Here is a 72,089-nt window from a genome sequence, read left to right on the forward strand (position 1 = left end):
CATCTACAAAGTGAGATGGCAGCTGACCAATAGCTCATATAAGTAAGATCATGATCAAACCTGTAATCAGCTCTGTACACAGGCAGTTCCAGTATTATGGCTGGGTTTTATTTTTAAACATATACTAGACCACTATTCACAAATGCTAATCTATTCTAGCAATGATATTCAGGTGTAATAGAAGAACAATTTACAAAACAATAATATCAAAGTACATCTTAGATACACTAGGCACACAAAAGTAGATTTCATTCGCTTAGTCAGAGTCTCTGCTAAATCAAATTGAATACAGCTGCTGACAATTCCTGAATATTCATTTTGTTCAGTGGGTGATTTGGAGGCTGGCAAAAACAAATGATGAATCTGTCACAAACAAATACAATAATGAAGAACTAATTGCACCACATTTTTTTCTGTTGTGCATCTTGTGTGCAGTCAAAGGGGCATGAAACAGTTCCTTAAATATGGTTTCATTAAAAATATAAACTGTAATAAATCATTGAGAGTGTCCGGGAAATTATTTATGTGGCTGAATTAGATATGTTAAGAAATTGTATTTTCCACTCATCTGATACAAAAGCACAACAATACAGTGCCTTACCAATTTGATAAACATATTTAAAAAATAGTAATGATTTTTCTGTCTACAAAATACCTAACAAGATTTTTAGTTTGGTATAAGCAGTATCCCTGGGGCTTACTTAGTTCTCTGGCACAGGGACCATCTCTTTCTTTCATTTGTATAGTCCAGTGGGATCCTTGTACATTTCTGGGGCTCCTACATGCTATTGAAAGAAATTAAATAAAATAATATATGATTACAAAATACCTATGTCCCTGTTTCAGTGTGTGAGCAACAGCAAGTGAGAAAAGCAACCTCTTCCCATTTCACACCTGTGATGTGACAGCAAGGGAGAAACAAGCCTCTTTTTGCTTCCCAGGAACACCTTTCCAAAATAAAGACACCGGAAATGAAAGTTTTGAGTCACTTCATCCATCTTCCTGCCAAACAGAACAAGTGTTTTGGCCAGATTTAAACTTCTCAAATGATGGGGCTTCTACCACTTCTCCAGGGAGACTATTCATAATCAAAACAGAAGAGGAATACTCCATATTTGGCCTTCCCCTTCCCCCCCACCCCAATTTCATGCCTTTCTTAGGGTACGTCTAAACTACATGCCTCTGTCGTCAGAGGCATGTAGATTTGTTGTTTTGGCAAAGGCAAATGAAGCTGCGATTTAAATGATCGCGGCTTCATTTAAATTTACATGGCTGCCGCGCTGAGCCGACAAACAGCGGATCAGCTATTTGTCCGCTCAGCGCGCTAGTCTGGACGCTCCCCTGCCGACATCAAAGCCCTTTGTCGGCAGCCCCGGTAAACCTCATCCCACAAGGAATAACGGGGCTGCTGACAAAGGGCTTTGATGTTGGCAGGGGAGCGTCCAGACTAGCGCGCTGAGCCGACAAACAGCTGATTAGCTGTTTGTCGGCTCAGCGCGGCAGCCATGTAAATGTAAATGAAGCCGCGATCATTTAAATCGCGGCTTCATTTGCCTTTGCCTCTGTGTCTAATCTACATGCCTCTGACAACAGAGGCATGTAGTCTAGACACACCCTTAGTTATAACCCTCTGTGTCACCCAAATAATTATAGCCTTCATATATTGGTAGATGATATAGCTCTCCACCCATTTTCTTATATGTCTTTAGTTCTTTTAATCCTGTCACTGGTTATTTCATTCTCCTAAAACTCTAACAATCTCAGAGGTGCCAGTGTTTTATCAGTAATGGGGTTCCAGAAGTGAATCTGATATTCCAGATTCATAGATTTTAAAGTCAAATGAGTCCATTAGATCATCTAGTCTGACTTCTCCTATATAAAACAACTCATAAAATTTCACCCAGTTACTCCTGTATTGATCCCAATATCTTGAGGCTGAGTAAAGATGCTTTCATGTACTTAAATCAGCACCATGAAAATAAAAAAATATTGCAGCTGGATCCCTTCTGACCATAAAACTGCATTTGCCTTTTATCTGTGATTTCAAATTTCTAACTCATGTCTTATTAACTCTTTTGTTTGTGTATGTCCACTGCTATATGTCATGACTGAGGTGAGGCGTTCACACATAGTGGTCCAAACCAGAGTTTGGAGTGAGGCCAAGTTGGGTACTTGGAAATCAGAGTACAAGATGGACCAAAGGACAAACTTAGAATCATGTGTCAGAAGGCAGGCAGGGTTGGACTATTATTAGGTCAGAGTCTGAGACTATTCAGATGTTTAACCAAGAGTCAGGCAGCAAGAAGCAAGCAGGTTCAGGTTACCAGGATATCAGGGTCATGTTCCAGGTTACAGACAACAATCAAATAGCAAACTCAAGTTTTGGGAGCTGGAGTTAAGGGTTTATAGTGAGCAGAGGCAGGCAGGCACTCTGTGTTATTTAGACAGTTCCCCTTCATGCCTTCTTGGTTTAAGTACTGGTATTGGCCAATCGGGAAGTTGTGAGAGGTCCTACCACTCAAATCTTGATGGGTCGTGCTTCTTGCCAAGCCCAATCCTCCCATGAGAACAGGGGGAGTGGAAGCTCAGGGTTGGGAGTCAACTTAATTTTCATGCGATCCTGCTCCTGGGTTTGCATGTGGTCTTTGGTGGCCAGGCTGGCAGCTATCCTGCCATAGACGGCCATGTTCCTCCGTCTAGTGTGGAGATCATGGACCTTGGGGGCATCCCCCCAAGCCTGAATAAGGTCCACAATCTCCACCCTGGACCAGGAAGGTGCCTGCCTTCTTCGGGCCCTGGCAGGCTCCTGGGAGCTGGCAGACTGCTCCTGGGGAGCAGTGGTAGGCTCCTGGCTCATGTTTTGGGGCCACTGGATCAGGGGCAGTGACTCCTGGCTCTTGGCTGGCAGGCTTGGAGCTGGCAAAGGCACTGTGGCCAGAGTCAACCCCTTTAAAGGCTCTGGGGAGGGGGCAGAGAGAGGAGTGTTCTTGGTTGAGGCTGGAGTGGCCACCAGGGAACCCTGGGAAGGCTGGAGGCCTCCTATTTCAACATAAGTGTCTACACAGCACTTATTTCGAAATAGCTATTTCAAATTTGGCTTTATTCCTCATGGAATGAGGTTTACCAAATTCTAAATAAGCGTTCCGCTATTTCGAATTAATTTCAACATAGCGGTTTGGCTGTGTAGACGCTAGTAAAGTTATTTCGAAATAATGGCTGTTATTTCAAAATAACTTTGCTGTGTAGACATACCCTGAGAATGCTTGGGCATAATGGTGTTTGTGTAGTAAGATGTGATCTATGAATAGCTTGTATGATACTATTGCCTAAGGCAGTGATTTGATTTTAGTATTTATTTTTTGGAAAAAACCACTTGAGCCACCATTAATTCCTGGTAAGCTAGCAGAATATAGATAGCTATATTTAGACCCTGTCTCAACAGAACAGAGGCAAAAGATGAGTTAAACATCTAGGCCTTTTTTTCATTTTAAAAAAGTCCTTACACATTCAAATGTTGCTGTAAACTGCCTTGTCATCAGAGCGTGTTACATATTATCAGAAAGCATACATTTCTGAAACACTCATCCAGCAATTCTAATGTAACTGAATTAACATTAAGGGGGAAACGAGGTGTGGAATTGTTTTACACTCAGCATTTATCATCTGTGAATCTGTGATGAGGCATGGACATTAGCTTATGATGAATCTGCTTTATTGGATTACAGGAGATAATGATAGCTAGAAGCAATACTGGTATTTTTAAAAGCAGTATACTGCTCATATTTTCTTCTGCTTAAATGGTAAAATGATCAAAATGCAGATGTGATTTCTACAAAAGATGAACAAATATCGGTAACATGATCAGTGTAAATTCAGACTCCACAGAAGTAAATGGGAGCTTGCCAATGTTTGGAGCTGGGATTTTATCCACAGTATCTCGGTGTCTTTCATTCTATAGAGAAACAAATCCGCTCTCACCCCCCCAAAAAGTGCTATTATGTCTGGATTCCTCCAGAATGCATAATTATATAACCTAAGATAGTGTATTTATTATAAAAAACTGATAGATGGTTGTCAAAATGAACATTAACAATCTTTTTCTTATAGTGGAGTAACTTCTGAAGATTTAAAAACTAGCTCAGTACAATATGTGCCCTGCACTTTTTCCTCTAAGTCTTTTCAGGGTTATCTGAGTTCATTTTCCTTATTCTTGTGAGCTGCTTATATTTTACAGGTAGTACAGAGTGTCTATCTACTTTGAAATTCCCTTAAGAAGTATTAGAAAGTGGCTTTTCACAAGAGATTTACCAAGTTATCTGAAAATGTCACCTCTGAAATGGGTTCTTAAAAAGTTTAATTTCTTCTCTTTTCTCTTTGAACAGCATATTTGTGGAACATAGACTACAGGATGTTTTCCTAATAAACAATGGATCAGATTCTGATCTGATGTAAACTAGCATGCCTTCACTGAAATCAAAGGAACTACATTGATTCGCTCCAGCTAAGAACTGGTTCCACAGAGATTTTCTGTAATATAAAGGAATTGGCATTTCAAGGACTTATCATTTAAGAAGACAAGACAGGTTCACAAAGCATAGCATTAACCTCTCATGAAAGATCCATGCCTTTAGGGATTTTTAATACTAAGATGATTGCAACTGAGTGCATGTGAGTGCCTGTTGTGCCATTGTAAAGGTCTCACTTAAGGTACATCTAGACTACATGCCTTTTTCAACAGAGGCTTTTTCAAAAGTATCATTTGAAAAAGCCTCTGTCGAAAAAGAGCGTCCAGATTGACAGACACTCTTTCAAAACAAAAAAAGGCACCCAGAAGTGCTTCTGGCAGGGCATGGGGGCAGCCTTTATTTCCAAGTGCTGCTGCATGCTCTTTGCAGAGACATGTGCTTAAAGGGATCCCCCTGGACAGCCATTGCTCCGTTCCTGCTTCTGGCTTGCCTACTTCCTAGAGGGAAAGCAAAGCTGCTACAATTCTTGCTCTGGTTGCCCTGCATTCTTGGACATCACAGCAGTTTATTTTCAGGTTTGTTTTTGTGCTTTTCACTGTGTTTTTGGCCATGGAGCCTGAGCTGCCCCTGGGTAGGCGATGGCACCATACTGTGATGCTGGAAGTTCTGCTGCATCTTCATGAGAGCATCATGATGTTTGTGGCAGAGCTGGATTCAGAGCCCAGCTTTGAGCCCCTCACTCGGGCTGCAGCCCTACTGCCCTTGCCATCGAACTTGTTCCTGGAGAGGTGAGTTTGGAGGTTGGACACCAGTTCAGACTGGTGGGACTGGCTTGTTATGGAGCAGTGGGACGATGACCAGTGGCTTCGAAATGTCCATATTCAGAAGTCCACCTTCCAGGAGCTCTGTGCCTGGCTTGCCCCTGACCTGCAACACCAGGACACCCACTTGCAGCCCGCCATCCCCCTGGAGAAGCGCGTCGCTATTGCTCTGTGGAAGCTGGCCACCCACATCAGCTACAGCTCCATGGCATATCAGTTTGGCGTGGGGAGGTCTACTGTTGGGGCCATCTTGATGGAGGTAAGTCACTCTCAGGGGACAGTCCATGGGGGCGGGAGCAGGGGCAGGTGGATAAGTGGGACGGTCAGGACCGGGCACAGGGAATGGGGGATTGGGTGTGAGTGGTAGAAGCCTGCCTGGCCTCAACCTGCAGTGGTGCAGGGAGTATGGGGGGGGGGGTTGCCTGAGGGGGAGCTCTTGGGGTCTGGGAGGGGAAGGGAAGAGAAGAGGTGGGGTATCACCTCTCATCAGGTCATGCAACTCCTCTAATGTCCTGTTGTGTGTGTTTGTATTTGTCCCTTTCTGCAGGTGGTGATGGCCATCAATTCAGAGCTGCTTCACGGGACTGTCCGCCTCGGAGACCTGGATACCATCTTGGCCGGATTTGCGGGGCTGAGTTTTCTGAACTGCAGTGGAGCACTCAACGGGACTCACATCCCAATCCATGCACCACCCCATCGAGCAGCGCAGTATATTAATAGAAAGGGCTACTTTTCGATGGTGCTGCAGGCCCTGGTTGTTCAGAAAAATAAATAGTTTGTTAACAAAGTAAAGTGCTTTCCTTACTGACTTTCACAGGTGGGAAGGAGGATGTCAACCTGGAAGGGGGGAGGGAGGCTCAGGGCTGAGGATGTCTCTTAGATGAAGAGTCCCTGGCACTTTGGCTGCGGAGGCCTTCTTGAAGACAGCAGCGCATACGGGCTGGGACATTAGGGGGCTGGGCAGGAGGTGGGGCTGTACTTTGGTCTGGGATGGCAGAGGGTGAGGGTGGAGCAGGGAGTAAGGGAGCGGGGGGTGAAGGGAGAGCAGGGAATGAGGGGGGGCAGGCTGAGCAGGAGGAGCAGGACCAGGCACAGGACCGGGGAACACCATGGCCTCCCGGACAGCAGTGCAAATAGCAGTGCGCTGCTGGACTAACTTGTCCAGCAAACGCCTGTGCTACTCTGCCTCTGCCTGAATCCTTTGGTTAAATGTGTCCTGCATCCCTTGCAGGATCGAGATGTGCTGGCGCACCAGGTCCAGATATGTGCATCAGTGTCAACGGGTTCCCTGCAGCCGTCTGTGTGGTGAGGCAGGCGTGGCGCCCCTGTCCTGCTCAGCTGGTCCAGCTGTGGAGGACGAGGGAAAAGTTGTCAGTCATGCATGCTCACACTTTCCCTGAGAGGGCATGCCCTCCTCCTTCTCAGCAGTCAGTGCCTGTCCTAGGGTCAGGGGATGCTCATGGGGGTCTCAGTAAGGCATGGTGTGGCCTGGAGCAGCCATGGCCTCCCTGGAGCCCAGAAGGTGTGCAAGCCCCCTTCCCCAACACACACACCCCTACGGCCAAGAAGCACAGACAAGTGTCAGGCCACAGTTGGTGTTCCCACAGGTTGCTGAGAGGCCTGAAGCTCTGTGGCAATCCCAGTGTCCCCAACCCATGCCTGCACCTGGCATCACTGTCTGCAGGAGCAGGTGGTGCCTCGCGGCCATCCGGGTGCAGGGGTAGGACGGCCCTCCCTGAGGTCGGCCCTGTGTGTGCCCCCCCAGGCTGTGATCAGCATGACATGTCACAGTATGGCACCATTCACTTTGCTCCCACCTCCCCTGCCCTGTGTGTGTTGGACCCTCACAGCACTCACCTGATGTTCCCTCCCCGGGGGTCGGAAGTTATCTGGGAGGCCTCCTGCACCTGGGTGTCTGGCTCCAGGATCAGGGTCACTGTGCTCCTGCTGGTGTCCTCCTCCTCCTCCTCCTCCTCTTGGAGCTGCTGCTCCTCTGGGGTCTCACCCTGGAGTTGCAGCCGCTGCTGCACAGGGGTCTTCAACCCAGACTCCGCAACCCTCTCAGAAGGTAGATCCGGTCCAGGTCCTCATAATAGGCACAGTAGTTTGCTGTTTCCCCAGAGTGGGAGTTGCGCTCACGGGCCCTAACATACCCCTGCCACAGCTCCTTCACCTTGGTTCTGACCTGGTCTAGTGTGTGGGGGTGGTGGCCTTTCTTAGCAAGGCCATCAGCCATTCTGGCATAAATGTCCGCATTCCTCTTCCTAAACTGTGGGGCATGAAGAGACTCCTCCTCAGACCAGAGCTCCACGAGGGCTTTGATCTTGGGCCCAGACCAGGAGGGTGCCCAGCGTTTGGTGCCCCTGGCTTGCTGCAGGGATGTATCCCTGGAAGGACCAGGGGAGTCTCGGGGGGCTTGTCCCTGGGACATGGCTCTGAGTGGCCCTACCAGGAAGAGCTGAGCTGTCAGGGTCCTGGTTGGAGCTGGCTTGCTGCCACAATGCTATTCCTGGGTGCCTGTGCCTTTTAAAGATGGCTACAGGCAGGAACAATAGAATTGAAAGCTTTGGCAGGAGTGTCCACCAGGGCTTCATCCTGGAGGCCTTTATTTTCTAAATAAATTCTTCCCTGCGTCCACACATACCTTTCATTGACAAATCTCTGTCGAAAATAGCAATATTCCTCGTAAAACGAGGTTTACCGCCATTGACAAAGCTGCTGCATTCTTTCGATTTACTATCGACAGAATGCAGCGATAGTGTAGACGCAGGTGAAGTTTTTTCAAAAAAAGACAACTTTTGTTTGTAGTCTAGACACGCCCTTACTATTTAATTCCGGTAAAGTGGAAGGAGAGTTAACTTGTTAGAGTGCTTGTGACGGACCCGGCGGGGTTCGCACTGGGAGCGGGGGAGACCCCCCTACCGAGTGGGAAGCGGTGGCCGTAGATGGCCAAAAGCCGCTCGGCGCAGCGCCGCCGGCCCCGCCGCGGCAGAAAGCGGGGGGGAGCCACGGGTGCGCTCCGGCGGGAGCCGGACTGGAGAGCCCTGTAGGGGGTGGGGCTTACGCCCCTGACGTCACCCGCCCGCACCCATAACAGGGGTTCGGGGATGCTCAGAGAAAGGGGAAGCGAGAGGGCAGCCACCCTGGCTTCCCGGCACCCCAAGCACCCGGCTTTCCTGGCAACGAAGGGAGACGACGCCGGCAGCTGGAGACTCGCCCTGGGACGGGCACGGCGTCTGCGATGGGGTAAGTGACTTAACCTTGCGCCGGCCCGGGGGGCTGGCGGCGCGGGAGTGGAAGGAGTCCGAGACGGGACCGTTTTGGCACCCGTGGGCAGGCGAGTTTTGGGCGGCTGCCCCGCCTGCTGTGGGGGGATCGCTTTAAGGCACCCGCCCCACTTAGGGCCTCGGGCTGGGACCCGGTGGCGAGGGTGGGCTCGGGTCCCCCACTCCCCACACCCTGACCTCAGTGCAGGTCTTCCAGGCTGTAATAGCCGAGCACACTACCCAACCTCCCCCCACCGAGAGGGTGCGAGAGGAAGGGATCAAGACTAGAGGGACGGCTCAAGAGCCCCGGCCGAACCCTGGCTGGGAGCTGCCCGGGAAGGCACCGGACTGGGTCCGCCGAGCCCCCTCGGCCCCATACAGGGCGAGGGGTGATTGCACCCAGTCCCGGGCTCACTTATGGACCCCGGATATCGGGACTATGAGGCTCTCGAAGGCGGTGGGTTTGTGGAGCACCACCCCACTCCGCCGACCCCGGCCCGGGGCGCGGGCGGGAGTAGCAGGGTGTGGAGCTCGCACCCTCAAAACCCGCCACACTGGTGGAGAATGTGGGTATCGAGGAAACTTCCCCTCCCCACAGACGAACGTGAACAGGCCAACTGGCCAGCAGAGCCCGCGGCGGGCAAAGAAGGGACGGGCGACCAGATGGAGCCCCGACAGTTCCTTGAGTGGTTCAGAGAGACCCAGCAGCAACAACGCCAAGTCCAGCAGGAGAAACAGACCCATCTAGTCCAGCAGCTGACCACTCAGTTTCAGGAACACCAGAGGCTGCTGATCCAAGAACTAGCCGCCCAACAGGATCTGTGGCGACAGACAGTAGAAAGGTGATGGGGGGCCACAGCAGGAGGACAGGGAGCAGCGGGGGAAGGGCCCAACCTACCCCTGCGCCTGACGAAGCTGGGGCCCCAGGACGACCCAGAAGCATTTTTGACGACCTTCGAAAGGGTGGCGACGGCAGCCTGGTGGCCGCCGGACCAATGGGCAACCCTGCTGACCCCTTATTTGAGCGGGCCTGCCCAACTCGCTTACCGCAGCTTGGCGGTGGCGGACGCCTTAAACTACCAGAAGGTCCGCGAGGCGATCCTAGACCAAGTAGGACACTCACCGGAGACTTGCAGACAGAGGTTTCGGCAGGAGGTGTTCAAAGGGGGAGATCTGCCCCGGGCGGTGGCCCAACGGCTGAAAGAATGGGCCAACTGATGGTTAGAGCCAGAACATAAGACGGGCGGCCAAGTATTGGAAATGGTGGTGATGGAACAATTCATCCACATCCTATCTAGGGACGGGCAAAGGTGGGTCCGCCGGAACCAACCCACAACACTCAATGAGGCCGTGGCGTTGATGGAGGCCCACCTCCTCGCGGAGAAGGAGAAGAGCGGAGGCGGAAGAGGGGGGGCCCTGGCCCCAGGGGAAGATAGGGGGGCCCCGGCCCCAGGGGAAGCCTCCAGGGAGAGAACCCTCACCCGGGGGGCACAGGGGGCGCGACATCCCCCCTCGGCTGGCCCTGGTCTGGCCCCGACCCATGCCTGAGAAGGCAGACACCGAGCAACAGCCCGAAGGGGGGCCGCGGGAGGCCCACCCAGGAAGAAGAGGGCCCTGCTTCCAGTGCGGGCAGGAGGGGCATTTTAAGTGGGAATGCCCCTTAATGGACTGCACCCTAAACCAAGGGGCAGCAACCGGACCCCGGGAGGATGGGGGAGCCCGAGGAAGCCCCGTGGTCCATCGGGTATGGCTTGAGGGCCACCCTGTTCAGGCGTTAATGGATTCTGGCTCCACGGTCACCCTCGTGAGGGCCGACCTTGTCCCCCCCGGACATCCCGAAGACGAACCCGTGTGGATAAGGTGCGTCCACGGGGACGTGAGGGCGTATCCCACGGTCCAACTCCGCCTGTCCGGAGGGGGGCAGGATCGGGTCTGGCCGATAGGGAAAGCCAAGACCCTGCCGTACCCCGTACTCATCGGCCTCGATTGGCCCGGATTCGAGCTGTTCCTGAAGGGCCAGGACTCCCCCGCGAACGAAGAAGGCCGAGGGAGAACAGTCAGCGACCTGGCGCCGGCGAGCACAAACAAGGAAACAATCTGCCTGGAGCTCGAGACGGAGCCGGACTTCCTGACGGAACAGAGGATGGACCCCACCCTTCAACATGCCTGGGACCAAGTGGTCACCCCAGCCGAGGAAAGGCCGGACGAAGTGAGGACACCACAAGGGCCGCAGTTTCAGGTATGGGGCGACCGCCTGTACAGGGTCACGAGGGAGGCGGAAGGAGGGGTGCGGAGACAGCTCGTGGTCCCCACCCGCTTCCATTGGGAGGTCCTCGAGTTGGGGCACGCCATCCCCTGGTCAGGACACCTCGGGCGAGAGAAAACCTTAAATTCGGAACCCACCAAAATACGCTGGAACCCGCAGGCCGAGCGGGCTTTTTATACTTTAAAAGAAAAACTGGCCTCCGCCCCAGTGTTAAGGCAACCAGACTTTGATGAACCCTTCATTCTTTATACAGATGCCTCCCAGGTGGGACTCGGCGCCGTACTGACTCAAGAGGGACCAGATGGGGACCACACCATCCTATACCTTAGCCGTAAGTTGCTGCCCCGGGAGCAAGCCTATGCAACCATCGAGAAGGAGGCATTGGCGGTAAAATGGGCCATGGACTCCTTGCGGTATTACTTATGGGGGAATAAATTCAAATTGGTGATGGACCATGCCCCGTTGGTCTGGCTTAACTCAATGAAAGAGACCAACGCGCGTATCATGCGGTGGTACCTGGCCCTACAGCCCTATTGTTTTGAGATAGTGCACCGACCCGGGGCCACCCACCTTAACGCCGATTTTTTTTCCCGAATACGAGACCCCCCCCCCCCCCCGGCCGCGACCTTTTCAAAGGGGGGAGGTGTGTGACGGACCCAGCGGGGTCCACACTGGGAGCAGGGAGGCCCCCCCTCCCGAGCGGGAAGCGGCGGCCGTAGACGGCCGAAAGCCGCTCGGCGCAGCGCCGCCGGCCCCGCCGCGGCAGAAAGTGGGGGCGGGCGCGCGCCGGGAGAAGCGGGGGAAGCCCCGGGCAGCCGCAAATTGCCCGGTCAGGGCACCACGGTTTGCGCCCCGGGGCAGAGCCATGGGTGCGCTCCGGTAGGAGCCGGACTGGAAAGCCCCGGAGAGGGCGGAGCTTACGCCCCTGACGTCACGCGCCCGCGCCCATAACAGGCTCGGGGACGCTCAGAGGAGGGGAAGCGAGAGGGCAGCCACCCTTGCTTCCCGGCACCCCAATCACCCGGCCTTCCGGGCAACGAAGGGAGACGACGCCAGCAGCTGGCGACTCGCCCTGGGACGGGCACGGCATCTGCGACGGGGTAAGTGACTTAACCTTGCGCTGGCCCAGGGGGCCGGCGGCGCAGGAGTGGAAGGAGTCCGAGGCGGGACCATTTTGGCTCCCGTGGGCAGGCGAGTTTTGGGCGGCTGCCCCGCCTGCTGTGGGGGGATCGCTTTAAGGCACCCGCCCCACTTAGGGCCTCGGGCTGGGACCCGGTGGTGAGGGTGGGCCTGGGTCCCCCACTCCCTACACCCCGACCTCAGTGCAGGTCTTCCAGGCTGTAATAGCCGAACACACTACCCAACCTCCCCCCGCCGAGAGGGTGCGAGAGGAAGGGATCAAGACTAGAGGGACGGCTCAAGAGCCCCGGCCGAGCCCTGGCTGGGGGCCGCCCGGGAAGGCACCGGACTGGGTCCGCCGAGCCCCCTCGGCCCCATACAGGGCGAGGGGTGATCGCACCCAGTCCCGGGCTCACTTATGGACTCCGGATGTCGGGACTATGAGGCTCTCGAAGGCGGTGTGTTCGCGGAGCCCCACCCCACTCCGCCGGCCCCAGCCCGGGGCACGGGCAGGAGTAGCGGGGTGTGGAGCTCGCACCCTTAAAACCCGCCACAGTGCTCATGAAAGCAACTTTTCCCATTCCCATCCGGCATCCCTACCTTCAACTTGGCTGCATGCCTCCAGTTGGGAAGACACATCTCCCATGTATTCAGCACTAGGGGTATGTCTACACTACAAAGTTAGTTCGAACTAACGGACGTTAGTTCGAACTAACTTTAATAGGTGCTACACTAGCGCTCCGCTAGTTCGAATTTGAATCGAACTAGCGGAGCGCTTAGTTCGAACTAGGTAAACCTCATTTTACGAGGACTAACGCCTAGTTCGAACTAGCTAGTTCGAACTAAGGGCTGTGTAGCCCTTTAGTTCGAACTAGTGGGAGGCTAGCCCTCCCCAGGTTTCCCTGGTGGCCACTCTGGCCAACACCAGGGAAACTCTATGCCCCCCTCCTGGCCCCGGACCCCTTAAAGGGGCACGGGCTGGCTACGGTGCCCGTGCCGGGTGCAAGCCTGCCAGCACCCAGCTAGCAGACCCTGCACCTGGCACGGCACAGAGCCACCCACCCGATGCCCCCCAGCCCACCCCCTCTTGCCGGGACCAGGCTGGCGGCTCCCGGGAGCTTGCCCTGGACCGCAAGAGGCGGGCACCTTCCTGGGCTAGTGCGGACATCGTGGACCTCGTCCACGATCTCCGCACTAGGCACAGGAAAGTGGCCGTCTAGGGCAGGAGAGCTGCCAGCCTGGCCACCCAGGACCAGGTGTGCATGAAAATCAAGGGGGTCCACTGAGACCCCCGACACTGAGCCCTGAGCTTACAATGGCCGTCCTGGGTCAGACCAAAGGTCCATCTAGCCCCGTAGCCTGTCTGCCGACAGCGGCCAACCCTAGGGACCCTGGAGGGGATGGACCGAAGACAGTGACCAAGCCATTTGTCTCGTGCCATCCCTCTCCAGCCTTCCACAAACTTTGGGCAGGAACACCACTCCTACCCTCTGGCTAATAGGACTCCATGGACCCAACCTCCATGACTTTATCTCACTTCCCTTTAAACTCTGTTCTAGTTGTAGCCTTCACAGCCTCCTGCAGCAAGGAGTTCCACAGGTTAACTATTTGCTTTGTCAACAACAACAACAACTTTCTCTTACTAGTTTCAAGCCTGCTACCCATTCCTTTCCTTTGGTGTCCTCTAGTCCTTCTTTATGGGAACTCAGGAAGAACTTTTCTGAATGCACCCTCTCCACCCAACCCCTGCTTTTAGAGACCTCTATCCTGTCCCCTCTCCGTCTCCTCTTTTCTAAGCTGAACAGTCCCAGTCTCTGTAGCCTTTCTTCATCTGGGACCTGTTCCCAACCCCTGATCATGTTAGTTGCCCTCCCCTCTCCCAGCCTTTCTCTTCCCCTCTCCCACCTCCTTTTCCCAGTCTCCCCCAGTTTTTTTCAATAAAGACAGAGTCAATGTTGGAAGAAACGTTATCTTTATTTTGTACATCAATAAGAAGGGGGGCTAGGGAAGGGTAAGTGGAAGGAGGTGAGGGAGGAATGGGGTACGAGCCCCCGATGGGGAGGACTGGGCTGGCTCTGCGGGCTTCTGGGGGTGGAAGCTCTCCTGCAGCCCCCCAATTACTCCCTCTCCCCAGATGGCAGCCTGCGGCAAGTGCAGCCGGGCTGATGGCCGAGTGGTGTGATGTGCCCAGTGTGGGCACTCAGGGCACTCCAAGCCAGAACTTCTTTGCAAGCGGGGAACCCTGAGAACTGTGTGTCCGGGGTGGGGGTCGGGACCCTTTAAGCGCAGCCCTCGGCTAGCCTGAGACAGCATCTCCATGCTCTAAGTCCTCCTTTTATGCCCTGCCGGCACTGCTTCCGGCCATCCTTAAGCCCTGTTCAGAGTCCACTCAATGTGGACTTACTAGTTCGAACTAGCAAAACGCTAGTTCGAACTAGTTTTTAGTTCTAGATGCGTTAGTTCGAACTAGCTTAGTTCGAATTAACTAATTCGAACTAAGTTAGTTCGAACTAGCGCTGTAGTGTAGACGTACCCTAGGTTATTTTCTAATGTGCTCACTTAGGTTTCTTCATGTCCGATACTTATAATGAATGCCTAAATCCTGGATTGCACCCAAGATGCACATGGAAATGTAATGGTGGGCAAGGGTGCCATTTAGGGAGAGCTAGGGAGGGAGGCAGTAGCCAGTAGTTTGGAACCCCTGGATTTCATACTTGTGGTCTGCTTAAAGCTGCATGACCTGAGTCCAGAGGCAGTTCTTAAATGAGTTTGAGCTGCTTGTACCTTCGCCTTTGGGGCAGGAAGATTTTTATAAAAAGAAAGAGGCAGGAGATTAAGAATAACAAAAGATTGGGCATTCAGGTGATTGAAGGATCATTAGATCATCATGAAAATATTGCTGAGTAGTCCACTTAAAAGATAGAGGGGGAAGAGCAAGAATTAGTTTTGTTCTGCTGGGATTTGCATTTGGTTCACTGCTGTGAAACTTACAAATGTTCTTGAAAAGGGTGTGAACAGGGATTTATTCAAAGTTGACTGCAAACAGTTATGAAGGGATTTAACAAAACTGCATGATTGGGCAACACAAAGGGAGATGGAATTCAATGTTGATAAGTGCAAATTAATACACACGTAAAAATATAATTGTAACTATATAATACATACAAAATAGCTGATACCGTTCAAGAAATAGATCTTGGAATCATTATGGATAGTTTCCTGAAAACATCTGTTCAGTGTGTAGTGGCAGTCTAAAAAAATAAAATAGCTAACAAAATACTGGGAATCATTAGGAAAGGAATAAATAATAGGACAAAGTACCATATTTATTTTACATAAAGTCATTGAAATCCCACATCTTGAATACTGTATGCAGATCTGATCACCCCATCTAAAAAAAAAGACATATTGAATTTGGAAAAGGTACAGAAAGGGCAACAGAAATGATTAGGGGTAAGGAACAGTTTCCATATAAGGAGAGATTAACAAAACTGGGACTTTTCAGTTTAGAAAAGAAATTACTAAAGAGTGGTCTGATATGATAGAAAATCATGAATGGTGTGGAAAAATAGAATATGGAAATTTTATGTACCTGTATTCCTTCACTAAGATAAAACAAAAAGCTGTCCCAATTTAATTTATAGGCAGCAGATTTAAAACAAACTAATATTTTTTTTACAATCAACTTGTGGAACTCTTTGCCAGGAAAGCCTAAACTACAACAGTGCTCCAATAAGAACAAAATAAGTTCAAAAATGGAATAGATCCATTAATGACTGTTAGCCAGAATGGGCAGAGATGGTGTCTGTAGCTTCTGTTTACTAGAAGCTGGGAATAGGTGACCGGGAATGGATCATGATGATTGCTTCTTCTGCTTATTCCTTCTTAAGCACATGGCATTGGCCACTGTTGGAAGGCAGGATAATGGGCTAGAAGGACCTTTGATCTGACCCAGTATGGCCATTCTGATGTTCTTATACAGAGCTGAAATGTATCTGTCCCCTTGCTGTAACCTACTAGATCACACTCCCCTTCCAGAGCTGAGATAGAGCCCAGGATTCCTAATGAGGTCTGTCTCTCTCCACAGAGTTAGTAACAAAATAAGAATATACATTAAAACGTTAAGGCTAACCAGGGTCCCTTAAGTGACTTGCCACAAGATATCAGAATATGTTACTGTTAGAGCTGTGTGGATCTCATATTTATTTGATTTTATTTCTTTTATATAGGAATTAAATACAGTGCTCCTGTCAGCTAACTGCTAAGTTGTCTGCCAATGAAGGTAAAGTTTTCCAGTGCCTTGGTAGCTCGTGGATAGAGAAAATGAATATGGGAGGGAGGAAGAAGATGGGGTTGATTTCTCTCCTCCCCATTTGGTGCTTGGCTTGTACTGAGCGTGTTCAGTAACAAATCTGAAGCCTCTGTCCTCAGTCCACCTACCCATGGTCTCACTTTGTGCCCCAATCACAGAATGCAGAGTTGCCCCCTTCCCCCAAAAAATCTGAAATGGTGCCCTGATGGTGGGGAGCAAAGGGGATTTTAAAGCCACATTATACCCTGCTTCACATGCCCACACCCCTACATATGCATAAAAGGAACCTCAAATCTGTTCTAATTTACACTTAGCTCCCTATCACCCCAGTGCTTTTTTGCAGTTGCAATCCCCTAAAGCAGTGGTTCCCAAACTTTAAGAACCCATTAACCCCTATCATGAAAATATCAAATCTCACAATCCACCTCTGAAAAATGAATATTTCTAGGGATTTTCTTCTCTTACCTGAGCATAAATTATAAAAGCAGTGATCTTTAAAATAGAAAATTAATTTTTATCACATGCTATTACACCGTATTTAATATTACATTATTTTTAGATTTACATTATTAATTTTATTACCTTATGAAAATGGCACCACTCTTCCAACATTTCACTTGACAAATTACAAAATGTGCATTTGTAAGGCATGGGATCAGTGCCAGATTAGTTTAAAATGTGAGTTTATAAACATTATCAGAATTGCATGGCAAGCACTAACTTTAGTCTTACCATTCAGCTTCTCCCCCCTGGCTACGTCTACATTGACCCCTATTCCGTAATAGGGATGCAAATGTAGCACTTTGGAATAGGCAAATCCGCGGGGGATTTAAATATCCCCCCGCGGGATTTGCATTTTCATGGCTGCCATTTTTTTCCGGCTTGTAGATAAGCCGGAGAAAAGTGCCAGTCTGGACGCGATCCTCTGGAAAATAAGCTCTTTTCCGGAGGATCTCTTATTCCTACTTTCAAGCGTCCAGACTGGCGCTTTTCTCCGGCTTATCTACAAGCCGGAAAAAAGCGGCAGCCATGAAAATGCAAATCCCACGGGGGATATTTAAATCCCCCACGGATTTGCCTATTCCAAAGTGCTACATTTGCATCCCTATTACGGAACAGGGGCCAATGTAGACACAGCCCCTGTGTTTAGATTGAGTTGGAGAAATCATTGCTTAGATGTTGTCATAGCATTGTCCTGTGAGGCAATAAACTAATGCTGACTAAAATGACTTTAGATTTCCTGGTTGTTTGATGTTGATACCTGAAAGATTTCTCTAGTGATTAGATCAGAAAAATCTAATTACTTTTAAAAAAAGATGTCAGGTGAACAGCACTTCAGTAGGTTTTGTATAATCTTGCTGTTGTTGATATGGTAGCATTTATGCTCTTATTGAGGGGCAAATTGTCTCGATTCAGCAGCTAGGCTGACAAAAAATGTTCATATTAAATGGTACCTTTTTGCAAAGCCTTTTGAAACTTGCCAGAAATATATATATGTAGTGCAAAATTTCATCCTATTTTAGCCCTTGTGCAAATTCCTTGATGGAGTATATATTTTCAATGCAGTTTCATGAAATTCGAATAAAAAGTGCAAGCAGGTCATTGTTCTTCCTTCCAGCTCCCTATGCTCTTTTGGTCTGTACCCTTTTTCCATCTCAGTATAGGCTTACAGATGGCTCCGTAACAGAGCTGGATTAATTAATAATCAAAATTTCTAGCCATCTTCTGCTTACATACAACTTCACTCTGGGCAGTGGTGCAATTTATCAATCTGTGGGAGTCCGTATCTCCTTTGTGCTCCTGATCAGGGCTCTAATATATTTTGTAGCTTGGCTGACCAGAGGTCCCAATTTTGTGGGGACAGTCCAGATATTTGTGGCTTTGACTTATAGAGGCTTCTATTATCCCCACCCTGTCCTGATTTTTCACATTTGGTATTGGGTCCCCCTATTTGCAGCAATCAGTTGTCCCCTCAGATACACAAATGATGAAATAGTGAGATAGTGACAGGCAGCATAGATGTCATCATGGCACTAGAAACCGAGAAAGATAGAGAATGAAATATTTTTCATAAACATTTTTCTCCCCAAAATCCTTTTTTTCTTCAAACTTTTTCAAAACTTTAAATGTTCCTGAAGGGCTAGCATGAGCTGTGTGCTCAGTATCTCCATCCTTCCCCATAGGTGAGGAGAGTCAGGAAGCCATTGAAGTTCAGTGTCCCAACATGCTGAGCCATGCACCTGAATCAGTGAAGGGGGAAATTACTAGCCACTGGTTAGGGGGAAAGAGCAGATTATTTCCCTGAAGGGAAGCCAGGGAAAGAACTGTAAATGTGTGACCTCTTTCCCTAGGTTCCTTCTGGGGTGGATCACTACTAGGTTGTAACTAAAAGTACTCTCTAGGCCTAACAAAAAGAGGAACATAAGGGAGATGGAATAAGAGGGACATAGTCCAATATATGCTATTTATACATACTTATTATTTTATGTGGCACTTACTTTATCCCCAGCTAATCCTCTAAAATATTTAAAATATGGGAATGATTTTCTAATGGATTGGATGGACAATTTCCATTAAAGATAAAGACAGCTGAGTATGTAAATCCCCTTTGAAAATTCCATCCTTAAATTTTGCCCTCTAACATTTTACAAAGCCCAAGAAATAAATGTGTAAGATTCAGAATCAGTTCATTAAGGCTACGTCTAAACTGCAATGCTACTTTGGGATTCTGGAGTATCCTGAAATCGCTATTCTGCATCTTAACAGCAAGCCCGTTATTTAGAGCTCGCTATGCTGACGTCCCTGTAAACCTCATTCCGTAGCGGGTTATTTTGAAATGTGGCACTATGTAGACAGTGCCAAATTACAAAATACGCTAAATAAGATCAAAATAAAATAAACAATTTGCATAGCTCAAATTGTGTATCTTATTTCAAACTAAGGTGTAGTATAGATGCACCCTAAGAGAGCTTTGTTAAATTATTTTAAAAATCTATCTGATTGGTGAGCTAACCTTGAAAATTACTTCTATATCCAGAAAGTCATTCCCATAATTCAACCACTGTAAAATATCTGTATTTAATTATTATGCAGCTTCCAATTGTTACCAGATTTGCCCATTTATTAGGTTTACTCTTATGGGTTGGGGGGGGGGGAGGTTAATAATTCTATCAGTGTGCTGCTTGTGCTACTTATGCTCTCATATGGAGCTGAATTCTCCCTACTGCCAATTCCTTCCCCCCTCCCCCCATGGAGCTCTCCTGCAGGAACTATGTTCTTCAGTACAGGGCTCATCCTACTTAGAAACACATAGACACTCACACCCACTAACTGAACACATCTGAGAAAACTGGTTAATCAGCACTCACAAGCTGACCCCTTGTATGTCTCTGGACTCAGCAGGCTGGTTTAACAGCAATGCCACACTGCACCCTCATGTGCCTTTGGACTCAGTGGGCTGAATTTAACAGCATTTTAAGATGACATCCTCATATACTCCCAGGTTCAGCACCTCCCTATCCCCACTTTCACACCACAATTGTTCTGTAGGTAAACCATGTGATAAGCAAACCCTGTGAGGTTTTTGGGCACTACAGGGATTTTTAGCTTAGGTAAAAGAAGTGTTGTTGCAGAGTGAATGGGAAAACCAAAACAACATCCTGAGGAAGAGCAAGCAAGAGAGAAAGAAAAAGAGATAGAAGCACCCAGCTTAATAATGAAAGTTATTTATTTCTGGGTAGTGAAATATATACATATATACATGTATATACATATACGGTGCCAGTACTCTAGGCTCAAAGTTGTTGAGAGAAAAAAAAAGAGCAAAAATGCGATCACAGCCCCTTTAAGAGCTGCATGTCCTGGGCACGCTTCTGTCAGGAGCCAAGCCACCACAGAAAAAAGGAAATAAATGCCAGTATGCCAGAGGGGAATCCCATTCAATTCACGTAAGATGGGAAAATAGGTACCAGTATGCCGTCCTGGGGCTTACCATCACAAAAGAAATATAGATAGATAGATCGATCCAAACACACAAAACAGTTACAATACTAAATCTAAATTGAAACTGATTACAAATGTTGTTTGGGCTATCAAATCATATAACTGATTACATAAGGCGGGTAAGGAGACTATGCCTAGAGAGAGAGAGAGAGAGAGAGAGAGAGAGAGGAAACTCTGTGGAGCTTGCCCTGATTGCGGTTCCCAGATAGTGATGGTAACTACTAGACTATTTGTTGTTTTTTTAAATTTTCTCTCAAGTTTGCATGTTTTTCTACAGACACCTGGTTCCTTTATTTGGCTGCTGCTGTTTTCCTACTCCCTGCTTCACCAATTCCTTGCAGACAAGCTAGAGAAAGTAGCTTCTCCCAGATCTAGCCAACAACCATAACATACCAGTTGGTTGGTCCAGAACAGATGCATTAAGGTTAATGACTCTCAACTGTATCTCATCTGGGAGAAATGTGTTATAGCTCGTCAGCAAATGGTGACATATTACATGATACAACAGTTTAGTAACAACTTCATAATATCAGCCAGAACTCATAACTTGTACCTGAACAGATTCTCCAAATCATCAAAAATATTCCATTTATTGAGGTACAGCAGGAGAGTTTTTATAAAGGAGGAGAATCCTTCAGTGAGCCTTAATAGTGGACAGACTCTAGACCGGTTTTACTTTCTCTGAAAGTGTGTTCCTTATAGATGCCCTAGATCATTCATTAGAGAAAAATGGTGTGTGAGGAATCATTTTTAATTGGGCCAGCTTCTATTCGTGAAACAGACAAGCTTTTGAGATTACACAGAGCTCTATTTCAGGTCTTTTAAGATCTGTGTAAGAGGAAAGCGTGTCCCCCTCACCAGCAGAAATTGGTCCAATAAAAGATATTACTTCAACCATCTTGTTTCTATTTTCCTGGGACTGACACAACTACAACAACACCAAGCACGCACACACATAAAACTTAGAAAAGCTCAGAAGCTGTGTTGAGATTCCAAACCACCAACCCTCTCTGCACCACGCTCAGCCCACATTCCATCTCTTCCCTCAAACCCAACACTGCCTTTTCTCATCCACGCCTCATCCTGATGGAGTTGGTGCATATGGCTGAGGCAATGGGGAATATATCCAAGTTTGCCTCCAGCCCTTTGAGCTCTATGCTAAGCAGAGCTTGCTCAGACCCAAGTATTGGATCTAAAGATTTAATTTCACAATAATAGTGTGTTGGGTCTTCTCATTTTTTCATGGATTTTTAAGGAGTTTCGCATCAATGAACTAAGCACAGGAACTGCTCAAATGTAAAATATCAGGCAAAAGTGATCTTGTTTTGGCTTCAGGGACAAGCTGAATTACCCTGATAATATCCCATATCTCATATGTTAGAGGGGGCAGTAATTTGCCAGAATCAATGGCTTAAAACTAACACAAGTTTGAAGTTTACCTATGAAATATTGAAAAAAAATAATTTTCTTCATTCACTGCTTGTCTTTATTCTTTTACTTAGGTGGTACTCAAATTAACAATGGGACTACATAGACCCAACACCATTATTAAGTTTATAATAGCAGCTGATAAACAAACTCTTCCTCTAAAATTCACAACAGAACCATAGATCCAGCAGTTCTCTCTGTCAATGCAGTGCTGAATATATACAGTGGACCAATCCATAAAAACAGCCTTTCTGGAATCTCTGAACCAAGTGACTTCCAAGTATCAGTAGTATTAAACAAAGTGGCATTGTTTAAAATAATAAACATTTTAAAAGGTTAACAATGTAGTCTCAGCACCCACTGAATTACATTAGCAAAGTTGTCTCTGTGTGAGTATTTTATATTTACAGGTATAATCCAAAATTACTCAGGACTGAGCATTGAAAAATAAGATCCATTATGCTAAATTTGCCTTATTTAGCATACACAATTATGATTGCATAAATATTTGCTAATTACCTACATATACATTGTTTTATATCACAGTAACATACAGTTGCCTCAACTGACATCAAGGCTGCATTTTACCAAGAGCTGTGGAAACACATAGTATGTAGGGCTGATTCCTCTGAGGTATTAAAAAGTAAATGTCAGGGATGATCCTGAGACAATAATACTGGACAACTAGCAACAAGTACAGGACACTCTTAGACATTTCCCAGGATAGGCACCTCAAAAGCCAACCCTTGCCCTGAAGAGTTTACAAAGGATGGAAAGTGTGGTGTGTTGAATATTGTGTTTGAATTGCTACCTATTGCTTTAAGAACTGGAGAGAATAAAGGCATCTTGTCCTGCTTGCAGGCTAAGGTGACTGTAATAAAGAGTGCAATGATCAGACTCAGCCTGAAAAATGACATTTTAAAAAAAGATGGGGTGAGTTGTGTCTCCCCACACCTCCCTACTCCCAACACCTCCTGACTCCTAGCAGGACCTGCCAGTCAGTGCCTTCCCTACCCTTCCAGTGCCTACTGTCTGCTGCAGATCAGATGTTTTGCAGAGTCAGGTGCAGCTGTGGGGAAGGGAAGAGGAGTAAAGGTGCAGCCTGCTCAGGGAAGTGGAAGGAACTGGCCAGGAAAGAGGGGAATGAAAAGGGAGGGGGCACACACAACATGGGTCAAAAGAAGCAGGGCAGGTGGGGGCCTTAGAGGAAGAGATGGATTGGGGGCAGAGCCAGGGGGAGTACCTCCTGAAAGATTAGAAACTTGGTGCCTATGTCCTGTGCCCCACATCATCTTAGTGATGACCCTCACCTTTCAAATCACCCAGGCCCCTGGGTAATTGCTTCCTTTGCCTCACTCCCCAATTCGCAATTGTAACAGCTTCCTCTTTTTCATTAAGCTGGAAACTTCATATTGACATATGCGTCTATTTTATGTTCTCTATTTTTTATAATACCACCTTTGTTAGGAAAATGCAGGACAATGTAGCACTTTAAAGACTAACAAGATGGTTTATTAGATGATGAGCTTTCGTGGGCCAGACCCACTTCCTCAGATCAAATAGTGGAAGAAAGTAGTCACAACCATATATACCAAAGGATACAATTTAAAAAAATGAACAAATATGAAAAGGACAAATCACATTGCAGAACAGAAGGGGGATGCGGGGGGGTAGGAAGGGGGAGGAAGGAAGGTAAGTGTCTGTGAATTGCTGATATTAAAGGTAGGGAGAGTGGGATGTTTGTGAGTTAATGGTATTACAGGTGATAATTGGGGAAACTGTCTTGGTAATGGGTGAGAAAGTTCAAAGACTTGTTAAGTCCTTGTTGGTAAGTGTCGAATTTTAACATGAATGACAGTTCAGAGGATTCCCTTTCAAGTGCAGGTGTAAAAGGTCTTTGTAGCAGAATGCAGGTGGCTAAGTCATTTAGGGTACGTCTACACTACAGCGCTAGTTCGAACTAACTTAGTTCGAATTAGTTAATTCGAACTAAGCTAGTTCGAACTAACGCATCTAGAACTAAAAACTAGTTCGAACTAGCGTTTTGCTAGTTCGAACTAGTAAGTCCACATTGAGTGGACTCTGAACAGGGCTTAATGATGGCCGGAAGCAGTGCCGGCAGGGCATAAAAGGAGGACTTAGAGCATGGAGATACTGTCTCAGGCTAGCCGAGGGCTGCGCTTAAAGGGTCCCGACCCCCACCCCGGACACACAGTTCTAAGGGGTGCCCCGCTTGCAAAGAAGTTCTGGCTTGGAGTGCCCTGAGTGCCCACACTGGGCACATCACACCACTCGGCCATCAGCCCGGCTGCACTTGCCGCAGGCTGCCATCTGGGGAGAGGGAGTAATTGGGGGGCTGCAGGAGAGCTTCCACCCCCAGAAGCCCGCAGAGCCAGCCCAGTCCTCCCCATCGGGGGCTCGTACCCCATTCCTCCCTCACCTCCTTCCACTTGCCCTTCCCTAGCCCCCCTTCTTATTGATGTACAAAATAAAGATAACGTTTCTTCCAACATTGACTCTGTCTTTATTGAAAAAAACTGGGGGAGACTGGGAAAAGGAGGTGGGAGAGGGGAAGAGAAAGGCTGGGAGAGGGGAGGGCAACTAACATGATCAGGGGTTGGGAACAGGTCCCATATGAAGAGAGGCTACAGAGACTGGGACTGTTCAGCTTAGAAAAGAGGAGACGGAGGGGGGACAGGATAGAGGTCTCTAAAAGCAGGGGTTGGATGGAGAGGGTGCATTCAGAAAAGTTCTTCCTGAGTTCCCATAAAGAAGGACTAGAGGACACCAAAGGAAAGGAATGGGTAGCAGGCTTCAAACTAGTAAGAGAAAGTTGTTCTTGACAAAGCAAATAGTTAACCTGTGGAACTCCTTGCTGCAGGAGGCTGTGAAGGCTACAACTAGAACAGAGTTTAAAGGGAAGTGAGATCAAGTCATGGAGGTTGGGTCCATGGAGTCCTATTAGCCAGAGGGTAGGAGTGGTGTCCCTGCCCAAAGTTTGTGGAAGGCTGGAGAGGGATGGCACGAGACAAATGGCTTGGTCATTGTCTTCGGTCCATCCCCTCCAGGGTCCCTAGGGTTGGCCGCTGTGGGCAGACAGGCTACTGGGCTAGATGGACCTTTGGTCTGACCCAGGACGGCCATTGTAAGCTCAGGGCTCAGGGTCGGGGGTCTCAGTGGACCCCCTTGATTTTCATGCACACCTGGTCCTGGGTGGCCAGGCTGGCAGCTCTCCTGCCCTAGACGGCCACTTTCCTGTGCCTAGTGCGGAGATCGTGGACGAGGTCCACGATGTCCGCACTAGCCCAGGAAGGTGCCCGCCTCTTGCGGTCCAGGGCAAGCTCCCGGGAGCCGCCAGCCTGGTCCCGGCAAGAGGGGGTGGGCTGGGGGGCATCGGGTGGGTGGCTCTGTGCCGTGCCAGGTGCAGGGTCTGCTGGCTGGGTGCTGGCAGGCTTGCACCTGGCACGGGCACCGTAGCCAGCCCGTGCCCCTTTAAGGGGTCCGGGGCCGGGAGGGGGGCATAGAGTTTCCCTGGTGTTGGCCAGAGTGGCCACCAGGGAAACCTGGGGAGGGCTAGCCTCCCACTAGTTCGAACTAAAGGGCTACACAGCCCTTAGTTCGAACTAGCTAGTTCGAACTAGGCGTTAGTCCTCGTAAAATGAGGTTTACCTAGTTCGAACTAAGCGCTCCGCTAGTTCGATTCAAATTCGAACTAGCGGAGCGCTAGTGTAGCGCATAGGAAAGTTAGTTCGAACTAACGTCCGTTAGTTCGAACTAACTTTCTAGTGTAGACATACCCCTAGAGAGTGTCCTTTCTGGTTAAAGTGGCAAGAAACTGTTTTCTCTTTGTGATCTTGTCTGATATCTGTTTTGTGGGCATTAATCCTTTGGCGAAGTGTCTGAGATGTTTGTCCAATGTACATAGCAGACGGACACTTTCGGCACATGATAGCGTAGATTATATTTCTGGATGCGCAGGAATATGTGTTCTTGATCTTATAACTCACTTGGTTAGGTCCAATAATGGTATCAGCAGAATGAATATGTGGACAAAGCTGGCAACGGGGTTTGTTGCAAGGGAAGGTACCAGGGTTGGTATTAGTGTGGTATGTCCTGTGGTGGTTGGTAAGAATCATCTTGAGGTTAGGTGGTTGTCTATAGGAGACTATGGGTCTGTCTCCCAGAGCCTCTTTGAGTATGGTATCCTGTTCCAATATAGGCTGTAGTTTATTGATAATGTGTTGGACAGGTTTAAGTTGGGGGTTGTAGGTGATGACAAGTGGTGTTCTATTGTTGGTTTTCTTGGGTCTGTCTTGAAGTAGATGGTTTCTAGGTATTCGTCTGGCTCTTTCAATTTGCTTTTTTGTTTCTCTGGGTGGGTAGTTGAGATTTATAAATGCTTGGTAGAGATCCTGAAGCTTCTGGTCTCTGTCAGTGGGGTTAGAGCAGATGCGGTTGTATCGAAGGGCTTGGCTATAGACGATGGATCGTGTGGTGTGTTCTGGATGGGAGCTGGATGCATGTAGGTAACTGTATGAGTCAGTGGGTTTTCTGTAGAGAGTGGTGTCTAATTTTCCATTGTTGATTTGTACGGTGGTGTCCAGGAAGTGGATCTCTCGTGTAGAATGGTCCAGGCTGAGGTTGATGGTGGGGTGTAGGTTGTTGAAATCTCTGTGGAATATCTCCAGTGTTTCTTGGCCATGTGTCCAGATCATAAAGATGTCATCGATGTACCGTAGGTAGAGGAGGGGTGAAAGGGGACGGGAGTTGAGGAAACGTTGTTCTAGGTCAGCCATAAAGATGTTAGCATACTGTGGGGCCATGCGTGTACCCATGGCTGTGCCGCTGATCTGGAGGTATAAGTTGTTCTCAAACCGGAAATAATTGTGGGTGAGAACAAAGTTACATAGGTCTGCTATCAGGTTGGCAGTAGTGTCCTCTGGGATAGTGTTTCTAATTGCTTGTAATCCGTCTTCATGTGGGATGTTGGTATATAGAGCTTCTACATCCATGGTGGCAAGGATGGTATTATTGGGGAGGTTATCGATGTTTTGTAGTTTCCTTAGGAAGTCAGTAGTGTCTCGGAGATAGCTGGGGGTATTGGTTACGAAGGGTTTGAGAAGAGTGTCTACATAGCTGGATAGACCAGTAGTGAGCGTGCCAATACCAGAGATGATGGGACGTCCGGGGTGCCCAGGTTTATGGATCTTGGGAAGTAGATAGAACAATCCTGGTCGGGGGTCAGAAGGTGATTCTGTGAGGATTTGTTCCCGAGTAGCTGTGGGGAGGCTTTTAAGGAGACAGTGTAGTTTCTTTTGGTAGTCCAAGGTGGGATCAGAGGGGAGAGGTTTGTAAAATGTGGTGTTCGAGAGTTCGAGAGTTATTTCCGGTTGACCTAGAACAACGTTTCCTCAACTCCCGTCCCCTTTCACCCCTCCTCTACCTACGGTACATCGATGACATCTTTATGATCTGGACACATGGCCAAGAAACACTGGAGATATTCCACAGAGATTTCAACAACCTACACCCCACCATCAACCTCAGCCTGGACCATTCTACACGAGAGATCCACTTCCTGGACACCACCGTACAAATCAACAATGGAAAATTAGACACCACTCTCTACAGAAAACCCACTGACTCATACAGTTACCTACATGCATCCAGCTCCCATCCAGAACACACCACACGATCCATCGTCTATAGCCAAGCCCTTCGATACAACCGCATCTGCTCTAACCCCACTGACAGAGACCAGAAGCTTCAGGATCTCTACCAAGCATTTATAAATCTCAACTACCCACCCAGAGAAACAAAAAAGCAAATTGAAAGAGCCAGACGAATACCTAGAAACCATCTACTTCAAGACAGACCCAAGAAAACCAACAATAGAACACCACTTGTCATCACCTACAACCCCCAACTTAAACCTGTCCAACACATTATCAATAAACTACAGCCTATATTGGAACAGGATACCATACTCAAAGAGGCTCTGGGAGACAGACCCATAGTCTCCTATAGACAACCACCTAACCTCAAGATGATTCTTACCAACCACCACAGGACATACCACACTAATACCAACCCTGGTACCTTCCCTTGCAACAAACCCCGTTGCCAGCTTTGTCCACATATTCATTCTGCTGATACCATTATTGGACCTAACCAAGTGAGTTATAAGATCAAGAACACATATTCCTGCGCATCCAGAAATATAATCTACGCTATCATGTGCCGAAAGTGTCCGTCTGCTATGTACATTGGACAAACATCTCAGACACTTCGCCAAAGGATTAATGCCCACAAAACAGATATCAGACAAGATCACAAAGAGAAAACAGTTTCTTGCCACTTTAACCAGAAAGGACACTCTCTAGGGGTATGTCTACACTAGAAAGTTAGTTCGAACTAACGGACGTTAGTTCGAACTAACTTTCCTATGCGCTACACTAGCGCTCCGCTAGTTCGAATTTGAATCGAACTAGCGGAGCGCTTAGTTCGAACTAGGTAAACCTCATTTTACGAGGACTAACGCCTAGTTCGAACTAGCTAGTTCGAACTAAGGGCTGTGTAGCCCTTTAGTTCGAACTAGTGGGAGGCTAGCCCTCCCCAGGTTTCCCTGGTGGCCACTCTGGCCAACACCAGGGAAACTCTATGCCCCCCTCCCGGCCCCGGACCCCTTAAAGGGGCACGGGCTGGCTACGGTGCCCGTGCCAGGTGCAAGCCTGCCAGCACCCAGCCAGCAGACCCTGCACCTGGCACGGCACAGAGCCACCCACCCGATGCCCCCCAGCCCACCCCCTCTTGCCGGGACCAGGCTGGCGGCTCCCGGGAGCTTGCCCTGGACCGCAAGAGGCGGGCACCTTCCTGGGCTAGTGCGGACATCGTGGACCTCGTCCACGATCTCCGCACTAGGCACAGGAAAGTGGCCGTCTAGGGCAGGAGAGCTGCCAGCCTGGCCACCCAGGACCAGGTGTGCATGAAAATCAAGGGGGTCCACTGAGACCCCCGACCCTGAGCCCTGAGCTTACAATGGCCGTCCTGGGTCAGACCAAAGGTCCATCTAGCCCAGTAGCCTGTCTGCCCACAGCGGCCAACCCTAGGGACCCTGGAGGGGATGGACCGAAGACAATGACCAAGCCATTTGTCTCGTGCCATCCCTCTCCAGCCTTCCACAAACTTTGGGCAGGGACACCACTCCTACCCTCTGGCTAATAGGACTCCATGGACCCAACCTCCATGACTTGATCTCACTTCCCTTTAAACTCTGTTCTAGTTGTAGCCTTCACAGCCTCCTGCAGCAAGGAGTTCCACAGGTTAACTATTTGCTTTGTCAAGAACAACTTTCTCTTACTAGTTTGAAGCCTGCTACCCATTCCTTTCCTTTGGTGTCCTCTAGTCCTTCTTTATGGGAACTCAGGAAGAACTTTTCTGAATGCACCCTCTCCATCCAACCCCTGCTTTTAGAGACCTCTATCCTGTCCCCCCTCCGTCTCCTCTTTTCTAAGCTGAACAGTCCCAGTCTCTGTAGCCTCTCTTCATATGGGACCTGTTCCCAACCCCTGATCATGTTAGTTGCCCTCCCCTCTCCCAGCCTTTCTCTTCCCCTCTCCCACCTCCTTTTCCCAGTCTCCCCCAGTTTTTTTCAATAAAGACAGAGTCAATGTTGGAAGAAACGTTATCTTTATTTTGTACATCAATAAGAAGGGGGGCTAGGGAAGGGCAAGTGGAAGGAGGTGAGGGAGGAATGGGGTACGAGCCCCCGATGGGGAGGACTGGGCTGGCTCTGCGGGCTTCTGGGGGTGGAAGCTCTCCTGCAGCCCCCCAATTACTCCCTCTCCCCAGATGGCAGCCTGCGGCAAGTGCAGCCGGGCTGATGGCCGAGTGGTGTGATGTGCCCAGTGTGGGCACTCAGGGCACTCCAAGCCAGAACTTCTTTGCAAGCGGGGCACCCCTTAGAACTGTGTGTCCGGGGTGGGGGTCGGGACCCTTTAAGCGCAGCCCTCGGCTAGCCTGAGACAGTATCTCCATGCTCTAAGTCCTCCTTTTATGCCCTGCCGGCACTGCTTCCGGCCATCATTAAGCCCTGTTCAGAGTCCACTCAATGTGGACTTACTAGTTCGAACTAGCAAAACGCTAGTTCGAACTAGTTTTTAGTTCTAGATGCGTTAGTTCGAACTAGCTTAGTTCGAATTAACTAATTCGAACTAAGTTAGTTCGAACTAGCGCTGTAGTGTAGACGTACCCTAAATGACTTAGCCACCTGCATTCTGCTACAAAGACCTTTTACACCTGCACTTGAAAGGGAATCCTCTGAACTGTCATTCATGTTAAAATTCGACACTTACCAACAAGGACTTAACAAGTCTTTGAACTTTCTCACCCATTACCAAGACAGTTTCCCCAATTATCACCTGTAATACCATTAACTCACAAACATCCCACTCTCCCTACCTTTAATATCAGCAATTCACAGACACTTACCTTCCTTCCTCCCCCTTCCTACCCCCCCGCATCCCCCTTCTGTTCTGCAATGTGATTTGTCCTTTTCATATTTGTTCATTTTTTTAAATTGTATCCTTTGGTATATATGGTTGTGACTACTTTCTTCCACTATTTGATCTGAGGAAGTGGGTCTGGCCCACGAAAGCTCATCATCTAATAAACCATCTTGTTAGTCTTTAAAGTGCTACATTGTCCTGCATTTTGCTTCAACTACCCCAGACTAACACGGCTACATTTCTATCACCTTTGTTAGGAGATTTTCTCTGTTATGTTTCACAGCATGTAAACAAAGCTATTAAATAGATATATAAAATATTCTTTCTGGAAGGTTCCAACAAAGCACTAGTATTTCTTGGAACTGAGGGAACATAAAATCCTCAAAACACAGAGAAGGAAAAGAGGCTACTCTCTAAATCAGTGGAGTTCTGCTAGGGGAGCTGCTGGTGGGTGCCGAGTAGTCACCACTTTCCCCCTGCACCTCCTCATCCTGCCTGTACATCTGCCATTCGCCTCCTCATCCTGCTCGTCTGCCTCCCACCTCACCTCTCTGTGTGTTTCCTCACAATTTTGTCCAAATGAGGGGCAGTTACTCTGCTTCACTGTACACAAGGGACAACTTTGTGTGTATAGGGTGGTACCGGTGGCAGCGAAAACTGCTGTGCAGGCATGTGGAGGTTGTGGCTCTGCCAGAAAAGCATGCCCAGCAATACAGCCAGCTTCTCACTGGGCAGCAGCCATTCAGGTGCACCACTGCACATAAATCAGGCAGACTATGTCCACTTAGGCATGGTTTGGGGATGTGTGTGGAACCATTGACTGTTCTGCCCAGGGGCCTTGAAGTACTATTGGTGGGTCTGGTGTAGTCATGTTTGGAAGCAAGTGGTCTCCTGGATTAAAGAATGTGGGAGATGTACTATGTCACAGAAGTGTATGTGGTAGAAAATGATCAGATATTATCCACTTATTTTGTTAATGGAAAGGTAGATGATGAGATACTGTAAATAAAAATAGATACTGGAATAGCAGCATGCATGATAAATGGGGGACTTTACAAAAACCATTCCCTGAGGTAAGAGTTAGGGTATGTCTACACTACCCTCCTAGTTCGAACTAGGAGGGTAATGTATGCATACCGCACTTGCTAATGAAGCCCGGGATTTGAATTTCCCGGGCTTCATTAGCATAAGCGGGGAGCCGCCATTTTTAAATCCCCGCTGCTTCGAACCCCGTGTAGCGCGGCTACACGGGGCTCGAACTAGGTAGTTCGGACTAGGGTGCCTATTCCGAACTACCGGTACACCTCGTTTCACGAGGAGTAACGGTAGTTCGGAATAGGACCCTAGTCCGAACTACCTAGTTCGAGCCCCGTGTAGCCGCGCTACACGGGGTTCGAAGCAGCGGGGATTTAAAAATGGCGGCTCCCCGCTTATGCTAATGAAGCCCGGGAAATTCAAATCCCGGGCTTCATTAGCAAGTGCGGTATGCATACATTACCCCGCTAGTTCGAACTAGCGGGGTAGTGTAGACATACCCTTAGAGAAGTAACATGCTTTTGCAGAATTCCAATAAGGGACAGACAGGAATATCAGGCAGGTCCTCTGTCTTTAATCTATAAATATATGTGTTTATCATTAGAGTTAATTATAAATGAAAGAAATGGGTCCTGAACTAAGGGCAGTTACTGGCTATAAAAGCTTCAGTTGGATGCCAGACCAAGCAGAAGAACAAAAATAATACAAAAGGGTATTTAGTAGTGACAAGGGTTTCTTAAAAGGCATAACAGTGAGGCTGTGTGACTGTCAAGCCATTCCTAAATTCCTGAAAACTCAAGACTTGTGCAATATGATCTGCAAAAGTCCAAAGCAATTGATAAACTGGAAAAGCAGGGCATCATTTCCCCTGTGGAGTTCAGTGCGTGAGCATACCAGTTGTGCGTATGCCAAATGATGAGTTCTGAGGTGAGGTGGAGGCGGGAGAACTACAAAATCATCACAAACCCCTGGCTGCAAGTGGACAAACATCCAGTTCTTAAACTGCAAGGTTTATTTGGAAAATGGCCGAATGAGTGACATTTAACAAACTAGAACTGTCCTGACTCTAGCAGCAGTTGCTGTTTGGAGCCAGATTCAAAACAATTTATGACAGTGAACACACACAAGTGTGTAATTAGGTATGAAAGATCTAGGAAGTAGCCAGTACACTGCTGTGTTTCCAAAAATAATGGATCAGCTTCTGCAGGGGGTAAATGTGGTTGTCTGTTATTTGGATGACATATTAGTAACTTGGCTGAATTCAGAGGAACTTAAAAAAAAAACAAATTAGAAGATGTTCTAAAATGATATTCTGAAAAAAACAAATGAGCTTTTATTTCAAAATTAGTTTTCTTTCTTAGGATACTGTATAGTTGCAACAAAGGCACAACCATGAAAAGAGAAGACAAAACGCCATTGAGAATGAATGCCTCTATGCCACAGAATGTCTCAGAATTTTAGATCATTTCTGCCTATGTTAACTATGAAATATTCATTCCAAATTCATCAACATCAGTCAGTCTGATGTCTGCTGCATTATAGAAAAATATTAATTGGGTTGAACAGAAAAGGATACATGTCTTCAGGAAGCAAAAGGAAAGTGTACAATTCCTGCCTATTGATACATTATAATTCAGAGCCTATAGGTATATCTCATAGTCTGCAACTCAGAAGACTCCAATGGAATTGCTACATACTACAGTAAAAGCTCTATTATTCCGCACGTTGGGAGAGAAGGGGATGCCTCTTGAATATTCTCGTCAACTGAGAGTTACACTTCACCAGTGGAATACCACTTTTCAAAGGATTAGAATACAATGAAATAAACAAAATATAAAATAATATACAGGTACTCACTGATCATACAGTAGTACCTCCCTGGTCCGGCACCCTCGGAACTGAAGTAGTACCAAACAAGGGAGTTTGCTGGACCAGGGGAGGTGAGGCATCCGGGCCCTCCGGGAGCTCCCTTCCTAGCTTATGTGCTAGGAGAACCCGGAGGCCTGACCTCGTCCAGCCCACCTGCCTTCTTCTGCCCCCCAGCCTGCTTCCTGGGTTCCCCAGTGGCAGCTGCTCGCAGGGTTCCCCAGCTCCCAGATCACTGGCCCTGCAGGCTGCCGCCAACCAGACTGGCTCCACTTCCAGATGTTCTCAATTTCTGTGGCTGGGGCTCTCTGGTCTAGCGACATCCGTGGGCCAGACCAGAGAGACCTACACAAGAGAGTTTCAACCTTTACTTCACTATGGAGTGGTTGATTTCTTGAAGCACTTATGTAAAGTTTTCTATGCAGTAGGCTACCTTATAACACTATATATCATTATGGGTAACACATGGCATAGATCAGTAAAAATACACAACACTAAAACTGTACTGCACATTATTTAATCTTTGGTGATTCAGAAGGCACCCTAGAATCTTGCAGTGCCTCAGAGTCATCATTATCAACATCACTTGTCATTGCAAATGTAGAAGGTATAGGTGATGGGGCTAAATTTGTAATGACCCTGTGATACATCCTGGAAACTCTTTTGACTAAATCCCTGATTTCAGCTTGCTGACTTGTCTTTCTGCCTCTTTTGCATAAACATAGAGTTCAGAATATGCCATTACATAATGTGCTGGGCAGTATACCAGTCCCAGTTACTAAACTGAAGATTTGTATTGGGAGATAACAGAAATGCCAGTTAATTAAGCTTCCTTGGGTTTTATTTACTTCAACCAGACTTAAACTAGCACTCAGTGAAAGAGAACATAAGTGAAAAACCTACAACCTAAGACTCCCAGATTGTTCTGACTACTTTGATTGGTATAAAGTTAAGGGGATGGATGAAACAGGAAAAAGGTATTGTAAAGAAGATACCAGTGACTTATTCAACAGAGGTAAAAGGGGAGCCAATAAAGAGGCACATGAATCAACTGTTGCCTGATAAAATTCCAGTATGGGTTACAGGATGTGGGTCCTATTGTCAGAAGAAATACTTACAGATTTTTTTTGGCCAGAGGAAGAGGAAGTGTTAGTACCAGGAGATGGTAGTCAAGAGAAGCTGAGCAAGATTACTCCTGTAGAGGGTGATTCAGACAGTATGTATGTAGGGATAACATATTAATGTATTGAAAATGATTCCCCCAAATGGAAGTGACTCCCCATAATTTGTTCCCCACAACTTAAAGTGTTTAGATTTATTATTAATTCTTATTCTTATTTGTTAAGATTGTTAAATGTTTAGATTTATTATTATTATTGCCCCTTTAGAATATAATGTATTAGGTCATGTAACTTAGAACTGTTAAGAATATAATCCTATGTAGCCAGAAACAGCCCCCCCTCTGTGCCCCAGGGCATGCTCAAGCTTGTGCAAGGGGCTGCTTGAAATTGACATTGCAGAGATACATTGTAACAACATTGTAACAGTGCATTGTCAAGCCACTAACTCTGCTATGGGAGCCAAGCCCTGTAATTGACTAAGGGCATTGTTACATAATTGATGCCTGTTCTCTTTAAAACATTGTAACTTTACTCAGCACTCAGAGAATGTTTTAAGCAATACCACCCAGAAACTTTTTGTAACTACAACTCTGATATATGTAAAGTTATTATTATACAAAAATATTGTATGGGAAACATTAATTAAGGAATGTATGTAAGAGAGAGAGTGCTTGGATGATGAGTGAATGGTTCTGAGAGGTGTCAGCCTGAGAATACAGCAACAAAGGGCTGAAGAAGGCGTCAGGTGCCAGTGCAACCAAAAGGTGTCAAGTGGAGAAAACCAAGTACTGGAGGTCCACCAGATGAGATCACTGACGAGCACCTGGCAGCCACCCTGGAGACATCAGCATGATGCAGCAATTTCCATAAACTGGCATAGGAAGAAATTCCTATAAGAACTGGACTAAAAAACTATGGAATCAGAGTCCAAGGTTCTGCTGCCAGCCTACCAGGAGCTTCAGATGCGCATCTGATCAGGACTTCGCTCCCCACTCCCATCACTTGTGTACAGAATACCTGGCCAGTATTCTGTCACAAGCAACTTCCAGGCTGGTAACTATAATAAATACACAGAACCTGAATGAATGAATGGATGAATGAATGTTTATATGTATAAGGGTTAAGTAGTTAAACAACGTTGTTTGCTTCTATCTTTTCTTTATTTTTTTATTATTATCTTTACAGTAAATGTGGCTTTTTGCCTTATCCCTCTCATAAGATCCTGCTTGCTTTTATTTGGTATAACATCAATATCAGGAGGAGGACAGATTTAGGTATCTCTTTCTGTCCCTGACAGGCACCACAAATCATGCAGAAATCATAGATTTTCCTTAAGACTAAATTTGTGGGTTTTTTAAAATTATTGAATGTGTTAATTATTGATTTTACTGGGGAGGACTGGTGTATTGACAACTGTGCTAGAATCAGAAAGGGTATGTCTACACTACCCCCCTAGTTCGAACTAGGGGGGTAATGTATGCATACCGAACTTGCTAATGAAGCCCGGGATTTGAATTTCCCGGGCTTCATTAGCATAAAGCCGGCGCCGCCATTTTTAAAAGCCGGCTAGTGCGAACCCCGTGCCGCGCGGCTACACGCGGCACGGACTAGATAGTTCGGATTAGAAGCCTAATCCGAACTATCTAGCCCGTGCCGCGTGTAGCCGCGCGGCACGGGGTTCGCACTAGCCGGCTTTTAAAAATGGCGGCGCCGGCTTTATGCTAATGAAGCCCGGGAAATTCAAATCCCGGGCTTCATTAGCAAGTTCGGTATGCATACATTACCCCCCTAGTTCGAACTAGGGGGGTAGTGTAGACATACCCAAACATTTTAAGAGTGAGGATGGGGTCTTGTCCTGCATGAAGGCTAGGAAACTATGCAGGAAAACATGCAGTCAGTCTGAAAAAAGCCAGCTGAAAGCAAGGTGGCATGAGTAGTGTTTTAGCTATGGTCTACATTAGGACTTTATTTTGATATACCTGCTCCCGCCCCAAGTTCAAATGTATAAACACTACATCCACACTACCAAGCCCGTTATTTCAAAATAATGGGGTTCTTAATTTGAAATCGGTACTGTTGCTTTTCATCAGGAGTAAGACTAATTCCTAAATAGTTATTTCAAAATAATGGTAGTATGGATGCTCTGGTGCCACTATTTCAAAAGAATTACTCCCCAGAGTAATTTGAACTAATTACTCCCCAGTGCTTTCTGGGACTAAATCTAAGGTAGTTCATCCACGTTAACAGGGCCTGCCTTGGACTAATTTTGAGGCTTCCCGATAGGGTGGACACCATAGTTCGATTATGTTAAATTGGGAGTTATGATGTTGAATTTACTAATTTTGAAATACTTTCCTAGTCTAGACATGGAGTATAGGGGGGTTCGGTGCATGTGTGTGTGTGTGGGGGGGGGGGGGTTTGTTTTTATGGTACTCTGAATTCTGTCTTTTCTGAACCAACCGTCTTTTCTGGTTTTAATCCAACTTAAGTGTCTATGTTTGAACAGAACAGAAAGAAAAACAGAGATGAAGTAATTTGCCAAATGTCATCCAGCAGTTCAGTGATATACCTGGGAATAGAATCTAGGCCCCCTGATTCCCATTCTAGTGTCCTCTTCTTAAGCTATGCTGCCTCCCATATTTGAATGTAAGTTTCTTGCATTGCAGAATAAATATAAAGAGAGATGGAATGTCCAACTTTTGAGAGTTTGCTTGCACAATCTATATTTCAAGAATGCACATTTATTTTGTTTGCCTATTTTAGGCCATTAAAAAGGATGTCAATATCAACCTTTCAGACCCAATAGCTCAAAGCGAGAAGACTTACTAACCTGATATAAAATCGAAGAGGAATCACATAAAGGAAGACACTAGAGACATCACTCACAAAAATGAGTATTGCAGCAAGATAGAAATTGGCAATACCTATTATAAGGAAGAATAATGTACTATTGAACTTGCCTTTTATTCTAAAGCATCATCTGAATAAACAGATACATCTGCTGTGACTTATAGTAAGCCATCAGAAATTTCAAGAATGCTTTAAAATTACAGCTTGGTTTGCTGCATTGTTTCTATAACAAGTGAGTTTCATATGTGATGACTTGCTAGGCATGTCCATGCTATCCAGCTCATGCACATGCCACATCATAGCCTATTAACCTTATAGGAACAGGTATCAGCAGTTACACTCTTGTCTGCTTGCCTTCCAAAGCTAATGAGCTTGAATTTGAAATCATGGTTTTCCTTGCCCTAAGCTGACATTCCTTATAAGACCAAGCAAGCTCTGTCTGCTCCTATATGAACTCACAGTTTTTCTTCTTCTACATACAGTTAGTTCAGCTCCCCATCCACTTCCCATCTTATTCCTTAATGTTATTTGCAACCTCAGTTTCCACAAAAATGAGCCACCTTCTTTCACCATCAGAGAGTTGGTCCTATAAACCACTGTATGCCAGCACAAAGGCATGTGCAAACACAATGGCTGTGTCTAGACTGGCCACTTTTTCTGGAAAAGCTGCTGGGGTCTGCCTCTTTTCCGGAAAAAACTTGCCAGCTGTCTACACTGGCCGCTTGAATTTTCGCAAAAGCACTGACGATCTCATGTAAGATTGTCAGTGCTTTTGCGGAAATACTATGCTGCTCCCATTCGGGCAAAAGTCTTTTTCTGAAAAACTTTTGTGCAAAAGGGCCAGTGTAGACAGCAGAGATTTGTTTTCTGCAAAAAAGCCCCAATCGCGAAAATGGCAATCGGAGCTTTTTTGCGGAAAAGCACGTCTAGATTGGCCACAGATGCTTTTCCGCAAAAAGTGCTTTTGCGGAAAAGCGTCCTGCCAATCTAGATGCGCTTTTCCAAAAATGCTTTTAACGGAAAACTTTTCCGTTAAAAGCATTTCCAGAAAATCATGCCACTGTAGACGTAGCCAGCTAGTATCATTCCAACACTGATGGATCGGTGAAACACCATAAGCAGGGATGTGACTAGGCTGGACTTAATGAAATAATAAGCTATGAACAGGAATGAATGTCAATTTCCCATGTCTACAAAGATGCTTTGCCATCAAGTGATGATATTGATGATTAAAATTACACACACTGTAGAGTGTTCCCAAGTGTCTAGGTAAACTCTTGTCATGCAGGCAGATATGCCCCTATCATCATCATCAACAACAACCAGGGGCTCAACGCCCGTTGGTGTCTGATGCCTCCCTCACTATTTCCTTCCTCCACATCAATGAACTATATCATCTACCCATTCTCTGTGGGGTCTGCCTCTCCTATTCAGATCATCAATTATGCCAAATACGAGGGTCTTAACTTTTCGCTTGTCATTCATTCTGCAGATATGCCCTGTAACTTCCATTGCATAACCTTCTGTAGTAGGTTCTCTTTTGGCTGTTTCTTCCTATATAATTCCTCATGGGTGACCTTCTGCATCCATCCTATTCTCAGGATCTTTCTGTAACAACTCCTCTCAAATACCAATATCCTTCTCTTCAAATATTTCGTTATCACCCATGTCTCACATCCGTACAAAATGCTGCTAAATACACACGTTTTCAAGACGCTCAGCTTCATTCCTAAGCTAATCACTTTACTTTTCCAGATCTTATCCATCGCCTTCAAACTCACTCTTGCTTTTGCTATTCTAGTCACTATTTCCTTCTTGCAGTCTAGATCATATGTTATGTTGTTCCGCAAATACTTGAACTTCTCTACATTTTCTATTTCGATCCCATCTACACTGATCTTTCTTCCTATTTCCTTCTCCAAATACCATTGTCTTCATTTTATCGATATTCATATACCTATTGGAATTCACAAAACTTCAAACCTCAAAATCAAGAAGGGTTTAAAACCTATTCTTCCATTGAAGAAAGAGGGAGTAGTTGGCATTTGGGTGATCTTATCCTGCATAGTCCAGAATTCAGTGTAGTCCAGTTTATCTGACCCACTCTGGCTCCACTTCAGAAAGGTCAGTACCTTCCAGCTCCCCTTCTCCAAAGAAATTTGATGAGTATGTTCGCTTTTGGGCTGGGTTGGTCTAGAATTCCATCCAGGTTTATTTAGTCTGAAGACTTTGAGGAGACCACCAACTGCAATTTACAGTAAGCAGTGTTAATCAGCAATATTACACTTTAACAGAGAGTCTTCACTTGCTGCCTTCCCAAGTATTTTATAATCATTGAGTCCTCCACAAGATAGGACAATGTGAAAGAGACATCCTCATCACATAAGTCAGGACATTCTAAGCAAAAACAAGAATTTAAAAAATTGCAATTATTTAAGCTTCAAAACCTACACTAGTGCCACCAAAATTAGCAGGATCAAGAGATCCCTGCATATGCACATTAGTTTGATTCATTTTTTTGTCAGCAGTACAATTTGTTTTTAAAATAATAGATTGTAACACTTATGCTATTATTAAATTTGTCTCATAGGCTATGTCTACACTGTGCAGCTACCATAAGTATCCCAAAATAGTTACCATGCATCTTTACAAGCTACCTGTTATTTCAAAATATTTTTCGAAAGAACGGGCATGCTATTTTGGCATCCCTGTAACTCTTGTTCCACCCTCGAGGGTTAAAAGATGTTTCAAAATAGCGTGTTGTTTTGAATTTTGGCACTGTGTAAATGCACCAAATTTCAAAATAAGCTATTTTGAAATACAATTGAAATAAGATACACAATTTGTGTAGCGCAAGTTGCATATCTTATTTTGAGTTTAGAGTGCTGTGTAGAGGTACCCTTAGAACCTGATTTATTGTTATTATGACAGCTTCATTCTTCATTATAATCTGTTGTAATTGTGATATGAAAACTGTATAGGTTATGATTGGGCTTGAAAGCATGATTTTTATTGCTAAATGCTGATTTCACCACACACATACATAAACCAACAAAAACATATGCCCACCAATAATAATCAAAATGTACACACAGGTAAAGTAAAAGAAAATATTCTGCTTGAGAACTTCCTTTATTTTATATATTTTGCATGAGATATTGACAGTTATAAAGGTTTATCTTTTTGAATCTCAAGGCCTAATATAATTAATTATGATCTGATCTCTGCTGTGTCTGACTCCATTCCAGTAATTTCCCTCAGCAGTACGAATTTAAAATGTTATTTCATTGTGCCCAATTCTGACCCCCCAAAATGCAGTAAAAAAAGGTTGTGTGTCCTTTACTCCTAGGCATAGTATCTGGCTCCATGCGGTCCTAAAAACTATCAAGAGAACTCATTAGGGTGTTGTCCATGCTGCAGTTTTTTTCTAGACAATACACAAGATAAATGGTGTTCTGAGTTTACTGCCTGAGGTATAAATGTGTGCAAAAGTGCTTTATACAGTATTATGATTATTTTCAGTAGATGTCTTAATTTATCTGGAATTAAGAAGACATATTGCCAATAGCCATCAGAAATTTGCTAATGCCAAACATTAGGGGCTCGTCTACGCTGGCCCCTTTTCCGAAAGGGGCATGTTAATTTCACAGGTCGTAATAGGGAAATCCGCGGGGGATTTAAATATCCCCCGCGGCATTTAAATAAAGATGTCTGCCGCTTTTTTCCGGCTTTTAGAAAAGCTGGAAAAGAGCGTGTACACTGGCCCCGATCCTCCGGAAAAAGCCCTTTTTTCCAGAGGATCGGGGCCAGTGTAGACGCTCTTTTCCGGCTTTTCTAAAAGCCGGAAAAAAGCGGCAGACATCTTTATTTAAATGCCGCGGGGGATATTTAAATCCCCCGCGGATTTCCCTATTACGACCTGTGAAATTAACATGCTCCTTTCGGAAAAGGGGCCAGTGTAGACGTAGCCTAGGTGATTTCATTTCAGATTATCCTTTTTAAAAACTAATGAGCATTGAAATGTCATGCAGTGCTCAAAACAAGTTGTCCTTGGTTACCCGGACAGAAAATTGCCATGTCAATCTGGGTGACCAGTTTCTCTGAGAATGAAGAAATTGTCTACCAAGCAGAAAATAGCATGTTGTGAACATGCCTCCTAAATTAAACAGTAACATGTATTCTTACTGTAGAAAATTTGTCTTACTAGTAACTACTGATATAGTGTATAATTGCATTCAGAAAACAAAAGTTTCAGGAACCACAGTGTAAAAAATCATAAGAGGTAATTTATGCTAAAATCTTTAGAATAGGTTGAATCTCTCTAATCCAGAATCTCATCCATAAACATCCATTATCCGTAATGATTTTAGTTAGCCAGATGTTCATTTTTCATGGGTGTGGCTATGTTTCCCATGGTCCCATAAAGTGTGTTTACTGCCACCAGTCCTAACTCTCAGTGTTCTGTGCTATTATTTAGCTCTAACTTGCCCCTAAATGTCCTCTAGCAGCACAGCAAGCAGTGGAAGTGCTGGTAATGTTGCTAGACAATATTGACCTCCTGTGGACCAGAAAATTATTTTGATTGGAACCTGTCAGGTCCCAAGGGTGCTGGACTAGAGAGGTTTAACCTGTGTAAGAATATGAAGGTCAATCCATTAACTACAGGCAGTCCCCGGGTTACATACAAGATAGGGACTGTAGGTTTGTTCTTAAGTTGAATCTGTATGTAAGTCGGAACTGGCATCCAGATTCAGCCACTGCTGAAACTGATCAGTTTCAACAGCGGCTGAATCTGGACGCCAGTTCCGACTTACATACAGATTCAACTTAAGAACCCCAGGCGTCCCCAAGTCAGCTGCTGCTGAAACTGATCAGCAGCTGATTCCAGGAAGCACGGGGCAGAGCAACTCTGCCTCGGGCTTCCTGTAGTCAGCTGCTGGTCAGTTTCAGCAGCGGCTGACTTGGGGACGCCTGGGGCAGAGCAGCTCGGGTGCTGCTGGGTTGGTCCAGTAGCGTGGCCGCTCCTCGGCACTACTGGAGCAACCCAGCAGCACCCCAGCTACTCTGCCCCAGGCGTCCCGATTCAGCCGCTACTGAAACTGATCAGCAGCGGCTGAATCAGGACTCCTGGGGCAGAGCAGCTGGGGTGCTGCCGGGTTGGTCCGGTAGCGCCAAGGAGCGGTGCTGCGGGACCAACCGGCAGCGCCCCACCTGCTCTACTACAGTCCCCGGGCTTTGCTCCACGTCTCCCGGTCTGCTGGGGGGGGGCACTAGTTGCATCCCCCCCCTGCAGACTAGGGAGACGCGGAGCAAAGCCGCGGAGGACCCGGGCCGGACCCGCAGTGCTTCGAGATCAGCTGGAAGCGCCGCGGTCCGGCCCGGGTCCTCCGCCGCTTTGCTCCCCGTCTCCCTGGTCTGCTGGCTCCCCAGCAGACTAGGGAGACAGGGAGCAGCTTTTCTCGCCCCGGAGGAGGCGGGCGGCGGGACCAGGCGTCCCGCCGCTCCAGTCCTCCGGGGCGAGAAAATCCCCGTTTGTAACTGCGGATCCGACATAAGTCGGATCCGCGTAACTCGGGGACTGCCTGTATATCTCTTGCTCTAAGCTTGACAGACTAAAAGTAGATGTCTTTCTTCAACTCTAGTTTCACCAATAATTCATCAACTTTTGGTAATTTGCATGCTGTCACCCAAGGTTCTGTCTTTGTAAAGTCAATGATATCAGTTTAAAGTACTTTTGATTCTTTATGTTGTTCTGTGTAGGGACAGGTAAGAAAATATGCTATTATGTTTTAGGAATGCATTTGCAAATTGTTCTTAGAATTTTATGCTCTCATTGGAAAAAAATTGTCACATTCAGAATGGTTTGGCAAGTTCTCATTAATATTCTCCATTTATAATCACTAATGACAGCTCAGTTCAAAGGGGTCAGATACAATAAGGTGAGTATAATAACCCTTTCTTAAGAAGTGGAATGCCTGGAAGCTATATGTTCTTGCACAAATAACCTCTAAAATGTGATTTTTCTTCCCTAATAGTAACCCGTCGTTCATCTAACTCTGGATATAATATCAATAAAGAATGTTCTCTATCAGTTGAATATGAACAAACCTTTTGAAAACATTTGAATTCATTACTGCATTTTAAATTCACGTGAAATACAGCAATCTATATAAAGAAATTTTGTAGATTTCTTGACAATACGTGATGCAGTTTACAGACCGGCTGTCAATGCTGTAGTAAGTTGAGGGTCAGTAACATGGAGTCAGCAGGCCTAAATAGAGGCCTGTAACATGAAAACAGCAACAGGCCTGCAATCTAGTGAGCAAGACTTTGGTTCAGTAACACAGGAGCCAAGAAAGAGGCCCTATTGATAACTGTGGGTATGTCTACACTACCCTCCTAGTTCGAACTAGGAGGGTAATGTAGGCATACCACACTTGCAAATGAAGCCCGGGATTTGAATTTCCCGGGCTTCATTTGCATAAGCGGGGAGCCGCCATTTTTAAAACCCCGCTGGTTCGAACCCCGTGCAGCGCGGCTACACGGGGCATGAACTAGGTAGTTCGAACTAGGCTTCCTAGTTCAAACTACCATTACTCCTCATTTCACGAGGAGTAACGGTAGTTCCAACTAGGAAGCCTAGTTCGAACTACCTAGTTCGCGCCCCGTGTAGCCGCGCTGCACGGGGTTCGAACCAGCGGGGTTTTAAAAATGTCGGCTCCCTGCTTATGCAAAGGAAGCCAGGGAAATTCAAATCCCAGGCTTCATTTGCAAATGCGGTATGCCTACATTACCCCCCTAGTTCGAACTAGCGGGGTAGTGTAGACATACCCTGTGTGATTGTGTAAGTTAGGTCGAGCATGGAAGGATACAGGGAGGCACTGGGTATAGACTGTGAGCCAAAGGGGAGTAATGGAACATCTTAATAAGAAATGTCTTGGTACAAAAACTCCCTAAAAACTAATGCACATACCGACCTAGGTTCAGGACCAGGTCGGAACTGACAGCATGAAGGATAGTAAGTAAGCCCCCCTTCCATAAGGTGAGGGGTGGTAACTAGGCAACAGAGGGTGGTAATCTGGTGCGTAAAGAAATGATGTAAGTTGTTTGTACCTGTCTATAAAAGGACACCGCAGAGGGTGCTCTCCGGCCGACCTTGGGGGGCGGGGGCGCACTATACGCCTGAACGGCAGGTGTCATTGCCTAAACTTACAGAATGCACAGTAGCTTAACTTTGACTAAGTGCTGTTAATATCTGATATATGGCAATAGGCCTGCCTGGTGTTGGTACCTTGTCAACGCGGGCCATAGTGCCCAGTGGTGTAACATTGTACTGATCTCTGTTACCAACTGGTAGAGCTTCGCATTTGACAATAAACCTGCTCGATTGATTTCAAACCCTGCCTGCATCTGTCGTTTCCGGGGCCTCTCAGAGATCTCCTGTGTTGACCCAAGTGCACGGGGTCTAACACTCTAGATAAAGGGAGTGCCGATTGTTACGCACGCAGCCAAAAGTTTAACAACGGACTAGAGGTCCTGTCAGGAGCACGCCAGGACAACCCTGACCAGACGACGCTGACACTGACAGTCCAGACCACCGAAGGTACCGAGGTACGAAAACACCGAGGTACGACACTGGTGACCCCGATGTAGTAAGTTTAATACTCATGCAATAAATGTCCATTCAATCTATGTGGATTTTTTCTTTATTTCCATATATAAATTCAATGCCGTGTTATTAAGAAAACACTTCAAGTGTCAACATCTATTTCCTGATCCATAATTGACTAGAAATCCATTGCCTCTTATATCTCATTTCTTACCATCAGGCTCCAGTAGAGTGATGAGCATAAAAATACTCTGAGTATAAGTCATTCCTAATCAAATTGTGAATCCATCTTCAAAAAAAAAAAATCAGTTAATTTCAGTTTAAGAGAACTGGCTTGTAGAATTTCATTTGTTGTCAAAAAAAATTAAAAAACACTTTTTGGTTTCAGAAAGGAATAGAGCAGCCTGGGCATTAAGATCAAGTGAGATAATTGCATGCTGGAAAGTGTAATCTCAATACTCCATGCCTCTATATTATAGATAAAGAAGTGTATGATTAACTCATTTATGCAAATTAGGTTCAACTCTCAGGTAACTGGCTAATTACCAATTCACTCTTGAACTGGGTAAACTTACAAATCTTGCAGAGTTGCATTATTATGGGAGCATGACCTGAAATTGGATAAAGTTTGGACATTTCTACAGTAAGTCAATACAAATTATGTTCTATAAACTTTGTGAATCACTTTTTGAAATGTACATGATTTCAAACACCCAACCCTTAAGTGTACCAACATTACATTTCCATGTGCCAAGCTAGTAACAGCAGATCTGTCTATTCATAGAAATAACCATTTGTCATGCACAGTTACCTATTAACACAAATAAAGGCAAGCTTTATGCATTAAGTAGGTGCATGGACAAATTATTCCTAAGAGTCCTGTCCACAGATGGTGTTATAAAGGCTTTTTAAATCACAGCTGTTTTATTCAACTGCTATGGTAATGCATACCTCCAGTGCCTGTCTCCCAGATTTCTCACTTCACTTCTTGTGTCATTCTTAAAGTGACAATATCTTTTTAAGGGAAAATGAATGATTTATTGTAGGGTCAGATTTTATCACCTTTCTGTAAAACCATGTTGAACAAATTTCTGATCTGTGAGCAGTTCCACTGATTTCATTGGGTTAGATAACAGCAAATTGTATGTGTTTGCATATAATTAAGAATTAACAAATAAGGAGCCAGTAAATTAATCTGGAGAAGACCCAGCATAGTTCCTGGGTTTTTCAGGACCAGCAGAACATGTTGTGTATCACAAATAGCTTCCTCTGTGCAACTCTGCCATGGAGCCCTTAACATAACTTCACTGGAACAAATTGCTTAGGAAGGTTGTGTAATTTTCATGACTGGATGTTTTTAAGGGTATCTTAGAAAAATATCTATCATGGAAGGTCTGGTTATTACTTAGCAAAGGGAATTGTACAAGATGACTTGTTCAGGTATCTTCCAGTTCTATGATTCACAAATAGGCCAGTAGATTTGAAAGGGGATACTCAAAAGTGAGTGAGAGTGGCACAATCTTGCTCTGAGGAAGGAATTGATCATCAATGAAAATAACCATACATCAGATTCTCTGGTGTGCTCAGGCCTTTAGCTCCTATTTGGGTGTTTTAAAAGCATCCATAACCTGTCTGCAAATCCCCAGCAATTAATTACCCTGGCATCAGAGTTCCCCAAACATTGTATAGCCATAATGCAGCTTATGTATAGTCTGTATTGGGAAGAGATGGGGCATACTGAGCCAATATTCTACTATACCAATCCTCAGTTGATATGAGATCCATTAAAGACACTATAAAAGTGAAAGCAAAACTTAGAGATGCCTACCAGCAGCTTTACATGGCCTTAAGGCTACAAGCAAATGAGAGGATTAGGACATTGAAACCAGCTCCTTGTTGCAACCCACATCTACCTTGTCTTGACTTGAGCTCTCACATAGGTAAAACTGAACCCATGTATAGAATGATACCTCCAGACAAGCCAGATTGGAAAGGTGGTCTTTATAATGGTTAAAATTGTTTTTCCTAGTAGATTATGAACTGTGTTCTTAACTCCTCATGCAGTTGTTACTTAGTCCTTGCTGTGGTGAAACTTGGTTCAATTCTGGCTAAAGAAGCTAAGGGTTTGGCTCAATGAAATGGGAACCAATTAACTCCATTTGTATAGTCTTCACAGCAAGTACAGTACAAGATAAAAATAATAATTATTAGATGCCAAGTATTGTATTTTATTAGCGCTACATGAAATCTTATTGCCACAGCATGTCACAAATAAAACCATAATCCAAGTGAGAAATGTCAAAAAGGATCAAAGTGAAAAAAGTTTGGTTCACAATGCAAGGACAAATTCATTCTCTGCTGGAGCCCTTAGTCCATCTTAGAAAAGGTCATCACTGACTCACAGCTGTAAAGATTTCTGAATGCAGTGAATTGTTGATAGTTCAGTCCCTAAGGAATACAAGTAAATAGCATAATTCTGTTTCTAATTCAGCAATGTCCTCTAGGGCAAGCAGAAGATAAATAAAAAGGAGGAAAAACTGGGTTTTGGCACTCAGGAACTGTGTTGAAAACAAGCTTGGAAAAATAAAGCAACAGCTTATTCAACATATTGTGCTAAGAATAAATATGCAGGTGTAACTGAATACTTTCAATATCTAGCTGATAACTTTACAAGCATTTTTTAATTTAATAAAACTAACTTTGAGACCTGATTCTGCTGTGATTTATACCACTGTAAATCAGGAGTATTACTACTAAAGTAAATACAGCTGCACCAGCATAAAATTATAAACAATCATTTACATGGCAGCAAGCTGGGGTTTGAGTATACCCATGTTAGTCTGCCACAAACTAATTCTGTATTTACAGCTCATTAATGTATTTTGAACTACTCCTTTTTTAAAATGGAACTAATACAGAGACAGATTCAGACTGGTTCTTGCCACAGACTAATTGAATAAAAAAACCCCTAAGAACAGTCTGACACAGGGTTTCCAAAGACAGCTGTAGAAACACAGACCACTCAAATGTATATGCTAATTTCCAATACTCCAGCTTGGAAATGTTTGCTTTTATTTCTCTGCACCATCTGTAAAATGGGGATAATGCTTCTCCATTCACCTTAGCAAACAGTTTAGAGAAATGTGGATATGAAAAGTCCTTTGTATTTACTCATCATACTTTGTTAAAATTGTACTTGCAAAGAATTTAAATTGACTGGCTAGGTAGAAGGAATGCTATTTATGCATATTTCACTGATGTTTAATATTGGTATATGTTGATCATCTTGATTCAAACCTTCTTCAGGAATTAGTAGTAAAGAGAAAAAAAGGATAATTTTCCTTTTGGACAATAACCCTATAGTTGGCATTATAGCGTTGTGTTTTAAATGATGCCTTTATTTAGGATAAAAGCTTTGTCCCTTTTGCAGACTATTTGGTGATAAAGTCAGCCCCATTTTTCCTTTTTCCTCTTTCACTTTATATTGGGGTAAAACTATATTCACACACCAGTTGGTAATCCCATTCTTCAAATTGCTCTATAGCCCGGATTAGCTGACCTAGCTTCAAACTTTGCTACAGACTCAGTTTCTGCTTCTTGTGCCAGTTAGTCAAGGATGTGTTCTCATGAATCATTCTTATTTCATAGCCTAGTTTATTAATATAAGGTTCAAAACAGCACAAATCTTAATTGTTTTACAACCCTTGGAGCAGGGCTTGTAATCCTATCCAGTTTGAGGCTTCTCTCACTGGAGATTTGACCCCCATCCCAGCCTTCCTCCTTGGGTTCTAGTCCCTGCCTGCTTATACTCCCCAGAGCATCTACATAGGAGTACAAAGAAAATCACTGCATGAAGCAGCCTGCACTTTTATGAATCTCTCATCTGAGTGAGCATAAATTGCGCTTATATCTCCCAGCAGGCCTGGTTCTGTCACATGCTCCTGTTATCACATGCCTCTTGGACTTATTTCTTCCAACTGCAAAGAAGGGTTAAAACTGGCACAGGTAAGGCTGAGTGCTAGCTCCCTTAAAGGGGCAGCTCACCCAGTGGCCACATTCCTACTAATACTGTTCAGTATTAAGTTTCCTGGGCAGTACAGAGTAGGCATAACTATGGCAAAACAGTGCTAACTCACAATTTATATGATTTTATAACATGGCTTTCAAACGGAGCCAGTGACCATTTATTTAACAATTGAGTGCAACCAGCATTGTTTTATTCTAGTGTAGATGTAGCCTCATGTTGAAGAGTTAATTTAGAGTGAAATTATATTTAAAAGATACCCTATAGTAAAGCCCTTTTTCTTAAACTAAAATCAGGGCATAACAAATCTTCTAATAATAATACTTATCAAATAAAGCTGACATTAAAAATGGCACAAAGTAGGTGGAGTGCTATTAAAATCTGGAACAGCACAATGCTGTTGTAAGGGAGTGAAACAGTAGAAGAAATGCAGGAAGACAAAAAATATCTATTAAATGCTGCAGTTTGGAAAACTTTACAAATAACAATCATCATAGTGGGAAGGAAAACTTATAAAAAGGTATTATTTGTATTTTTAATCAAAGTTTAACATGATTAGTGGTTATTAATATTCAAATACAAGGGAGTCAGGAATAAGTCAAAACACAGTAGCTAGGGAATGACATGACTCATCTTGCAGGGTTCAGCAGAGACTGGTAGATCCCATATGGTTCTGAAGATTTATTTGGATAAACCCAGAAATAACCCCAATCCTGTGTTTTTTCAAAGCTATTTGAAGTCATTATTTTTATTCCCCTGTGATGGAGTGCGTACTCCACATAGGCCCTTAAGGGGCTGAAATAGGCCTGAGGGGCTAATTAGGTTATCCGGCTGCACCTGGAGGGGCAGCCAGGCTTAACTGAACAAGAAGCACCACTGAGCCAGAGTATGTTGAATTATAAAGCCTAGAAATTTAGCAGCAGAAACAGGCTGCAGGAAGAAAACCTGTGCTCTCTGGGAGAAGTGAGAATAGGATGTGAGATCTAATGACAGAGAATAAAATCTGAAATTCTAGCCATAGAAAAAGGATCATGAATAGGGTTGTCAGATACTTTCACAAAAAATACTGATTAATGGCAGGAAAAAAATTGGTTGAACAAAAAAACAAAACAAAAAAAAAACAACAAGAAAACACAGGGGACCAAAGTTGTAGACCAAAGAAAAAAGACAGGCTGCACCTTTAAATCCCCACGCTCCCCTACCCCTGCCATATGTGGCAGGGGAAGATTGTCCCAAGCAGCCTTCCATCCAAGAAAAAGGGAATGTCCAGTATTTCCTGGGTTTTTTTGCCAGTCAGAGGCTGCAAATACCAGACTGTCCAGGCCAATATTGAACACCTGGCAACCCTACCCCAGAGATGTTGTCGGAAAAAGAAATCTAGCAGGGCTATTTAAGGAGAAGTCCAGGGAAAGAACAGTAAATGTAGGATGGGGCAGACCTTTACTGCTTGTTATTTGGTTCCTGTGCTGGAACCCAATATAGAAGGTTGACCTCGCTGGCTACCCTCTGAAATGTGGCACAACAAAGTTGGCAATGCAAAACTGACAGCTGGTCAAGAGAGACTGTTACCCAAAGGGGAGAACAAAATGACTTGGCTGGAGGTCTGTGTCCTAGAGAAAACCTAGTGAAGGTTTTCCTGAGCGAATGCTTGCGGTATGCTATAGATTTGCCAGGATCTGATCTGGATGTGGATTGAGACTTCCTTACTGTTTTGTGATGAAAACTATTGAAGTAAACTGTAAACCCTGGATATAATGGAAACCACTTCCAGCCAGGGAGTCTACGACACTTACTGTACCCCTAGTTCCAGCACCTAGATGCCTATCAATGCTGTCAGCTCACCTGAGGACTTTTTTCTCCTGGTAAATGAAGTACCAAGCACTCCAGAAATGAGGAGGAAGAAGAAAAAGCAGAATAGTTCAATAGCTAGGGAATGAGTGTGTGTTGCTTGGGAGAGTTCTAGTCCAAGTTCTTCTGCCTCTTACCTCCTCCCAAACTTTGTCTGTCTTGTCTATGTAGACTGTAAGCTTTCTGGTGCACGGACTGGTTCTTACTGTGTGTTTGTACATTGCCTACCACAGTTGGGCTTTGAATCTCATTTGGAAACTGAGATGCATCACTAGACTATCAAAAATAACTATGAGGCATCCTCTGTTGAAGTGCAGTGTTACACCTGCACAGATGCAAGCAAATACAGGGTATATATGCACAAGTATATATGAGTGAATAATTTATACATGAATGAATATTTACACATGTTCAGTTTTGATATCTCCCTGGTTCTATTAATGATGTTATTTGGTTGGTAGAACTACTCAAACTATTGACCTACTACTAAATTTTGAGCCATTTTCCCAAATAGTTTATCAAACTAATATTTTTTATTCAAACAGCTTTAGTATTGGAAGAATTATTTATTCATGCAGTATTAGCTCCTTCAGAGAAAAAAAGTTGAATTATTTATGACAAGCTCATTCATTATGTTGCTATTCACACAATTCCTTTAGTTGATCTTCAATTCAGCTAGAATTTTATGAATATTCTAGGTCCAGATCAACTCCTGCTCTGAGCTTTATAAACCCAGAGCTCCACTCACCCAGAGCCACACTGAATTCATAAGAAAGGCCATCCCGGGTCAGAACAATGGTACAGCTTTCCCAGCATCCTGTCTTCCAACAGTGGCTGATGCCAGGTGCTTCAGATGGAGTGAACAGAATGTGAAATTATCAAATGATTCATCCCCTGTTGCCTATTCCCAGTTTCTGGCAAACAAAGAGGAGGGATACTTCAGAGCATACCGGTAGTTTTGCATCCCTACCCATCCTGGTTAATTAATGAACCTATCCTCCATGATTGTATCTAGTTCTTTTTTGAACCCTGTTGTAGTCTTCGCTGTTACCACACCAATCACAATCCACAATTCATTGCAGATCTACACAGGGGTACACAGACTAATTCAATGCAGGATTGTTGTCAGTGGGCCTGATCCACTGAAGTTGGTGGGAGTCTTTCCTATAATTACGATGGATTTCAGATCAGATCTTAAGCAAGCAATAAACCAGAAAGCAGACATGCTTAATTTTATCTGGAGGATGGTGGTAGGAGAGTATATAAATATAATGGTCAATTAATAAATTATTGGCTTTTTCAACATAGTACTACCTTAATATTCATTGCAGAATTTTATACACACTTTACATACTTATATGCCACTGAATGATTAAGGAACAACAAAGCAAGAGGCTGGAGATGTGTTTCTAGAATTCTAAAGTAAAGAGCTGAGTGATCTCTCTTTTGTTTAAAATTGTGGACAATGTAATGTTCTAAAAGAATAATGAATTCCTTGACTCTGAAGCACAAGAGGAAATGCCGTAGGACAACTAATCTTAGTGCACAAAAATAATTGTCTATTTCTCCATAGCTTTACCCTTTTAAAAAATGTATATGAACGTGTCAGCACTCTTATCCTCTTTTGATGATGTTAACACTTCCTTTTTTTTGCGGGGCAAAGCACTGGAGAACTAGAGAATAGAAAGTGAGAATTGTGCTGTAGGAGGAATTCATAAATTCACAATTCCCATTGGGTATGTCTACACTACAGCACTAATTCGAACTAACTTAATTCGAATTAGTTAATTCGAACTAAGCTAATTCGAATTAGTGCATCTAGACCTAAAAACTAGTTCGAATTAGCATTTTGCTAATTTGAACTAGCATGTCCACATTGAGTGGACCGTGAACCGAGGTTAAGGATGGCCGGAAGCAGTGCCGGCAGGGCATCAGATTAGGATTTAGAGCGTGGAGCTGCTGTCTCAGGCTAGCCGAGGGCTGTGCTTAAAGGGACCCGACCCCCACCCTGGACAGACAGTTCTCAGGGGTTCCCCGCCTGCAAAGCAGTCCTGGATTGGAGTGCCCTGAGTGCCCACACTCGGCACATCACAACACTCAGCGATCAGTCCGGCAGCACTTGCGGCAGGCTGCCATCTGGAGGGGGGTAAATCGGGGGGCTGCAGGAGAGCTTCCACCCCGAGGAGCCCGCAGAGCCAGCCCAGTCCTCCCCATCGGGGGCTCGTGCCCCATTCCTCCCTTACCTCCTTCCACTTACCCATCCCTAGCCCCCCTTCCTCATGTACAAAATAAAGGACACGTGTTCAAAAATAGAAACTCTCTTTATTGAACAAAACTCGGGGAGACTGGGAAAAGGAGGTGGGAGGGGGCAGAGAGAGGGTGGGAGAGGGGAGGGCAACTAAAATGATCAGGGGTTTGGAACAGGTCCCATATGAAGAGAGGCTAAAGAGACTGGGATCTCAGCTTAGAAAAGAGGAGACTGAGGGGGGATATGATAGAGGTCTGTAAAAGCATGACTGGTGTGGAGAGGGTGCATAAAGAAAAGTTCTTCATTAGTTCCCATAATAGAAGGACTAGAGGACACCAAATGAAATGAATGGGTAGCAGGCTTCAAACTAATAACAGAAAGTTCTTCTTCACAAAGCAACTAGTCAACCTGTGGAACTCCTTGCTGCAGGAGTCTGTGAAGGCTAGAACTAGAACAGAGTTTAAAGAGAAGTTAGATAAAGTCATGGAGGTTGGGTCCATGGAGTGCTATTAGCCAGGGGGTAGAAATGGTGTCCCTGGCCTCTGTTTGTGGAAAGCTGGAGATGGATGGCACGAGACAAATGGCTTGGTCATTGTTTCAGTCCATCCCCTCCAGGGTCCCTAGGGTTGGCCGCTGTCGGCAGACAGGCTACTGGACTAGATGGACCTTTGGTCTGACCCAGTACGGCCATTCTATGCTCAGGGCTCAGGATCGGGGGTCTCACTGGACCACCCTGGTTTTCATGCAAACCTGCTCCTGGGTGGCCAGGCTGGCAGCTATCCTGCTCTAGATGGCCACTTTTCTGTGCCTAGTGCAGACGTTGTGGATGAGGTCCACGATCTCTGAACTAGACCAGGCGAGCGCCCGCCTCTTGCAGACCCGGGCAGGCTCCCGGGAGCCGCCTGCCTGGTCCCGGGAAGAGGCGGAGGGCTGGGTGGCAGTGGGTGGGTGGCTGGCTCGTGCCGTGCTAGGTGCAGGGTCTGCTGGCTGGGTGCTGGTAGGCTTGCACCTGGCACAGGCACCGTAGCCAGCCCGTGCCCCTTTAAAGGCTCTGGGGCCAGGAGGGGGGCAGACGAGTTTTCCTGGTGGTGCCCAGAGTGGCCACCAGGGAAATCTGGGGAGGGCTAGCCTCCCACTAGTTCGAATTAAGTGGCCACACAGCCCTTAATTCGAACTGCTTAATTCGGACTAGGCGTTAGTCCTCGTAGAACGAGGTTTACCTAGTTCGAATTAAGCGCTCCGCTAGTTTGAATTAAGTTCAAACTAGCGGTTTGTATGTGTAGTGCTTATCAAAGTTAATTCGAACTAACGTTTGTTAGTTCGAATTAACTTTGTAGTGTAGACATACCCATTAACTTTAATGGGGCCAGGATTTCAGCCACAGATTTTAAGGCTAGAAATGACTATTATGACTATCTGCTGTAGCTTCCTACATAGCACAGGCCATAGATTTTTACCCAGTAACTCCTTCATTGCAATTCAACTCGACATATAATTGCAAATGATTGTCTTATTTTAAATTAATTTGGGTAATTGAAAATTTACCACATCTAATGATACATTTTTTGTATCTTCAGTTGAAGTCAAATAAAATTGTCAGAAGTGCCTCATGAATTAAGAGTCTAAATCCCATTTACTTTCAATAGTATGTGGGGGTATGTCTACACTGCATCCCTAGTTCGAACTAGGGATGCAAATGGAGACAATTGAAGTAGTTAATGAAGCGGTGATTAACTATCCCGCGCTCCATTAACATGATCACGCCGGCGCGCTAGTTCGAATCACAGCTGATTCGAACCAGGAAGTGCGCGCCAGGACGCGTTAGTTCGGACTAAAGCGCTTAGTCCGAACTAATGTTACTCCTCAAAAAATGGGCTTTAGTCCGAACTAACGCGTCCCGGCGTGCACTTCCTGGTTCGAATCAGCTGTGATTCAAACTAGCGCGCCGGCGAGATCATGTTAATGGAGCGCGGGATATTTAAATCCCCGCTTCATTAACTACTTCAATTGTCTCCATTTGCATCCCGAGTTCGAACTAGGGATGCAGTGTAGACATACCCTGGGAGACCAAATCACCTAGGCACTTATGAAAAATTTACCTAGTAACAGATTAGGGCACAAAATAGTATCCATTTTTGTTGCTTTTGACTGTAAGGAGTTGTGCGGATTCTGTATATACTTTAAGGAATGTATTTATATTAACATCAAGTAGCACATTAATGTAATTTTTAAACATCTTCATTACTCAGTGACAGGAAAATAGTAGAAATGTAAAAGTAAAGAGCTAAAATAAAATTTCAGAATCATACAAGTATTGCTAATATCCTGTGTGACACATCTCATTGCAGTGATCATGTCAAATTAGCTGAATCATGTTTGAGCAAAGTAACATAACATGGCATGGCATTTAATATGATATCAGGTTATTTTTATGCATTCAAATTACTTCTTAAAAGTTCTCCCTTTGAGTCATAGCAAGATTTCACGTAATGTTATCATACCATGTGCTTTTCTGGATTCTTCAGCAAAGATTCTGGGTTGTATATTAATCGGTGCTATCAATATAAATCCAATAGATTTAGACTCATAACTGAAATAAAAAACTTCCTCTGAAGAGAAAAATATTGTTTGTAAGTCTTTGGGTTAAGTTCTCCATTGGTGTAAACAGAAGCTCTTCCACTGATGACCAAGAAGCTATATAGACTTTGTTCTGGTCAAAAATACTGTATTTGAAGAATATCTAAAATATGCTTTTTGGCTTATATTTCTATACTTTTTACTGTATTACATGTTGTACCTATGTGTGCATCATTACATTATCTGTATATATGAACTCTGTATACAGCAACTTCTACCACTTACTCTGATTTGAAAGATGGCCAAATTTTGAAATCTCAAAATGGTTCATTTAATAGAACTTCCATGCTCTGCACATGCCTAATCACCTTTGATCTGACACCGGATACTATGTTTGAATACCTCAGATTCATTCCACATGCAGTAGACTTTCCAGAATAGGGAATCCAAAAGCAAAAGCAAAATATTACCTATAGACAGAGTCCTTGCTCCTCTAGGCTTTAGGACACAGCCTTTTCCCCTTCCACCGTTAAGAATTATTTTGGTACCAAAATGAATTTTTGGTATTCCACATATCTCAGTGTGACTGTAGCCAGACAGGAACCCCCCTGTAACATCCATCTTTGCTTGCCTGGAGCATGCAGGGCACACAGAGCAGTAAAAGCCTTGAACAGAAGGCCCGGATATGCAGGCTGCTAGTGTGACCCTGAATGGCTGTAAACAGAGATATGCCAATTGCTAACCAAGAGGCTGCTGAGGAGTGCCCTTGACTGAAACCCATATTGATACGAACACAAAGCCGTCCGCGGGGGGAGGAATCTCTCGCCCAGTAAAAAAACATGTTCAGTACTTACAATTTAGTTATCTTTCTTACAAGTGTAAATTAAGTTGAAACTTGCTTGTAAGAACTGGCGTCACAAAGACGGACCAGTACAATTTGGCATCTTAAATAAGAGGGAACGGGCCCCTATGGGTATAAAGATGGGTCCAGCAGCACATTTACTCTGAGTGTCAATCTACCATCTATCTGCTGGTCGGGTTAGGTGTTTGACCTCCTGAGGTTCCACAGGGACGCCCACCTCGTATTCGTCTTTCCTAGGAATTGAGGGACTAGCCCTGGCTTGACCCGCTGGAGTTGAGAGGCACAGAAGGGGGTAAAAATTGTACCTGGATGTGGTCCTTTGTCTTAAGTGTACACATAGACTTAGAGCTCTTTAAAGATTAAGCTGTCACTTGGTACCATTATTTGTATTTTCTATCTTTATTTTCTTTGTAACCATTTTTTAAGATCTCTATTTGCTAGCAGTTAAGAAATAGAGCAATAGCCATTGTAACCATATGCTTTATAAACCTTTTTAATAAACCTGTAACTGGTTGGCTACGTCTACACTGGCCCCTCTTCCGGAAGGGGCATGTAAATTTCACTAGTCGTCGTAGGGAAATCCGCGGGGGATTTAAATATCCCCCGCGGCATTTAAATAAAAATGTCCGCCGCTTTTTTCCGGCTTTTAAAAAAGCCGGAAAAGAGCGTCTAGACTGGCCCCGATCCTCCGGAAAAAGTGCCCTTTTCCGGAGGCTCTTATTCTTACTTCAAATTCTTACTTTTTCCGGAGGATCGGGGCCAGTCTAGACGCTCTTTTCCGGCTTTTTTAAAAGCCGGAAAAAAGCGGCGGACATTTTTATTTAAATGCCGCGGGGGATATTTAAATCCCCCGCGGATTTCCCTACGACGACTAGTGAAATTTACATGCCCCTTCCGGAAGAGGGGCCAGTGTAGACGTAGCCGTTAAGTTTGAACCTGACTCCTTCAGTTGCTGTAACAGAACCAAGAACAATTTAAAAGAACTTCAGCCGGTCATGAGGGACAGGTATAGGAAGAGCTTGGATCGTGTCACTCCCAGGTGACAGATCCGTTGGGGCATCTCTCAGTCTTCCCTAGACTGCTCGCTGCGAAGGTATCCTGTATCCTAGCAGCTGAAATCTGAGATGTAATAAGCTCTCCCTATAAACTCTGGGGCATATGTCAGCCTGTTGGCTGCCCTCCGCGATGGGACGGTCCTAGTAGTAAAGGCACGGATGTTAAACCTTTTCTCGGTAAAATACACACACACACTGCCCTGACTGTCGGCTGACAGTGACCCAGTCACGCCAGGGAATATCATGTGTACTTCCTTTTCATGAATACAGTGAACAATCTGTTCTCATTTACACAATCAACATACATTCCAACTGAAGCAACAAATGTAGTAAATTGAATTATTGGTAAGCAACATAATATAATTTTTGTAAATGAAGCAAGATCAGCACTGGATATCTTCTTCCCCCCCAATACAGGAAGCAGATCTTTTCGTCCCTCTTATTCTTCTAGTCTGGGGTTTATACCTCATATTGTCTACTCAGTAGCAGTCTCAATATTCCTAACCTGCCCTGCCCGCTACTATAATGTGTGTATATTTCTTTTTCACTAGAGTCATGTACTGTGTCTTTATTGGCACATTTTAAGTCTTTGATAATAATTGCATACATTGATGCAAAAAACTTATTGCAATGTGCAACTTCAGACACATGTTAATAAAATGCCATTTTTCCTCATGGGATCAATTCAGCAAATTAAGACTAATGATGACATACCCTCGCCTAATCATAGAAATAAACCAGTATCTCTGTGACGTAGTGAGGGAACCTGGCTGGTTTCTATGCTGCTGGCTCTGGGGTAACCCCCACTGCTGCCGTGGGTACCATGCAAAGGGATCTCTCAACCAGTATGGCCAGACACCCCCCATGGAGAGGAACAAAGGAAGGTAGAATGCTGCCCTGGATGGGGGGCAGGGCTGGAAGAATGTTAGTTAGTTGCTGTCTGGGAGCATGGAGGAGACAGCCTAGGGAAAGGGGCTGGAGTTTAGGGGCCCAGTCTCCCCCATCTCAAGGGGGCCTGAGGCATCCTAGCCCAGTTCTGTGACCAGATTACATCTGTGCTGTACTGTATCCTGGAGAGACAATAAACTTCCTCTATTCCACCGGCTGGTGCAGTCTGTTTGTGCCATTTCGGGGTGTAGGAGACGGGGGACCCCCAACGCGCCATAACAATCTCTTTCTAGCAACACCTTGTGCACCTTATTTTCTTAAAAATAGCATAATCAGCAATGTTCACTATACTGTAGAAAAATAAAGCAGAAGTGTACTTATTTCCCATATACTGAACTATATTCTGTCCTTGCTAGGTTTTTTTCATTAGCAATTCCTTTGTCAGTCTTGAAGTTGAAAGTGCAAAATAAATGTCTTCCAAAATACAGATACAAGTGTATCTGTCAAACAAAGATATTCTATCTTCAGCAATAAAACTAAATTATAATTACTCTCAAAGTGTGCAAATATTGATAATCTGTGCAAACCAATGTACAATGTTGTATACTGGGGAAACTGTAGCAATGATTATTCCTGTGCTAAATACCTGAATTACAGTAGCAAAAAAATTAGAGCGTAATACTGAACTGATGGATGTTGGTATAGTTCTTTTGACTGAAGTAGCTATTTGCACTAGCTAAGAATCTGACTTTTATTTTAGATGCAGAGTCTACCCTTGTTGATATCAATAGACAGAAGTGCTTGAAGGTCTTGACTCTTAATTGTATACATTTTATATATGAATGTCTTCATATGAACATTCAAAACTCTGAATAGTGTACCATGATGACACATATTAAAATCAACTGTTTCGTGGAGAGAACCTTTAAGAAAAGTTGTCACAGTCCAAAAGCTAGTATTCCTTTGAATTGATCTGAAGTGAAGGAATCTTATACTGTTCATGGCTACCAAGCATAGCAATTACTGTCTTTACTAACTTGCTACATCAGTGTAGGTGCCTAGATGCAGCTGTGCCAATGTAGTTGTGTCTGCCGAAAATGCTGTATGTCAATTGGAGAGTACTCTCCATCCACGTAGTGCATTTTAGACACTGCTTTAAATTGATGTAATTTATGTCACTCAAGGAGTGGGGAATGACTTTCACAACTCCGAATAATGTATGTTACATTGACTCAAGTGATAGCATACACAAGCTCTTATTCTCAATGGGCTGGATTCTGATTCACTTTCTCTTATTGAAAAGCACCTTACTTCAAGACGAGTTTTTAATGCTAGGTTAGACAAACACCTGTCAGGAATGTTCTAGATAATACTTAGTCCTGCTTTCGAAATGAAGACTAGTCTAGATGAACTCTCAAAGTTCTACAATTCTATAGCTAAAGTCATGCAGCTGTTAATACAATTTCTTCATTTTTTTCATATAATGGAAAAGAATGAACTGTATAAGTTCATGGCTTTGTATATGAGTTCATTTTAATTACCAGCTGATTGCTCCTTCGATTTTATTCACATTGACATATAATTTATAGGAATAGGATGTCTATTTATGAATGCTTCACAATCCACTAGTGAACATCTTCCTGTTACAGCAAATAGGAATGACAAACAAATAGTAGTGTTAGAGTTTACACAGATTTATTTCTAGGTGCCGTTCTACTACAGGTTGTGCCCTCCCTTAACTGGGACTCCCTGCTCCAGCAACGTCTGTGGTCCAGCACAGACCACAGATGTTCCTGGACCAAAAAGCCCAGGAACTGGGAGGTCTGGCAGCGAGGCAGGAGTGCACTGGTAACTCAGCTGGGAGCCCAGTGTGTGTAGGAGGCGGGGGAGGAGAAATGGGTGACACACTGGGGAGCTCCGGCCCCAGCTTCAACAGCAGGCTGGAGCCCTAACCCAGTGGCAGCACGCCTGGAGGGGAGGGATCTCACCTGGTCCAGCAAATCCCCTCATTCAGGACCAGTCAGTTCCTCAGGGTGCCAGACCAGTGAGGTCCAACCTGTATAATAGCCAGCAGCAGAAGAGATATGCCATGTTTTCTCTTTCCTTTCTAGAGCCCACAAGGAACATCTGTATTAAATTTAAGTTGATGGGTTTAGGGGAAGACAACATTTTTGGCTTGGAAGGACAAGAATTGACAATCTGATGCAACAGAAAGAGTGAGGAGTACTTGGACAGCCAGATTCTGAAAGCATCAGTACCACAGATGCACAGAACCAAAGTGAAAATGAAAGAGAAGGGCTTGCAGTTTGTTATAACAGGTAAGAGGAGCATGCAGAATTCAACACAGTTGGAAAAAAATAATGATAAACAGGCTGTGACTATCAGAGACAGGAGAGGACCAGGAGTAATTTACAGAACTAGAATTATCAGTTTATCATGAAAACTGCCAAAAATATATTTGAAGATCCAATTAGTTGAATGGAATGGAAAACTGAACAATCACCTGTGAATGGCTACTCAGCCTAATCCAAAAGGCTAGAAAGCATGCCCACAAAGAGATCTCCTACCATTCAAGAATATCTTGAAAGAAACAGGTAAGCAATCTGATAGTATACAGTCTTCCCAATACTCAAGTCATCACTTTATGACTGGCTAGGCTTTTGAAGTCACCACAAACAAACACATGTGTATTTGCATACACATATATAGCCATTATTCAAAACTTCAGATACAATGATAACTGGATTTTAACAAGATAATCTTTTTTAGAAAATCACAACTTTTCCATTGATATCTTACATGACATAACTTGTACAAAATTTGTTGAAGTTGTCTAACACTGATAATATATATGCTATACCCAGTCGTGTTTCAAACACAAAGGATCACAATTAACGAGGCTTTTTTTCCCTCCACTTCCCTCCCCCTCCCCTTCATGGAGTGTGTGCTGTGATTGGCAGGTGGAAATTGTTGGCTTCTAATTAAAGTGTGAATTCTAGAAGCCTCTGCTGGTTGGCTGAGGAATTGAGGAAGTAAATGCGTGGTTGCGCAGGTGATGTCGCAGAGAGGGCTTTGGTTCCTTCAACTATGGGACTCTGTTCCGGGCACAAGGATTGTTAGGAAGAGATGGGATCCACCTAACCAAGAGAGGAAGGAGCATCTTCGCGGGCAGGCTTGCAAACCTAGTGAGGAGGGCTTTAAACTAGGTTCGTCAGGGGATGGTGACCAAAACCCTGAGGGGAGTGGAAAAGTCAGATACTGGGAAGAAATGCAAAGAGGAACAAGCAACAAAGGAGGATCCCTGATTTGGATGGAGAAGATAGGGCGATCAATTGGTTATCTGAGGTGTTTGTACACTAATGCGAGAAGCCTGGACAACAAACAGGAAGAACTGGAGGCCCTGGCCCAGTCCAAGAAATATGATTTAATTGGGATAACAGAGACTTGGTAGGATGACTCGCATGACTGGAGTGCTGTCATGGAAGGGTATAGACTGTTCAGGAAGAACAGGCAGGGGAGAAAAGGAGGAGGAGTTGCACGATATGTAAGAGAGCACTATGATTGCTCTGAACTCCAGTATGTAGAGGGAGAAAAACCTGTTGAGAGTCTATGGGTTAAGTTTAGAGGTGCAAACAACAGCAGTGATGTTGTGGTTGGTGTCTACTACAGGCTACCGAATCAGATGGATGAGGTAGATGAGGCTTTCTTTGGATAACTGAGAGAAGCTTCCAGATCACAGGCCCTGGTTCTCGTGGGGCACTTTAATCACCCTGACATCTGTTGGGAAACCAACATGGCAGTACAAAGGCAATGCAGGAAGTTTTTGGAGAATGTTGGGGATAACTTCTTGGTACAAGTGCTGAAGGATCCAACCAAGGGCCATGCGCAGCTTGACCTTCTGCTCACAAACAGAGAGGAACTAATAGGGGAAGCAGAGGTGGGTGACAACCTGGGAAGCAGTGATCATAAGATGGTAGATTTCAGGATCCTGACCAAAGAAAGAATAGAGAGTAGTAAAATACACACCTTGGACTTCAAAAAAGCAGATTTTGGCTCCCTCAGAGATCTGATGGGCAGAATCCCCTGGGATGCTAACATGAAGGGGAAAGGAATCCAGGACAGTAGGCAGTATTTTAAAGAAGCCTTGTTGAAGGCATAGAAAGAAACCATCCCAACTCATAGCAAGAGAGGCAAACATGGTAGGAGTCAGATTGGCTTACAGGGGAAATCTTTGGTGAATGTAAGCACAAAAGGAAGCTTACAAGAAGTGGAAACTTGGATAAATGACCAGGGAAGGGTTTAAATGTATAGCTTGAGAATGCCGGGGGGTTATCAGGAAGGTGAAAGCGAAAATGGAATTGCGACTGGCTAAGGACGTGAAGGATAACAAGAAAGGTTTCTACAGGCATGTTAACAAGAAGAAGGTGCTCAGAGAGTGTGTGCGGCCCCTACTGGATGAAGGAGATGATGTGGGGAAAGCTGAAGTACTCAATGCTTTCTTTGCCTCTGTATTCACGGACAAGGTGGGCTCCCGGACTAATTTTGCTAAGTGACACAAGATGGGATGAAAATGGACATCCCTTGGTGGATAAAGAACAAGTTAGGAATTATTTAGAAAAGCTAAGCGTACACAAATCCATGGGTTCGGACTTAATGCATCCGAGGGTACTGAGGGAATTGGCAAATGTCATTGAGGAGTCTTTGGCCATTATCTTTGAAAAGTCATGGAGGACGGGAGAAATCCCGGATGATTGGAAAAAGGCAAATGTAGTGCCCATCTTCAAAAAGGGAAGAAGGATAATCCAGGGAACTATAAGCCGGTCAGTCTTACCTCGGTTCCTGGAAAAATCATGGAAGGGATACTTAAGGAATCCATTTTGAGGCACTTGCAAGAGAGGAAAGTGATTAGGAATAGTCAGCATGGATTCACAAAGGGAAAATCGTGCCTGACCAATCTGATTAGCTTCTATGATGAGGTAACTGGCTCTGTGGACGTGGGAAAGTCAGTGGATGTGATATACTTTGACTTTAGCAAGGCTTTTGATACTCCCACAATAATCTTGCCAGCAAGTTAAGGGAATGTGGATTGGATAAATGAACAGTAAGATTGATAGAAAGATGGCTAGAAGGCCGTGCCCAATGGGTAGTGATGAACGGCTCAATGTCAGGATGGCGGTCGGTTTCTAGCGGAGCGCCCCAAGGTTCAGTTCTAGGACCGGTTTTGTTCAATTTCTTTATTAATGATCTGCATGAGGGGATGGATTGCACCCTCAGCAAGTTTGCGGATGACACTAAGCTGGGGGAAGAGGTAGATACGCTTGAGGGCAGAGATAGGGTCCAGAGTGACTTAGACAAATTGGAGGATTGGGCCACAAGAAATCTGATGAGGTTCAACAAGGACAAGCACAGAGTCCTGCACTTGGGATGGAAGAATCCCAAGCATTGTTACAGGCTGGTGACAAACCAGCTAACTAGTAGTTCTGCAGAAAAGGACCTAGGGGTTACAGTGGATGAGAAACTGGATATGAGTCAACAGTGTGCCCTTGTAGCCAAGAAGGCTAATGGCATATTAGGTTGCATTAAGAGGAGCATTGCCAGCAGATCCAGAGATGTCATTATGTCCCTTTATTCAGCTCTGGTGATACCACATCTGGAGTACTGTGTCCAGTTCTGGGTCCCCCACTACAAAAAGGATGTGGACGCATTGGAGAGGGTCCAGTGGAGGGCCACCAAAATGATTAGGGGGCTGGAGCATATCACTTATGAGGATAGGCTGAGGGAGTTGGGTCTGTTTAGTCTGCAGAAGCGAAAAGTGAGAGGGGCTTTGATAGCAGGCTTCAGCTTCCTGAAGGGAGGTTCCAAAAAGGATGGAGAAAGGCTGTTCTCAGTAGTGACAGATGGCAGAACAAGGAGCAACGGTCTCACATTGAAGTGGGAGAGGTCCAGGTTGGATATTAGGAAAAACCATTTCACTAGGAGGGTAGTGAAGCACTGGAATGGGTTACCTCGGGAAGTAATGGAGTCTCCATCCCTAGAAGTGTTTAAGTCTCGGCTTGACAAAGCCTTGGCCGGGTTGATTTAGTTGGGATTGGTCCTGCCTGGAGCAGGGGGCTGCACTTGGTGACCTTCTGAGGTCTCTTCCAGCTCTACGATTCTATGATTCTATGAATTAAATATTTTATTTGGGATTTTGTCCCATTTTCATTTATGTTAACATAATGTTCCTTTTGGGAATGTCTACACTGCATTCCTCTTTCGAGAGAGGAATGCAAATTCAGCCAAATAAAATTGCAAGTGAAGCGTGGTTTTGAATTTCCCGTGCTTCTTTTACATAATGGCATCCGGGAGCTATTTCAAAAGAACAAATGCAGTCTAGATGGGGTTATTTCGAGAAAAAAACCTTCTTTTGAAATAACACTTTCTCCTTAAAAAATGAGGTTTAAGGGTTATTTCGAAAGAAGGGATTTTTCTCAAAATAACCCCACCTACACAGAGTTTGTTCTTTTGAAATAGGGTATTTCAAAAAAGCGCCTGGATGCTATTATGCAAATGAAGCATGGGAAATTCAAATCCACACTTCATTTGCAATTTTGCTTGGCTGTATTTGCATTCCTCTCTTGAAAGAGGAATGCAGTGTAGACATACCTTATGTGTGCCTTAACTAACCCACTTTTGAAATCAATGGGAGGCTTGAGGTTGATTTAAAAGGAGGAGGATTAATTAAATTACATTCTGGGAGAATCCAGGTCACTTCTTAAAATCTAAAAATATACCAGGGAAATTTTTATTAACCCTAAATATTTGGCTTACTCATACAGTTGAGAATAATCCTGCATGTTAATTCCCTCATGAATTTCAGTGAAGTGAATCAAAGACATCTTTGCTTAGATGTCTCTCTTCAGACCCATCATCTCCTTTTCTCTGAAGTGAAAAGGGAGTTTTCTTAGCCTGTCAATATAAACCACTCTAAACTTGTTTTAGCTGAAAATTATTCTTTGTTTGTCTTATGCCTTACATAATTTGTAAAAAGAAATATGATGTTGACCTTTATTATGAAAAGAAGCTATTGATCCACATGGTATGTAAGTAGAATGGATATTTGATTTTTCCATGTTGATGTCAGATGATTATGCTGTGAGAATGATAGATTATTTAACAGAAGTTGTTTTATTGTGTTAATTAACTAATCATTGACATCCTATTTCTCACCTATCTCTCTTTATGTTAGCTAAAGTGCACATTTGAGATTAACAACAGCCCAAGTAGAATTTAAAAAATTAATAAATAGCAATAGAAATCAAACAAAAATAGTTATCTGATAGTCCTGAAAAGATCAAACAAATTAATTTAGTGTTGCTACTGAAATTTATCAAGATAATAAAAAAACATTCGGACGCAATTTTATTATATAGGTAGAAAGCTCAGTTCAGGCTTTTTTTGCATTCAAGGTGCATTACCAGTAGTATTTCCTTACATTGAAGGAGCCTGTTATAGAATGCTTTATATAGTTTTAATCTTCTACCTCGCTTCTTAAGTGAGTCAACACGTTTCATATATACCTGCTGATAAATATTTATTTATTCCCATCACATTGTACAATATATAATATTTTGAAATTGGCTGGGATTAATATATTTATGACTTCCTGAACAGTTTTTCATAGAAAGAATCATACTTAGCAAAATAAACAAATCATTTTATGGAAAGCTGAGCTGTACTAAATTTCAGATCACAATTTTATTCTATACCTAAACTATTTTTTGTTGCAAGTGATGACATGACATTTTGAAATGTATTGCAGATGAAAGCACAATATTGCAAACATTTTGTGAAACATAGGTGTATGAATGCAGCAGTAGAATAACCTAGTGGTCAGGAGAGTAAGTAGGTGGAGACTTTGGTATCATGGCTGCTGATAAATGAGTCATGTCTCTGACAAGTTGTCTGAATGTGGCAGTACCGTCAGCTGCCCATAGAATATGCTATGATCAGTACTATGAATGAAAGATGAATGCTTACTCCTGCTCTTCTGCAGAATGTGAAAGTTCCCTCCCATCACACATTAAGTTACACTTAATCACAGTGCCCAGCACCAGAAGCTGGCCATGAGAATATACGTAAAACAATCACTGCACCACTCGCCCACCTTCATAGTTCCTTAAAATAAGGGCAGGATTTTCCTGTGACCAGACTACCAGATTTTAGCTGGTCGTGCAATTCTTCAGGGCATATCTACACTACAGAGATCGAAGCTGCCAGTGTTGATCTTTCAGGGCTTGAATTAATGGGTCTAGTGAAGACACATTAATTCAAACTAAGAGGAGCACTCAATATCGGTAGTCCTGCTTCCAGAAGGAGTAAGGGAAGTTGAAGAGAAAATGTTCTTCCTTTGACTTCCTGCAGTGTGGACAATGCCAAAAGTCGAGTTAAGGTTCTTTGACTTCATCTGTGCAATTAGCGTAGCTGAAGTTGCGTATCTTAATCCAACTTTATGCCATAGTGTAGATATACATTAAATCAATAAGCATTCATTAATGCAGAGTGGGCTTCTATCAAAAAGATAAAGATTCAGTTATCTTCCTTGTTGTGTGCTAACAGCAATGTCTCTAACTTTTGATGTTCTCAAAAATAGAAAATGAGATCCTAGTCCCAGTTAAGTCAATAGGGGTATGTCTACACTACAAAGTTAATTCGAACTAACAGACGTTAGTTTGAATTAACTTTGATAGGCGCTACACTAGCAATCCGCTAGTTAGAACTTAATTCAAACTAGCGGAGCGCTTAATTCGAACTAGGTAAACCACATTCTACGAGGACTAACGCCTAGTTTGAATTACCTAGTTCAAATTAAGGACAGTGTAGCCACTTAATTCGAACTAGTGGGAGGCTAGCCCTTCCCAGGTTCCCCTGGTGGCCACTCTGGGCACCACCAGGGAAACTCGTCTGCCCCCCTCCCGGCCCAGGAGCCCTTAAAGGGGCACGGGCTGGCTATGGTGCCCATGAAAGGTGCAAACCTGCCAGCACCCAGCCAGCAGACCCTGCACCTGGCACGGCTCGAGCCAGCCACCCGCTGCAACCCAGCCCTCCGCCTCTTCCCGGGAACAGGCTGGCAGCTCCAGGGAGCCTGCCCAGGTCCGCAAGAGGCGGGCGCCTGCCTGGTCTAATGCAGACATCGTGGACCTCATCCATGACCTCCGCAGTAGGCACAGGAAAGTGGCCATCTAGGGCAGGACAGCTGCTAGCCTGGCCACCCAGGAGCAGGTGTGCATGAAAATCAAGGTGGTCCACTGAGACCCCCGACCCTGAGCCCTGAGCTTAGAATGGCCGTACTGGGTCAGACCAAAGGTCCATCTAGCCCAGTAGCCTGTCTGTCAACAGAGGCCAACACTAGGGACCCTGGAAGGGATGGACTGAAGACAATGACCAAGCCATTTGTCTCGTGCCATCCATCTCCAGCCTTCCACAAACAGAGGCCAGGGACACCATTTCTACCCCCTGGCTAATAGCACTCCATGGACCCAACCTCCATGACTTTATCTAACTTCTCTTTAAACTCTGTTAAAGTTCTAGCCTTCACAGACTCCTGCAGCAAGGAGTTCCACAGGTTGACTATTTGCTTTGTGAAGAACTTTCTGTTGTTAGTTTGAAGCCTGCTACCCATTCATTTCATTTGGTGTCCTCTAGTCCTTCTATTATGGGAACTAATGAAGAACTTTTCTTTATGAACCCTCTCCACACCACTCATGTTTTTATAGACCTCTATCATATCCCCACTCAGTCTCCTCTTTTCTAAGCTGAAAAGTCCCTTTAGCCTCTCTTCATATGGGACCTGTTCCAAACCCCTGATTATTTTAGTTGCCCTCCCCTCTCCCACCCTCTCTCTTCCCCTCTCCCACCCTCTCTCTTCCCCTCTCCCACCTCCTTTTCCCAGTCTCCCCAAGTTTTGTTCAGTAAAGAGAGTTTCTATTTTTGAACACACGTGTCCTTTATTTTGTACATGAGGAAGGGGGGCTAGGGATGGGTAAGTGGAAGGAGGTGAGGGAGGAATGGAGTACGAGTCCCTGATGGGGAGGACTGGGCTGGCTCTGCGGGCTCCTCAGGGTGGAAGCTCTCCTGAAGTCCCTTGATTGACTCCCCCCCCCCGGATGGCAGCCTGCGGCAAATGCAGCTGGGCTGATGTCCGAATGCTGTGATGTGCTGAGTGTGGGCACTCAGGGCACTCCAAGCCAGGACTGCTTTGCAAGCGGGGCACCCCTGAGAACTGTCTGTCCGGGGTGGGGGTCGGGACCCTTTAAGCACAGCCCTCGGCTAGCCTGAGACAGCAGCTCCACGCTGTGAGTCCTAACCTGATGCCCTGCCGGCACTGCTTCCGGCCATCCTTAACCTCGGTTCAGGGTCCACTCAGTGTGGACATGCTAGTTCGAATTAGCAAAATGCTAATTCAAACTAGTTTTTAAGTCTAGATTCGCTAATTTGAATTAGCTTAGTTCGAATTAACTAACTGTAGTGTAGACATATCCTGGGTGTTTTGCTATTAACTTCAGTGGGGATAGTATTTCACCCCCTCTGTCTTGGACAATGCTTACTACAAATCATCTTCAGTTAGTAATGCACAAGGTTTTACATATTACTGTTGGCTTTGAGTCTTAATAGAAAAATGAAAGCCATGGATTTGGAACAAAATGTTCAATACCATAATTCATATTACTTGTACAGGTTGGACCTCCCTGGTCTCGCACCCTTGGGACCGGGAGTGGTTTTGAACCAGAGAGTTTGCTGGACCAGCGGAGGTCAGTGCTCGCCTGCTGCCTGCAGCACTCCCAGGATCCCAAGGCTGGGGCTCCTACCCCACTGCTTCTCACTGCTGCCAGAGTTCCCTGGTCCCAGAGAGGAGTACCTGGCTGCTTCTGGCCCTGCTGCCACCGGGATTAGTGGGGTTCCATTCCAGGGCCACTTAGCCACTGCCAGCCCTGTTCAGAAGCCATCAGCCCTTCTTCTGCTGGGGATTTCCCACGGATCCTTGGCCAAAATTCCCCTGCTTCTGCCTGGCCCTGCTGCCACCAGGTATTCCCTGGGTTCTCTGGCCAGGGCTCCTCAAATAACACCGGAGAGTTCCCCAGCCAAGGCTGCAACACCAGCTTCTTCTGGGAGTTTCCAGGGTTCCCCAATTGGAGCTGCCCAGCTGCCACTGGCCCCACTGCCAGAGGCAGTCCTGCTCCTGCTTGGGGGTTCCCTGGCCTAGGGCCACCTGGCCCCGCTGCTGCAAGGAGTTCCCCAGTTGGGGCAGGAGCTCTTATTTCATTGCCTGTTCCAGCTGACACCAGGAGTTCTCAGGCCAGGGTGGAGGATCCCCATTCTCTTCCTACTCCCACTGATGCCGGGGGTTCTCCGGTCAAGGCGGGACTCCCCAGCCTTGCATTCTCCAGCTGGTTCCCACCAAAAGCACTGGAAAGACAATGTAGTTTCTTAAAATTGGTTTAATAAATAAATTATGGTATTTTTGATAAAGAATTCATTTTTTGTAAACCACTTTAAGAGCACAAGAGTATTTAAGAACACAGAGTAGGTTGCTTTTCCGAGTCCACCAGGTTATCTCCATGTCATTAGACAGTGTCACGTTCACATACCAATCACTATCGTCTCTTTAAATTATTGAATTTAAAGAAGAGTTTAAATGGTGCTAAAGTAATTGGGAGGCTTTTGGGATCACCAGTAAATCAGAACTCATTACTACTCACAAATCATACCCTGTGCTTATATTCATACAAAAGAAGAAGAAATTAAAATCTTTTTATAAACAAAAATGTCTCTACCCAAAGTGAAGTTTTGACTCCCAAAAGGCAGAGGCATCAGAAAGTCCAGTAGGGTCTTCATAACAGCTATTGGTTTCAAATGGAAGGCTCTCACAGTGATGGCCCACAGCGTGAAACATTAAGATAGCGTGATGGATAATTCATTCATCCTGCCTCACTGCCACTTTTGTACAAACAGTGTAAAGAGATATGGCAGTATGACTAGTTCTGGAGAAATATTAAACTTTTTGTGCATTTAAATGATGGTGTAGTTTCTCCGTTCCCTTTCCAGGCAGTAAATCAGATTTGGGCTGATGGCTACCAGTAGAAAAACAGTTAATAAAGCAAATGTTCTGTGAAAGCTGACAGATATCCTGAAACAATTTGATGACAGAAAGGGTAGGTAAATAATTACTACTCAAATTTTTCACCAGCTTTTGAATGACTTTCAAATGGGTTCACTTAGCTGTGCTCATGCCCTATTTTGTACTTGCACTCTCTGAAAATTCAAATTATCAAGATTTACTTACACAGTTCCTCACGGGAAGCTAATGCTTAGCTTGCATGCTTGAATAATCACAGACAGTAAATTTTAAACTCACCAACAATCTACAGGATTATCTTGAAAAAAATCACCTGTCAGTTAAAGTGTATTAGGCTAATAGAGTAGGCTCTAAATGCCTGACACTTAGGCTATGTCTAGACTGCAGGCCTCTTCTGGAAGAAGCTTTTCTGGAAGAGATCTTCCGGAAAAACTTCTTTTGAAAGAGCGTCCACACAGTGAAAGTGTATCGAAAAAGTTATCTGCTTTTTTGAAAGATAGAGTCCACATTGATTGGACATTTAAGTTGTGATTACTATGGGTGAAATGGCCACTAGAGCACCTGTGCTTTTTCCTGGAGGCCTCTTCTTTCTAAAATGCCCCCTTTTTCCCATCCATACACACACCTTTTGAAAGAAAAAGAAGAAAAAGGCTTCTTTCTCATAGAAAGAGGTTTACTGCTGTCAGAAAAACCTCTGCATTCTTTTGACTGTCTGTCGAAAGGACGCGACTGCAGTGTGGTCGTAAGTGTAGTTTTTCTGGAAAACATGTCCTTGTTCAAACTGTTCTAGATAGTATCAAATCTGCATATGAATGCTAGTTCTGCAGATTCTCTAGTTGATTTCCGAAAGTGTTTTGTAACAGAATTGCCACCTTTAAATCCATTAATAAGTGCCCTGGTAAGTTAAAATGTTCTCCAATAGGTTTCCGTGTGTTTCCACTTCAGACATCTGATTTGTGTCCATTAATCAATCCATTGTCATAGAGACTGTTCAAACTGGACATATTGTCAAACTGTCTGATATATTGAACAAACTGGACAGTCTATTGCAAAGGATTAATGGCCCGATCCTCCAATTTGTCCATGTCACTCTGGACTCTATCCCTGTCCTCCTCAACCCATAGCTTAGTGTCATCTGCAAACTTGTTGAGGGTACAATTCAGGTCATTAATAAAGATGTTGAATAAAAACAGCCGCAGAACTGGCACTTGGGGTACTACACTTGATACTGACTTCCAGCCAGATTCATTGGGTCTGAAAATCTAGCCAGTTTTCTATCCACCTTTTATAGTCCATTTATTGAATCCATACTTCTTTAACTTGATGGGAAGAACACTGTGCTTAAGTCAAGGTATATCATGCCTACTGCCTTCTCCATATCCATAAAGTCAATTACCATGTCATAGAAGCTTGGGCAGGCATGATTTGAACTTGATGAATCCATGTTGTCTATTCCTGATCACTTTTCTTCTCTTCCAAAATCTTTAAAATGGATTCCTTGAGGATCCCCTCCATGATTTTTCATCAGTCCTTCTTCAGAGAGTCCTTGTTAGAAATTCAGTGCAGAGAAGTGAAGCAGGAAATGAAGACATAATAGAAATGTTTCCTGGATCTTCTATACCTCTCCCATGTGGATGTAATTTTACTGTCCCAAACAAAGCCCAAACAGCAATTTGTGGAAAAGTACCGGCACAAGATAGAATCTAGAGTCACTTGAGCAACTTGTAATTTTTCCATTGACCCCATACATGACATATTTGTATAAGATTAGTTACAATTGTATAATTTCAATCATACAGCATCC

This window comes from Pelodiscus sinensis, chromosome 5 (genome assembly GCF_049634645.1).
Source record: "Pelodiscus sinensis isolate JC-2024 chromosome 5, ASM4963464v1, whole genome shotgun sequence".
NCBI classification, from domain to species: Eukaryota; Metazoa; Chordata; order Testudines; family Trionychidae; genus Pelodiscus; species Pelodiscus sinensis.